The sequence below is a fragment of the Anopheles stephensi genome, chromosome 3 (genome assembly GCF_013141755.1).
Source record: "Anopheles stephensi strain Indian chromosome 3, UCI_ANSTEP_V1.0, whole genome shotgun sequence".
NCBI lineage: Eukaryota > Metazoa > Arthropoda > Insecta > Diptera > Culicidae > Anopheles > Anopheles stephensi.
In genome coordinates this window covers 57,940,643-57,997,975 of record NC_050203.1, presented here as the reverse complement: position 1 = coordinate 57,997,975, position 57,333 = coordinate 57,940,643, and the positions used below count along the sequence as shown (strand labels likewise).

General features: G+C 44.3%; 1 protein-coding gene across 7 annotated transcripts; it reads right to left on the bottom strand.

Annotated features, from left to right (window-relative positions):
• Positions 1-9,315: 9,315 nt before the first annotated feature.
• On the bottom strand, positions 9,316-35,798 carry LOC118508971. 7 transcript variants are annotated; one of them, XM_036048945.1, is made up of 9 exons: positions 35,780-35,798; positions 27,213-28,817; positions 27,046-27,152; positions 17,792-18,040; positions 16,022-16,133; positions 12,615-12,883; positions 11,814-11,952; positions 11,318-11,472; positions 9,316-11,236 (listed from the first exon to the last, which is right to left on the bottom strand). In XM_036048945.1, the coding sequence occupies exons 2-9, from the start codon at positions 28,547-28,549 to the stop codon at positions 11,127-11,129; spliced, it is 2,478 nt and encodes an 825-aa protein (XP_035904838.1). In that variant the 5' UTR covers positions 28,550-28,817; positions 35,780-35,798; the 3' UTR covers positions 9,316-11,126. The 7 variants fall into 7 exon arrangements, with proteins under 7 accessions (XP_035904838.1, XP_035904837.1, XP_035904836.1 ...); XM_036048944.1 differs by lacking the exon at positions 35,780-35,798 and adding an exon at positions 35,719-35,777; XM_036048943.1 differs by lacking the exon at positions 35,780-35,798 and adding an exon at positions 35,174-35,256.
• Positions 35,799-57,333: the final 21,535 nt, after the last annotated feature.

Below are 57,333 nucleotides of genomic sequence, written 5' to 3'. Positions count from 1 at the left end.
ACAACTATACGCAACCGGGCGAGATGTAGGTGCTTCCTACTGCCAGGTGAATAGTATCGTATCGTCGATCAGCTGAAAAGTTGTTGAACATCGAGAAGCAAGGGTAGAAGGAGACGATCGAGAGTGACAGATAAGGGTGGGGAGTGCGGTAGGCGGCGAGTGTGGAAAATGGAAAAGAAACGTGCGCGTGAGCTAGAGAGTGAAATAGAGACGCAAGCTAAGCAGCATGACTCAAGCAGCTCAATGGCTCAGTTGTCGCTGCTCGTAAACGACGGGGCTTAAAAATGAATCGTAGAACAATTCACGCAAACACAGAGAGATCAGAAGACCAGAGGTGGACAACTTGACAACGGGAAAAGTGTCCCGTACGAGCCAGGCGATCGTATAAAGTTGAACGACGGCAAAAAACGAGGTGGGAAAAAGGAAACGACATAACTGTATCCCCGGCTAGTAGTACAGGTGTGCTGCAAAAGCAGGTACGCGTGCCATCAACATCGATCAGGAGGACTTTTCCTGACACTCCCGATGCTCGTGAGCTCCACCGACCTACCCCTTCCCGGCTATCCACTTCAATCCCTGGCGCTAAGCACTCATGCTTTCCTTCCCGGTGGTGGAATCTGTGACACATATAAGCATCGACGAAGGAATGCTGTTACGGAGCACGGAAAAGACATCGTACGGATAGACATATTTCCGGCGTGGAAAACATTCACGAACTCTTGTCCAAAGTTGTATGTAAGGTTTTTTTTTTGGTCGTGAGTGTGTGTTTTTTGAGGCAGAACACACCACACCGGCGCGGTGGAAAAGGCACTGATTTTTCCATACCTTCGTTGCTCATTTCCGACTGGTGGTGCGGTTCGGATAGAGCTGATATCTTCCCACGGGCACTTTTAAAGCACTCGGCCATTTATAGCCGGGGGAAGAATTTGGCAAAACGGACGAAAGACGGAAAAAGAAAATGCACACTCAACAGTAATGGAAGCAATGCGGGCTGTGGGATGGGATGGGAGAAGAGGTGTGCCGAGAGAACCAGAAGGTTAGTGGTTTATTAGGTTAAGCATGCGGAACGGAATGAAGCGAACGTACGCCGGGAAGGACCACCAGAAAACGGGGTGGGGGGACCTCTCCAAATTATAAGTGGATAAATTATTTCCGTTTGAGGAGATTAATTTTGATATGCAAATGGGTGGCGTCGGTGCGGAATGCTGGAAACGATCAAAACGATCCAATGTGCAACGGGAGTTTCTGAGAGGGGTTGCCCAGTGCCGGACAACAATGCACACGTGGTGGTTGAAAGGTGAGGATGTGTTGGAGAATGGAGTGGCTTTGTTTCTTCCAAATCCTGATGATCTGACATTGGTCGGAGGCATGTATGCTCAAACAAACAATGGATACGTTAATTACCGTAAACAGTTGGGTGAGCTATGGCGGTTGATGTTATTAATGTAGCTTACTGGCTATTAAGGTAAATCCTATTGAATGATACACATAAAACAGGTTTAATGGAAAATATTTGAATGGACTTATCAGTCGCTTCAGAATTCTTGAATGGAGAAAATATGTGCAAAAACATGTTGATGATAAGAAGCTTTATGTCTCTTTTCAAAAACTGCTTATCACATTTTGAAGCGCATTGTGTTCTCTCTCAAATATCGGATCAGAATTTGACCGAAGACAGTTGGCAGTCACATTTGACTTGTGCATAAAAATTCACGAATAGGCACAATTTATGTATCAGCTTTCCGAGAGGAATTTTGTTATGTCAGAACTATTTATGGACACTGTTCAAGGTGATGTGGACAATTTGTCCACGACTATCAAAACTGTCGTATTTCAACACCTACTTCACATTGCTGTAAAATCAACGAGGAGATGGTAGGAGTGGAGCTGCTGCTCCGCTATCTTCTCCAATATTTGCTGCATCGTGAAGATCTTGGACACCGACTACCTCAACGAAAATATATTAAATTACGACCCAAGAAAGTGTTTTAAGATGATTTCCTTTCCTAAATTTTATAAACGACATCACTCAATACATTCCCGGGGTTTACTGCGACGTACATAATAAGAACGATTGCTTAAAGCTCTAACTACATCAGTGTGAACTTAAAAAAATGTTTTGTGCAATAACTTTCAGGAGAAAAAAATTACCTTTAATGTTAAGCTATAGTATTTCCGACCTCATGATTAGATTTAAAAGACGTGTGTCGAATAATTTCACTGACCTGTTGTGCTTAAAATAATTGTCTGTCGTACACTGGAGTTTACGCGTATTATTAGTATTATTTGAAAACCGCACCTCCAAAACAAAATCGACGGAATAAATGTAACAATGGGAGAAATGGAACAGTTGAAGAATTTACGGAGTAACAACTTTATTTCACGACCTTATCGCTCTGCTGACGTTTCGCTACTGATCTACTTTTCATCAAGGTATGTAGATATAGAAGGTAGAGTTGTTTAGAGCAATTTGACATTTCTCGACCTGACATAACAATTCCGGGGTGATCGAGGGGAAGGGTATTGAGAAGAGTGAGAGCAGCATCGGAGGAGGCGCCGGTGGTGGTATCGCTTGCGATTTTTTGACGAAAAATGCAACCAAATATCGTCAATCTTCTGTGGGACAACTCTTAATATGCAAAGATGACCCATAAATTAGCGAAATTGCTCAAGGGACTGAGAATCGAGGCTGTTTGTTCATGTTGGTAGCCCCATACCATATGTTTTTGTAAACAAACTCTGACATAACTCGACTAAAATGTCGCCCTGTCAAATCGATAAAAATTCACCTTCTAAATACATACACCTTGACTTTTCATCCTCTGCCCAAGGTGATCCTCAAAGTGAGTTGAGAGAAGGTGTCGTAAAAAGCCCGTTTTGACACATGGAAAGAAGTAAAAGACCGGCACCAGTTTGACGTTTACTTGACCGAATCGAATCAGCTGGTTATATGTGTTGTTTATTATTCTCGAAGCAATAACATCATTATAAGATTTGTTTTCTTCCATTCTGCTGTTCAATATCGTTCGGCAAGCTAAGATCAAGTGAAGAAATCAGGATAATGTAGTGTTTCAGTGCTATCTGAGGTGATTTTTATTATATTTATTACTGTTTAAGATGGTAACGATTCAGCGCCTATACGGACACGGCAGCTTTGACTGTATCGGCGTCACAGGCGGAGCCGGTTTGCATCCCCGAACTCTTGGTTGATCCGAGATATAGGATCGTTCCTCTTTTTGGCCGATCTGCTAGCAAAAATTCATCAAGAGCACAGCAGATCGAGCTTCATGAATGTATGCTAGAGATCGCTTGCTTGACCAACAAAGAATGCTTGACCGCAGATTGTTTATATTTCAGTCAAGTAAACGTCAAATTTTTTTTTCAAAATGTCCGACCGAGAAATCGCTATTCCGACACCTCCTCTCAACTCACTTTGGTGATCCTTCTCATTTTACTCCGTACAGGGTGATCTTGCCTGCTACCCAACTAACGTTTTTGATTTTACATAAAGGCACTTCATAAGAAAATAAATACAATCCTTTATGGGGTTATTACACGAGGAATTTTTTGGTTGGTGATTTTCTGTCAAATAGGGCGTTTGACAGAAAAAAACCAGCTGTCCGTGTAATAACACAATATGCTGCACAGATTTTTATTGCCATCATCCGAATTATTTTACATTTGAATTGTCCGTTATTCTAAAATGGAATGAAATATTTATCATTAACACGTATCGTACCATGCCGGGCACCGACTGACGATGCCATTATGATAGGGATACTTTTTCGTGACCGACAGCACTTCGGTCAGACGAACGTTCGGTTAGAGATTTTTCGGTTCAAACTGGTCCCAAATCGCTCTCTTTGCATTAACAAAACATCGTCTTCAATATTCATCTTAAATCACACGAAATAAACTGGACAATAATATTCAATAAAAATTGCGAGGCAAAACAACGCTTCCAAAATGTAAACAATCCACACTTTGACAGAAAAAAACCAGCGCGATCGAAATCTGAATTGAGCATGTCGAATTCATTTTTTCAGACCGGCATTTATCTGTCAAACGTGTTTTGACAGAAAATCACCGATGAAAAATTCCTCGTCTAATAACCCCATTACTATCAACTACACTGGTCTAATGGTATTGAGTGCCCTTCGTACCGTTCAAGATGTCTTCTCTTTTGGACACTGGACTGAACACGTTGCAGCAAAGAAGGATGACTAATTTTTCCAGAAGTTGATTTTTGATTTAGAAGACGCCCTGGTCTCTTTTATTTAAGATAAATTTCACTACTCAAGAACGAACGATGGGCTTAATGATTTTAATGCTTTTTAAGATTTTTTTTTTCTACAGCCTTCTGCACTAACGATTCAACTACACAAATGACAAATTTGTACATGACTCCTCCCTCATGTAAATAGTTCACGTAATGTAGAGCAAAGTCCAGAATTGACCCGATTTTCTTATTCTTCCTTGGCACTACATCCTGTAAAGGGTTCAGCCTGTCATTTTAGCAAAGTAGTCAGCCCTGCTTATGGGGACGCGGCCTGAATGGGATTTTCTGTCGTGTGAAGAACTGACACTGATCGCCTTTATTGTTTCTGCCACCGGACCGCCCAGAATTAAAACACGTAGGTCTAATAACGTCACTGAACCGTTTTGCATATAATTATTGTACTGTACAATAGTCCGTCCCATATTAGAGTTTGCGAGTATTCTTTGGACACTACAACTCCGAAACAAAATTGACTAGAGGCATCGAATAGAGGTAATTCAAATAAATAATTAGGGTCCTGTACAGTATTTATTATTTCATATGTTGACTACTGGTTAAACAGACATCCCAGTGCCTCCTATTTAAAATAAATTTACTGCTCCAAAGCAAACTTTAACAAAGGCAAAGGCCTTGTCATCTAGAGCAAAGTCCAGAAATGGCACGATCACATCTAGTTTAATGCGGACACTCTGTAAAAAGTCATCTCTCAAATCCTGTAATCCATCTGTAAAGGTGACTATTTTGCATTGTATTTCCTAATGTTTGTGATTATAAAAACCCTTAAAATATATTTATTTGACTTGCTTTATTAAAAGGTTTCCTATCTAAGTTAATTGATGCATAACGTAGGATTTTTTCCAGTTTGTTTTGTTCTTTGAGGTGATAAATGAGTCGTTACAGAGAACGACGTTGCACTTCCAAAGATTAAGATGATAGTTAAAAAACAAATTGTTGCAAACAATTTCCCAAATTGTCTTTCTTTTCCTTGCTTTAAAATATCCCATCCACCCGATTCTACGATCACGAGCAACGTCCTATAATTAAGGGAGCCTCAACGTTGTTGAAGATCCTTCAAACATTCATTCATCTTCAATCTCACTTTCCCCCGGAATGGACATTCAATTGCGCTCGATCAGTGCCGCTCGCAACACGTGCGTTTCTGCAACATTGTACGTGGTTTCCATCCACGCGAGACCCTGTTCTTGTCGCTGCCGTCATCATCGTCCAGGCTTTCGCAGCTTGGCATCATGATGGCTACGCCTTCGTGCACGTTGCCTACGATGGGCGATGAGTGATGGCTTTATAATAAGGAGAGAAAAACGAACTCCACTCGCTAGCTGCGGAGCCCGGCAATGCATCCTTACTGATCGTTAACAGTCCAGCCGGTCGGTACCCGGTAGCGATCGAACGTTGCGTCGAGCGTCGAACGGTGAGTGTCAAGATGAAATGGACAGTTGACATTCATTACTACGCTGATTATTATTATCCTCCTCGCAACAACATCGCGCCGAAGGGCCTCCACACCATTGATACATAATTTATGATCGACCCTCCCACTAGACACTCGGCCTGATTCGCTAGCGCAAGCCGGGAGGACTCTTGCTTCGGCTCGCGTCTTTTGAATTGATTCCGGTGAAAAAGTTTCACGTGCCGGCAGCCACCAGCCAGCGGGGAAAAAAAGAGATTTGTTGATTTATAACCGCATGGAAAGGGTCGAATGTTTTCAGCCGAACATGCTTTGCTTCATGTCACGATTTCTTTCTAGCGAGGCGTTTTCGCAGCTTTGGCAAACGGGCAACATGAAAAACGGTTTTGTGGTGCGTTTGAACCCGCGTATAATGACGTCACCTGCAGCGCGCAAAGAAAAGCAAAACAAAGGTCAGCTCCGCAACCCACACACACACACATAACGCACACTTCTAGTCCGGGCACCTTACATCACACGCACGCGGAGGTCACTGCGAGATCCGGTTCCTTTCGCTGACACGCGGTGCACGGGGTTAATCAACGTTGCGGATCCTTTGGCCTCGCCGAGGGCTTCGCAATAATAAAAATAATGGCAACCCGACTCTCCCCGAAAGCCATCCACGCTCTCGGGATAATCGCTTTTTACAATTCCATCCACCTTCTTCATCGGATGGTACGGGCGGACGGAGGCAGGCAGGGAAGCACATTATCGTGCTCATAAACTGTAGGTTTCATTTTGAGGCCCAGGATATGTTAAGAAGGGGTGTTAGGGTGGGAGAACGAGCAGCGTAGCCGGATGCGACCCGTGTTGGTGGGTCGCTGGTGAAAGAAAAGGGCGCCATTTACTGTCTCGGCGGGGTTGGTGATTTGGCCTGGAACCCGTCGAATGACCAAGATTTTTACTTTGTCTGCTTGTTTCTCTTTCTCTCTCTCGCTATCGCTCTCTCTTACACGTCTCTCGGGATCAAAATTGAGCAATAAAACCTCGACAAGGTCGCTTTTCGCCAGCCTCACAAGGTTGTAATCAAATCCATTCCACGAAAAAACTTCATCATTTGGCCTGCAGTACACGACGGCGGAAGCCCGACGGACCACAAAATTGGGAACGACGCACTGACAAGGTGCTGGAGTGATTTTCGCGTTACGCGCTCACCATCTTTTCTTTTGTGCCCAATTTTGCATGATCGGTCGATTGATATGTAGCTGCCATAAAGTGGGTAATTCGATTGCCTGGGAAACGTGCAGTGTAGAGACAATCCGAATCCACTACCTTTTTGACCACGAAACGTGCACTTGGGGATTGAATTCTTTTTTGTGCGAGAGATTTGATTTTCGTGGTCTCTTTGCTTCCACCGGTTGCTGGTGGAGCGCTGCTGGAAGGTTGAAGCCGGTGGACGTGTAAAATGATTTAAAATAATTGGGCCAACGAGGAGCGCTGATGGTTGCACTCACGGTACACACGGTTGCAAATTTCATTTTGCGAGCACATCCGGAATAAGCGCCAGGACACCGTGCTGGATACGGGACCAATTAGTGAGTTGGCTGGTAGGAACGTACCAGGTGACGGTTACCACTGCTTTAATCACATCTCATCGGTTGGGTGATGTAAATTCATGAATTTTTAATGAGCACCACCGTTTTAAATCGCTTGCAATGGTGAAAACAAACAACAAAAGGTGAATGAGTAATTATATTCGGGATAATAGTTTTGAAAATGTAATGTACGATATGGGCCGTTTTCCATTATGGAATGTGGAGTTAATTTCAACATTCTGTTCGCTATGCGAGTATGTAGGGTAGGGATTTTTATTGTACCCACACAGCAGGAAGCGGTAGGAATGAATAATAAATGACATTTTTTTTAATTAATACTGAAAGAATATTAATTATTGAAGATATAAAAGGTAGCTACGAAGCATTGTGCTGTTTACAGCAAGTTTTGGTGACACTATTTAATTCATGATTTTCATAAAAGTTGATTGGAAAACTCAGCAAGTTAGTGCATCACACTCAGCAAGGAAATTTTAATAACAATGCTTTTATGCTGCAATCCAATGCTATAAAGAAGCTAAACCATAATTTTACATTGCATACTTTCAGGCGCATAAAGTGCAGGGGTGGAAAATCATTTGTACTGGCAATGCGCAATCATTTGTAATGCGGATTTTCGAGTGGTTACTTTCAGTAAAGTAATGTTTGTAAATTTGGCCGTTGTCTCACCTTAGTACAAGGTTTACAAAAAGCCCGGAGATTCAGCTGATTTTATCCGACCACTGAGAAAATATTGGCAAGACTCACAAACAACATCATAACTCACTTCAAATTACTGTGATTAAATCTTATTTGGTTTCGGCTGTTGTTGGATGTTTTGTTGCTCGGTATAAAAGTTTGATAAGTATGCTAAGCAGTGAATTATTTCCATGAGTAGAGAAAAAAATCGTTCGGTTTGAACAAATCGAGTACAAATTGAAAGATTTGCGTCAAAAAGAAACATAAGTCTTGGATACAAAACAAGATCCTTATTCTGTAGGAATGGACGGCACGGAAATCTGCTGTCTTTATGTTGAAAAAATAAATAAGTAATAACACAATTAAACAGGTTATCTTGATGTTAGCAGTCACAAAAATTATTTTTTGTGTGCTGAGGTTTTTTTTTCGCTTTATCAAGTATTCTCGTTTTGATTTTGAATTTATAGAAAAAAGCTAGTATGTTCCATCTTCTTCTTCTTCTTCTTCTTCTTTCGCCAAACTTCTTTGGCTTCTTTTCGATTGGAGCGCTCCAGTGGCCGAAGCGATAACGGCGCCGATCTTCACACGGCAGGACCGGGGTTCAAATCCCTTCCAGAATGCCTCGCGAATGCCTGCGCAGAGCTGACTACTTTGCTACGGGTAAAAGAAAGCCAGAAATGGCAGGCCGAGACCACCCGAGATTGTAGTGCCAAGGAAGAAGAAGAAAACTTAATGATATCGCGCTCATTACATAGGAGCGATCCGGATGGGATTTGAACCCCGGTCCTGCCGTATGAAGACCGGAGCTCGTTAGACCTAGAAGAAGAAAATGACTTGGGAGAAATGTTTAAGAAAAAAGTAAGTTTTTTAGGAAAAAAAGTAAGTTAATGTTTAGGAAATCTAGGAAACCTTAAAAATATTGTTGGAAGAAAAACACATAGAAAATCAATGTCATCATAGATCATATACGTCCCTGAAATATTCTACTAAAGTTAATAAGTAAGAATAATGCAAATTTATGTGTTCTGGCGTGTTCAAACACAAAATATTCAATTGAATGAGGCCCCAAAATTCAAAAATCAAATGTCTGTGGTAAAATAACATATCAAAATATCGTCTAACTCTACATATTTCGAAGGACATCATTAAAATTAACATTTATTTATATGTAGTTTTAATATAACGACTTGACGCCATATGGTCTGCAAAATTGTTTATTTCCTCTTATTTTCCAGAAACTTCAAAATTTAGACCCCTGCCATAATCAACATACGTTTCGGATTCAAATATGTTTTGATAAACACCATGCACCCTCCAAAACACACGTTCACTGTCGAAGCTTTACTGTCAGGATACATTGCTGTATTTATTTCGGTTTCATTCTGACGAGGTTTCATTTGAGAGAAGCAAAAAAAAACATTCTTCAATAGCTATCTAAAAACAAAACATTATTGCCGTGAAGTCCATTAAAAGTATGCTACATGCTGTCGGCGATTCCCGAACGAAGCAATCCTCATCCCATCCTTATCCGCATTTTCAACAAACAAAAAAAAGGTCAACTGTAGCGCTGTACTTTGCTAGTTGTGGGATTTTGTGTTCGGTTTTGTGTTCCTTTCGCCATCATTTTAATCAAAACGATTCTGATGCTGCTTCGTCCTTTACGCGGTACACATAAATTTACAAATATTTCTACACAACAAAACAAAAAATCCTTTCCTTTACACGGAACACGTGTCGTATGCGTATGGATGGGGTTTTCACCGGTGATAGGGTTGTGATGGTAAGGTAAACAAACAGGCAAAACAAACTGGGCACAAATTCTTCTTCTCCCGGCACACATCTCCTGTGTGATTTCGTCTTTCACGTGGTAACATAAGCTTTTACATAAAATATCCCTAGCCGCGATGTGTGTGTTTGTGGTGTGTCACTGTCTGCGTATGCTTTCGGCCGTTGGGTTTAACTCACACACAAAAACAGGAACCGAATCCTTCGCTTACTCTATGCTAATTTTCCTCCACGCCGTACATTAAACATTCCTTGTGCATGCACTAGACTTTTTTTCGATTTTCCTCATTTTTTGGCCACTGTTAAGCTCTCTTCACTTAACGTATAGACGCCTTGTCTCTGGTGTGTGTGTGTGATGCTTCTATACATACACACACTCATGCATTTTTATGTTCCAATTTTCCAGTCGTAGTACTGGCAGCAGAATAAAAATAATATTTACAATGCGCATCATTTCACGCACAGCTAGTAAGCGCAAGGGAAAACAGCATGCCATATTCACGACGCGGCGGGATTATACACATTTATATATTTATAGCTTTATATACGCGTACGCTTGCACGTCCATTGCGTGCGCTGTCGTTTCGTTTTATGTTCAATGTTAACATTTAATGGTTGTGTACCGAGCTAATTGTACAGTTTCACAGAAACGTGTAATTAGCGTATACGATAGTACACCGTCCCGAATAGTGTCGTACTTGGCTCCACCGGTTCCACCGTCGTTTGGTGATCGTAGTTCACTGGTCGTTCTATACAACTGGGTTTTCCATCTCTGCTCTGCTAGTGCATCACTGTTCCAGGTCCTAAAAAGTCATCCCCGGGCGCCATCTCACCTTTGTTTTCCCCACCAGGATGCGTTCTTCTTTTAAGCGATTAAGAGTCACTTTTTACATATCACATTTTCACTGCGTGCGCGTGTTTTTGTGTGTGCGTTGGTGGCTTTGTGTGTATGCTGTTTTTTTTGCTCATAGTTTTTATGGTACTTTTCTTTTGTGGTTCGCTGTTGTAAGCTCCTGACTTGCTTCACTGTACTACTACTGCCGCTAACTGCTCGATCCGCCTTGTCGCTATTGAAATTGTCACATTTGAACGGGCAACTGAAAGAGTCGCGTGGACCGAAGGCAGTATAATAAATAAATGTTTCATAAATTAATCCCACCAGCGGCTGACAGTGTGCATCCTTCCGTATCCATCCTGCACTGACTGGTTGAAGTTGAAGCAGCTGATTCCAAGTGTGGCCCTGTGAGCTAGATCCTCTCCAAGCGGCATCTTCTCTTCCCGTCCTTCCGAGTCCTGTGACCTGGATGCTCTTTAGGTGCGCTTTAGCGGCAATCCTGCTCCGGCAGCCGGATATTACGGAAGGGTTTTACGTAGCAACTTGTGTAATGTGCGATATCCAATCGACCGTGTTGGCAACCCGATGGTAGATACCCGGTTGACCTCTGGTGGCACAGGAATAGCCCGCGGATACGATGCCTGTTGAAGTGGAAAATGGCTTGCGTTAGTGTCGGTGTGGGATGCTTTCCCTATTCTCGCACTGCTAGCTGTATAACTCACCGATTAAGTACCATCGGCCACTCTTCTCGTGCATCAACGGACCACCGGAGTCACCCTGGCAGGAGTCTTTGCCACCGCCTCGATATCCAGCGCACAGCATCTCCGGATAGATGACAACGTTGATGCCGTTCGAGCGATGCCATCGTTCGCAAACCCTGGTGAAGTGGAGAGAAGGAAATGAAGTATTTGGGTAAGAAGAACTTTGTGGAAGCTTTAAGGACATTTGAGAACCTTTTAAAGGGAGAACTTTTATCAAGTGAGAGGTTGTACTTAATTCATTTTAAAACCTCAATATAGATATTAAAAGAGAAATGTATTTTTCCTAAGGAAGAGACTTTGAAATATCCGATATGTCCCACAGTACATAACAAATCCTTATCATACAACCCACCGGGCTTAAGGGAAAAGCTCATCTGAGGAGCGTAAAAAAAAAGTCTCCTGAAACCTATCGCAACGTCCTGAAAGTAAACCCAACCATCCCATAAGCAATACATACCGATTATCAAGCACCGGGACGTCGACCGCCTGTAGCGTTTTGGGTCTCAGCCGCGAACCGGGATTCAGTGCGCCCCAGCCAGCCGCCCAGCCAAACTTTCCGAGGAAATCTTCATTCTTCTCCGGCAAACAGATGGGGGCTGACGTACACGGAAATCAGCAGCAGGAGCAGATGTAGTTCGTCCACGAATCCGGTCGAGATTTTCCGGAGGTAAAGGGTTCACGGAACCAAGCAGTTGAGAGGTTGAGAGAGATGTTTTGTTTTCGGAAGGGATTCGTTCGTTTGTTTGTTTGTTTTCCCGTGGCGCGATTCAGGTTAGAACGACACAGGGTTGAGTAGATATTGCACCGAGAAATAGGGAAAACAAATGATTGGAAGAGAGAAGAAAGGGAATGTAAAAACATGGTGTAAGAAACTTTTTTCATCAAAACCCGGGAAAATACACCCCATTTTAAGGGTGCGATTAGAAGTTATGATAGGAGAAGAGGATTTGCTTTTTTTGTGGGATGGATCAAGAAGGTAAGAAAGGATGTAGCATATAATATGGATCGGGGTACAATTTTTGCCGAGGGTCGGTTTCACTTTTTTCTTCTGGGGCCCAGATCCAGATTTGGAGTTTGGTCTTCGGTAGGTCTTCTTTCCTTTCACTAGACTTAGTTTGAATATTGGATCCTTTTACACAATCTGGTCAATCTGAAGAGAAATGGAAGAAACACAATCCCCCCCCCCCCCCCCACACACACTCGCTCCTAAACAGGTAGGGGCCAAAAAGTGAAACTGACCCCCGACGAGAGGTCTTACCGATATGGGGCATAAAGTGCACCGTCCGCTCGAGCGTCAGCACGGCCACATCGAACCGATCGGCCTGGGGTGTGAATTTGAAGTACGGATGCACGTTGATCGTCCGCACGCCGAAGGTGTAGGCCGGCAGGGGCTCGACCGCCGAGTTGATCACGTAGTCGCCGAGGGTCACGTGCACCTGCCGTGGGGTCGCTCGCGCAACGCAGTGGCCCGCGGTCACCACGTGACGCCGCGAAATCAGCGAACCCCCACATCTGGAAAGCATAGACCTGTAGTTTTAGAGTGTGTTCGGAAAGAGACAGGGTGCAAGCAGAACCCATAGCCATCACAGGGAAACGTAAGGGGAATTGGGAAGGAAAGGTTGGGAAATGGTGGATCAACGATCGGTCACGCACACGATCGAAGGCGAGCGAAAGGAGAACAACATTGAGCAACATTGAGTGCGGAGTGCGTCCGAGTACAGAAGTCGAAATGGTGCCATAGAACCAAGGGAGCATCGAGCGCGGAACGGTACGGAAAATTGGAAGAGATTGTAAAATTAAAGAAAACAAGCAAAAGGACAGCAAGTAACACGACACAAGTAACAGCCCAACAGACATGAGTAAGAAGAGTTAAGATATAGAAGGTGAAGACACAAAGGAAGGAAAAACAAAAAGAGAAGCGAACAAAAAACATGTTAGAGGATTAGTTTATGATTAGTAACAACAACATACTGATTAATGGCGATAACGAAACAAAAGCACAACGTTCGACGAAGAATCGGCACGAGGGCCAACGAATGAAGCTGTGAAGGAACCACAACCATCACGACCACGATCAAGACGACACCACCGTTGGCGACGGCGATGGCGGCGGCGATGGCGATGACTCCCGATGCTGGTGAGAGTTAATTAGTGGTTATGTTAATGAAATTTTCCTCTTCAATTGGCAGCTGCACGAGAGGGCGGCATCGGTCCCGGAGGCATCATTTCCGAACCATTGTTGCACATCGTAGCCGTAATTGGTCGCATCAGGCAAGGTTCTACCGGCCGTCGGGATCGGCTGCATCATCTTTCGAAGTTGATTAGGTTTGGTTTTTTTGCTTTTGCAATTTGATTACGCCGTTTTATCTGCAGTGCATGAAGTGAAAGTCATCCTTAGGATCTGGCACCCTGGAGTGATGTCGAGTGAGCGTGGACGCATCTCCCGAAGATTGGAACCGCGTTTTTGCAAAGTATGCACTATCGGATGTAAACCTTAGATGTCTTAACTGGAGATATTACTGTATTAGTTAATTATTAAGCTACATAAAGGGTGGAGCTACTCAGGATAGGAGATCTATGAGATTTCGGCTATGATGCAAGTCCTGTTAGGTTTTAAAAACTTTAGCCTGAGTGACTTTCCAAGTGGTTTAGACAACTGTCCAATAATGTGACTAGAGAATTTAATACAGGCGTTGTCTCTAAATTATTCTCCCCAGGTTTCCAGGTTTATCGTGGGATATCAATATTCTTCTCAGAAGTATTATTCTTATGTATTATTTTTCAATTTGCGACTGTGAGCATACATTTTTGACTCTCTAAATCTCTTAAATCTCTAAACTAGATCAGCTAGTCCTGTGCTTCGCTTCTGCTTGAATATGTCAAATGTTTACGCTGCAAATTTCGTCTAGATTTCTCGATCAATGATGTTATGCAAACATGTTTCAGCACTTCAAAATAAGAGACTAAGCCAAAACAGTAAAGACACCAAGAGTGGAGGACTATTGAATAAGACCACCTATTTTTATAAATTGTAATATTGAAATTATGTTATTGAGATTTGAAAAAACGAATCTATCATAAGATTTATCGACAAATCGATTGTAAGAAATTTTGGTTATTCTTATCAAAATATGAATAAAAATTATTTTACAATAAAATAAGGCTATTCATCGAACTTAATATTAAGTAAACAATTAATAAAGGTCTTGGGCTCCTTTTATTCAACTTTAACACAGTCTGGCTTTGTTATTAAAAATGTTTCTGGTGATGCAATTTGTTGGTCATCGAGATTTGAGTTGAAACAAGAACTCACTTATGAATCATTTATCTTTGAGTCAAATTTTTTATCCTTTCTGTCTACTCAAGATAAGTAAAAAAGGTTAAAGAGCCTGATAAAACTTTGTCACATTACATCACATCAGAGATTCGATTACTTTTGGCATTAAACTTCTGCAAATCCGGTAGTCGTTGTTGGTCTGCTCTCGCCAAATATATTGTTTCACCAAGGGGATATTGTTTGCTGTTTGGAATCATGCTGCTAATTTTTCGTACCAACTCGAAGCTATCTCCACACCTGTATTTGTTCATAATGATGATCTCATAGTGCCCCCCACTCGACCATTTGCACACCACTTGCGCAAATTAATCAAACACCCACCGTCCAAGGGAAAGGCTCCGAGCCCACTTCACATCTTCCGGGTTGGTCGGTGTTGTGGCAAAATATTTTAGTTGCTCGTACGATTTGATGCAATCGAAACTGTTTACTTAATTGAAGTAATTTTCTACCAAATCAACTACCTTCCGCCCGGGGGGGTAAGACACAGTTTGTTCGGAAGCATTTTCACCGGCTTTCTCAACCGAACCAATGCGGCCGGGCGAGTGTGCAAACAAACGGGCAGCCGTATCCAAATGCAAATGAAGCCTCTCGGTGTGCCACAAGACAACCGTTTTGCAGTAAATCCGTGTCAGCTGTGCTCCATCCCGTCCACCCACCGCCCTATTCCACATTCGTTTGTGTCCTACCCGGGAGCTACACCTCGCTTCCTTGACGCCAGCCACGGCGTCCCCGCTGTTTGCTTCCACACCTTAACCGGCGTAGCAGATTTGGCTGAATTTAGTCGGCTTGTTGCGGGCGTGGGCGCTACGTAAACGCACTCGAAACTTTCGATTTCCAAACCTCGACCGGGGTTGGCACTTTCTTCTCGCGCAGCATCCGGCGCCGTACGGTGAGGGAGTGAAAGATTTCACCCGCAGGAAGGTTTCCGAGAAACTCGACCAAAACCCGAAATCGGTGTCAGAGGCCATTTTACATGGTTTCGCGCATGTGGGTCATGTAAAAGTGTGCGGTGGCATCGTTGACATTATTTTCTCCTCCGGGATTCCGGGACTGCTCCGGCACGTACTTGATGCCTTGATCACAATCCCTACGAGAGCAAACCGTTGGCGAAAGGCGACGATGTTTTGCGTGCCCCCGAAATGGAGCAAAAGTGCATTACCATAAATCTCCTCTATCCGGGTTAACCAATGTACACACGAACTTACACAAACACACACACACATACAGAGAAGCACAAATACATCAACGGGTTAAACACAAATTGGGAGCTGGATAAACATTCGAGGAGTCTGGGAAAGAGAAAGGGGGGAAGAAGGGAGAAACGTTACCTCGAGGAACCTATCCGGATGTACGCTTGCCAGGGGAAGGACCCGAATCCTGCGTCATCTCCACCGACGATCCGCCGCTGGGCTGTCTGCTTCGCTAACGATATTCCGCAACCTGTGCTCCCCAAAGGTGGATGGAGAGAGAAAAAGAGAAGACAAAACCAAAACAAATTTTAGATTCATGTCAAAGGCATTTGTTTACTTGGGAAGATAAGAATGTCTTCAAGAAAAACAGAATTCAAACTGTCAAACGAATGTGGTGCGCGTGGGAAATAGAACACAGAGGAAACAAACAGAAAAACCAATCAAAGTCAATGCCAAGTGAGTACTGTGAGCCACAGGAAAGCCTTCGAACACAGACAACAAATGAAACAGTAGTCTGTCAGTGAAGGAACGTGAGCGTTGATGTGATGAAGATGTTTGTACCATGAACTCGAAAGGTTTTTGGATGTAAGGTTTGATGTGAGTGTGTGTTAGGTAAGATGTATGTTAGTAGCTTATGATTAAGTGCACATGAAACTAAATTAATTAAAGCAAAATTGTACATTACAAAATATTATTTTACAGAAAACAGGAAACATCCACAAGTCTAGATCTCTTAGTTAAAATGATATTTATTTACAAATGACGATGTGAAGAATATAACTCGGTCCTCATGGACAGCATGGAGTGGAGTCAGCAATTTACTGAGAAACTCTTAAGACATCATCTTTAATTCGGCTTGATCTTGATGATCACGATTTACAACCGACTTGAAGTGAATTAAAGGTTTTATTAGGAACAATGTTGAACAATTCTTACTAAGCTTGGCTACTCAACAAAAAAATCAGCAAACCATCAGAGACCACCTATCGCTCAAAACCCCATCGCACCATCACACCTTGGCACGTGAAAGTAATTTCCAACGATCAAATGTACGATCACAGTCGAACCCACACCCGCTGACCAACTGCGACCTAGTGTGTCTAGTGACAATTACCAAACCGCACCGTTCAGCCGTGGTGATGGCGTTGATGTGGTAAGGCGAGGAAGAGAAAGCGTTCCTTGTTAGATAACCACTGGCACTGCCTAAATCGCTATCGCTTTAGCCAAAGTGATGTCAAATCGGTTTCATTACCGTTCCCATACGATTGGGACACCGCGGCCCGCCAGTGCGCTCACGTAATGGCGCCTAAAGAAGCAAATTATTATGTTTCTCGGCGCTTCCATGGCTAATGAGTTGGCACATTGGTGTTCCATTTTTCCGCATCATAGTAATGTCCTTAATGAAGGATCGATTAAAGTGACCGAAGTTGGGAAGGGCTCCTGTAGCAATCGGTGGCATAATGAAGAGTCGTCGTGTAACAGTGTCTATGAGTTCTTAAAGCTATCTGCCTCCAATCGCCATCACATAACCGCATGCAACCCAACCCTTCTGTCCACATTACTCTCCAAAAAATCGCCTTGTGTTTTAAAATCCTAATGTGAAAACCCTCAACTCCACCGTGGTTGTTAAGCTTCTGGCTAGTGTTTGCCCTCAGTGTCACCGTCATCCGGAACCGGGAAGGTGCGTCACGTGCGAAGCTCTAATGCCGGACATGATACAGTAAAGGACACTATCTATAACCGGGGAATCCATTGGTTGCTTGGGAAGGATGTAGTTTGTGTGTGTATGTGGGTTGGGTTGGGTGATACAAACAGGGACCAAATGGGGACAAACTCAAACTCGAAACCCCAAGCACGCGAAACGTCAGTTTTTTTGGTGTTGTTTTGTTCGATTGAAGTCACACTCACTGGGATCGTTCTGCACCGGACCGTACTCGAGGGCGGGCACATTCGTCAGGTCGACGGCCGTACTCGCATCGATGCCGATGTTGGCCGATTTCGCCGTTCGATGGCAGCAACCCTTCAGCATACCGCCGCACGTGCCCTGCAGCAGTCCGCCGGACATCCAGCAGAGCAGGAAGAACTCGCACGTGCCACCCTCGTGCTGGCACTGGAGCTCGCTTCTGACACCGCGATTGTTACCACCGTCACCACCGACTAGATTGGAGTCCGGGAGTTAGTTAATTTGTTGCCGAGTGATTCTATGTTGCTGGTGTTGCTAATGTTGCTGTTGTTGCGTCGTTTACGGTGTTGTTGATGTTGATGTATCATTGTTTCTGTCTTTGCGTGTATCGTGCGAGAATGCAGAACATCTGGTTGGTCGTCTGTGTTTGTGAGTGCAGCACCGAGCAAATAGTGTCCTGAGGGGTTCTTTGTTCAAACTTCTTTCGTTATACTGGAGAGCGTTATTCTCAACAACAAGCAACATTTTCATACGAAAGGACCAGTCTTCAAATCCCATCCGATCCGTTTCTCCGCAGTGAGGACTGACTATCCAACTACGTGGTATCATTAACTCTAGATAGTCAGAAATGGCAGGCATGACCATACGAGATTGTTAGGTCAAGAATCAAGAAGAATTGACAACAATTCTGTATGTAAACAAAAGTTTAATAGATTAATAAAAGCTCCTATGGATTATCTGCTATTCGTATATTCAAAGGATTCATACACGATCAACAACTTATATTCTGATTCTCGTCTAATGGATGTTTTAAAAACCTGACTAGTGAATGTAAGAAATACTTGAATAGACAAAAAACTAGCACAAAACATTGAGCAAATTTTAATTCTTGGGTAAGGTTCCTAGGAAATATCCGGACCACACTTCCTGGTCGAAGATTCTTCAGGGTTCTCGATTCTATGCCATGATTTTCAAACATAATTTTCAATGTTGTTTGGGCCTTACCGATTAAAAAACTACAAAATTTGTTTAACAAGCTATTCCAGTCAAGTAAAAAAAATCCTTGAACCCTACTTGAACGGCGACGAGACCACAATTAAAAAGGATAAATCTCAAAAGTGCCATCAGTTGCTTACTCTAAGATATTCTTCTTAGGTATGGATGGAGAATTTTGCCTAACAAGGTCCATCTTGCCCAGGATATTCTTTACCGTCTAGACGGAAACTCTGATCCTTGGATTAACGTTTTACTACCAAAAAACTTTTAGTTAATATTATCGGAAGAGGTCCTGTCAGTTTTTGCTACATTTTTCCACAAAAAAATAAGATGATCGATTTGGCGACGCGGTACGTTCACAATCGATCATAAACAAGGCCTCCGTTTTGCCATCTTTCTTCTTCGAGAGTAAAACTGAACTGAGTACAAAAAATCGTTGGTCGCTATTTTCTCTCAATATCTATTCTCTTAAGCTGTCTGGTTTGTATTATCTGGTATAAATATCAGAAAAGAATTTTAAAGAATTTAAAGATAAACCTCTGCCTTCGGTGTTAAAAAACCTCTGACTGATTTAATGTCAAGGATCCGTACAGTGTTTAGGATATTTGCTCGGTGCTGCTGCTCGTCCAGGATCGGATCTCCGTGTGTTCCTTTGATGGTCTTCGTTCGATACAAAAGTATCCTAACCAGGGATAAGTTATACGCAACATCCGACCCCGCCTGACATTTTCCCAGCGCCAGGAATCAATTGGTCGAGACGGGTTGCGTTTTTTGTGAAGATGACGTAGCACTAGACAATGCATAATCATGGCTCAGATTAAACCGGTTCGGCGTGTGTGTTACAATTCCCTTTCGATTGTGCAAAACATAAACAAACACACGCACGCACGATCATAGGATGGTCGTCCCCCGTCCCATCGCCTTACCACCCCTTCGTTACGTCCGGTCCGGTTGAATGTCCGACCTGTTCGATTACACGGAACGTTGCACATCGTCCGTTCGTGCGTGCGTGCATTCGCAAAGGAAATGTAGACGAAGCTCGATGGCCGATGGGTTTCGTATTACATAAACCGCTTTTGCTTGTCTTTCCTACCACCAGCCATTTCTCTCCCTCACACATCTCTCTTCGTCATCGTCTTCACCGCTGCAGTACGTCCTTCTTCAGTGTTACCTTCTCCGTGTACGGTCAAACGACCGCTCACTTTCCGCGACGCCCCGGTATCGTCGCGCGTGCCTTCTTTCACGAATCACTCTCACTTTCATTTGCTGTTTGGTTACTCTTTTTCCATCCTTCTACTCGGCAGGCCCGGCACCCGTTACCGACCGGTACCGACGCTGGGTTTTCTTTCGCTTTACCGGAGATCCCTTCCGCGAGATGTCCGTACCGGGAAGGGGATCTGCTTTTTCCGAGCTTACATCGAACCCATTCTGGTACGGAAACCGTCCGGAAAAGGTGACCAGGAATGGCAAGACGAGTTGGTTTCGGACGTGCACGGGGTTATTGGGAGGTTGGTGTGATGGAGGGAGACGGAATGGACTCGGATTGGGTTGCAATTGGTTTGTCGGCGTTTTTTTTTTACCACAAAACAAGGCGAATCTTCTGACGAATAGTAAGTTTTTTTGAACGAGACCAATATCTTCAAGTAAAAGCTATTCCTAAAAGAAATCCTTTTTTATACAAATTACAGGAGTTCGATCAACAATGACAAGCAAATAAAACTAATTCGAGCACGACGTAATGCAAAGCCCAAGTTGCTTGTCCAGCTTCCTGCTGATTGATTTTAATCGCCTGCTCAATTGCAATAAAATCATTAACGGATAGCAATTTATGCTCCGGCCTTGTCATAAACCGGTTGCTCGCTCGCTTCAATGCAGTCCCTCCCCATTGCACCAAGGGATGCAATTTCGCAAAGTATAGGTTTTTATCGCTTCTGCTCGTACCGGCGGCACCACATCGTCGTGGCGAAGCCGTTAGTCGAAAGGCTCTCCCGAGCGCTGTTGTTGTGCACTTAAAGAGCGAAAGTTTAATTAAGTTTTATAACGATCGAGAAGCATAGGAAAAACCAAACCAGCACACGGGAAGAAAAAAAAATCAGACTGGGAAAAGATAACGCTCCGAAAAACTGCATTCCTTTCTCTTCCCCATTCCATCCCTGCTGGCTGGAGTGGTGCAAACGGCGGGACCAGGGACCGGGCGCACACAAAACTATTCTCCGTCGCCCGATAACGACCCATTTCCTTTCCGTGGGTTTTGCACAACTGCGACCAGAAAACTGTGCCGAACGGACGGTTAAGTACCGCGTGCCACGAGTGCCAGGAGGTGCCTCATCAATCCCCTGTGACGGGTACGGACCTGATCGTTTGCCAACGACGTGCGACGACGATGGTGTATTTATTTATTTATTATCGTAGGCCTTCTTGCCGTGGACGCTCTTCCGCGAAAGGTGTTCGAGCGCTCGAAATCGTGACAAATGCCTTGCGGGGAACTCTCGGGCAAACATTATGCAATCGCGCACCGGGGAAAAACGTGTAAGTGTGTGTGTGTGTGTGTCGAGAAGGAAGAAAGTGACTGGGCGATTGCACGTTCGCTTTTGCTACGCGTCAGAAGTGGCCTTGCTTATGTGAGCGTATGGCGCCCGGCTAGTTCCGGAACTGAATCGCTAATTTGTACCACGCGAGACTACTTTGAGTGTGTGTGTGTTTTGGGGAGTGGGATGCTGCGTGCTTCGTCGTAGTGATTGAAGCTTAAGCATTTCACCAATTTTGGGTTTTTTCTGTTGGGGGTAGTTGTTCCAATCGGGAAAAAGTATCATTTTCGAAGGTGTTGTTCCATATTGTTAAATCCTAATGAGCGAATCAGTCAGTATCTTCGAGTTTTGCCTAAGTATGACATCATCGTAAGGAGTTTTAGGTCGCTTGTGGGTACATACTGTTATAATGCGTTCATGCTTCTTACATTTTTAAAGCAATTATTAAATAAATCTTTTACATAAAAAAGGGAGCAGGATTCTAAAAAAACTATTACATGTACAATGAAGTATTCTATTTCATTTACTTGTAGATTTAATTGTAGGAACATAGAAGCCTCCACAAAAAAAAAAACAAATAATATTCACTAAGCCTCTTATCCTACAATCAAAAAGTTTTCTAAAAAATATTCTATGAAAAAAATCCAATTGTGGAGTGGGATGCTCACCTCCTAGAAATGGACGGATCATAGATAAGCAAACTAAGGAGATGCTTGAGGCCTTGAATTTTGAAGGGCTCCTGTTCATATCGACAGAAACTTATATTCCTGTAAGTTAGCTCTCGGGCGCACTATATCAGGGATCTAATGAAATGTCTCTACTTGGCCTTTGATTCAGCCAGTGTGTTCGATGCATTAAGAGCCTTTTTAATATACTCGCTTCACATGAAAAACTGACTTATTTTTATGAGAATATAGTTGAACTTTCTTAGACATAAAATTCATCGAAGGATTATCGAAAACTATTGATTAGCAGATGCATCCAGCCTCGATTTCAATAGACACGATTTCAAAAATATGCTATTTAAGTCATGGGCAGTTAGCATTATTATTCACAATTCCAATCAAATAGTAAGCATACAAAAAAGATTGAGAAAACATGCTCCCAATTTGTGCAATTTCTTAAATGCATTATTGCAGTAAGTATCTCGTCATTGTAAGCATGTAGAACTAATTTTCACCACCCTGAGCTTTACTTCTTCTTCTTCTGTGGCACTACAACCTCGAGAGGTCTCGGCCTGCCATTTCTGGCTTTCTGTGACTTAATTTTACCCGTAGAAAAGTAGTCAGCCTTTCGTACGGGGAGGCGGTCTGGATGGGATTTGAACCCCGGCCCTGCCGTGTGAAGACCGGCGCCGCTGTCGCCTCGGCCACCGGACGCGACCGAGCTTTACTAGCTTTCACTTAATCGCATTTCATACCAATCTGCAACGTGTGAAAATCCATCAGCTCCAAATAGCTTCATTGAACGGGGCTACTTACAAATTACGGGCCCACGTGCTAGGAACACCCGCTTAAAATGAGAGCAAAAGTCTTAAAAATTGGTTGCACTCGTACCATTTGCCAACATTGATTTCATATTGAGGTGTTCTTGCTGCAACTTCGGGGTCTACTAAATTTTTTCATATCTCGTCATCGCCACACAATTTTTGCCTGCCGTTGGCCCGTTTATGGGTTTCGGCCAAATTGAATTCAGTTCATTTTCTACGGGCCACTGCGAAATGGTATGCTAGCGGGAGTGCTTCGAAAGTCATAAATTGTTTTCTTCTGCGTGAAGCTTTCACAGAAAGCTCACCCAACTCGAAACGTCAAAAGATAGAGCGAGATAGAATGTGGGGTAGAATTCAACCCCCGACACGTCAGAATAACTTCAGTTGCAATGGTGACGCGCATCGCCATTCTCGCATCGACCAAAGGAAAAGTAGCAAAGAAAAAACACCGACACACACACACACACACACCATCCCACCCATTACGCAACGAGCGCCACCGAAAGCGTATCAAAACAACGGCCGGGAGCAAAAGAAACAAAAAGAGGGCCGATAAAAGCTTTACGATTTATTGTTGCGCGTCGTTCATTATGTTTTTATGTAGCACTTTGTTCCAGTTAGCCTCTCGGCCCGCTGGCACTGGATGGCCCGCGGCGATGGTTTGGACGGCCCTCCGTGCGCAAACCCATTTCCACCCCACGAACCGACCGAACGACGCTGACCGGATTCTGCCCGTGCGTTTTCGGGCACATTTTTGCGAGCCTTCCTGCCCAAAACGATGGTTGGCGAAACGCGAATGCGAAGTGTATTTGGATAATTTAATAAGCGACTCGTTTCGATGGCCATGGCTTATCGCGGGCATCCCAATCGCTGTTGGGCCCCCGGTGTTGGTGCGATGATTACATGATGCTCCAAACCGGTGGTGGCGTGTAATGGGCTGAGAGTGACGGGGGAGCAGAAAATTTCACCGGAAAAATCAATAAGCTCAAACGGTAGCCGTCTATCCGGATGGTGGAGTAGCCGGCCACATGACCAGCCTCACCAGCAAACAAGCGAGAGAAGCGTACAAGAAAAAACAGAAAGCAAATCAAGTAGAAGCAAACGAGCAAAAACCTGCTCGCCCCAACATCGGAAGCAGCCAATTTACGGGGACGAAAAGGAATCGAATTGGGCACCCGATGGTGCGATAATACACATCCGGCGTGAACACATGTCGTGAGGGCAGCTGGGCAGCAACTCCACCAAACAGCTTCACCCAGCGCAGCTTCCGCAGCTGATAACGGTGGCCGATGACATAATCAGTCACGATTTCGTTGGAAAAAGCTGCCCACGGAACCAGTTTCCGTCGCGGTTCGGTGGACGCGAGCAAGGGATGAGCGCCAACCGACCGGCTTTGTTCATGTCCACCAGTAACCGGTGTGGCGTCGCGTCATCGACGACAAAATAGCAACTTTCACTCCATATTTTATCCACCGAAACGAGCGAAACGGACCAGTCGGCAGTCGACGGCAGGGGTTGAGTTCATCGCATCGCAGCGAGATATGCAGAACGGACTCGCGAAGCATTCGGTAAGTGCATCCGTTGCAGCAAGACGTTGAATGTCACGAGAATGATACCCGGGAGGCGTCGAAATGGCTTTGGGGGGATGTGATTCCCAGCAAAGAGCATTGCTGCATGCGGGGAGAGATAATCGTGATGGAAGATAGTTTGCATCTTGAGGAAGATACGTAACGATGCACATATGGATGCGGCGTAATAGCTGAGAAGCGGTTGAAAAGTGCAGCTTAGCCTTTTTTGGAGCTAACGATGGTTCATTCTACAGATGACTGGAACTCTCTGTGGGAAGTCTTAGTGAAGGGTCCTTGTGGTGGGTCTTAGCTCGAAATTATATTATTACATGAGTATGGTTTGAACGGCAAAAATAATGAACTTTAACTTTAACTTGAAGGTTCAATAGAAAACTATACAATTTCTCTGAAGCCTTTGTCAAGGGTCTTTGTGGCGGGTTTGGTTTTTTTTATAATTCAATATTTTGGATCTGAGAAAAACTTGGAATACATTTTATTACGACAGCATGTTTTTGAAGGCAAATGTATCAGATAAAGTCTGTAGCTATAACTTTAATATCCAATAGGAAAAAAATCACACTCTCTGTGAATACTTAGTGAAGGGTCCTTGTGTTGAGTTTTGCTCAGTTATTCAGATTTTGTAATAGCAGTCTATTATCTAGAATACATGAGGAGCCTGAAATTTATTTCTTTTTTAAGACATTTTCTTGATGGATAAGTTGATACTCTTCAAGGTTCAATTGAAATGTATTTTCTTGCTTTCTGTGAAGTCTTTGCGAAGAGTCCTTGTGATGAGTTGAGCTCAAATTTAATTCATAAGGAGAGCATTTGCGTTATGACAAGATTATTAAACTTCAACTTACATTTTAAGAAGCAACAGATAAAATTGAATCATTTTTTTTTATGGGAAAATCGCGACTTGGCATAAAAATATGGGTCCAATGATGAAAGTTTCTTCAATTCCAACAATTGGTAAATCATGCACCTTTCCAGCAAACAAAAAAACACCACTACTTCAGTTGAAATTGGAAACAAATCGTTTCTTTGTGTTACCAAATAACACATCCATAAAGCGCTCAGGCAAATGTTTGCCGTTTCGCCTTAAGAAGCGAGCGAGAGAAGAAGAAAAAAACTATATTCCATTAAATGTAAGACACTAAACAATCGAATGTTTCTTTGTGTTTGTTTTTGTTATTACTGTTGCTTTGTGTGTGTGTGTGTGTGAGCGAGCTTTTTTTTCGCTCTTCATCCCGCACGGCACACGGCCGTTGTTCATCCATCCGCCCGAAACGAATGCGGAGAAAGTATTTTAAGTGTAGCAATATAACGCCTTTCGCGCTGTGTTTAAGCAATCTGCTGCCACCATCCGAATGCAGGCACGGACCCCGTCTGGACTTTGCCGTGGTCGGTTTAGCCGCCGTGCCGGAGTGGTTGTGTAAGAAATCATCGACGGAAAAGCCTCCATCTCCAACCCTCCCTGTTTGTGGACAACCCCGGGACGCGCCGTAGACAAAGTTCACGCCATTTGCGATCGCTCACCCGCGGAAAACTGAAGGTACCGTAGCTGGCTGCCTGCCAACTGCCTTCACACCGTAACACCATTTTACGAGGTGGAAAGATTAAGCTACAAAGATTAATTTTCTCTTTGGGAGTTCGACAGAACGGGAGCGGGTTTTCGGTGGATTGCGATGGTGGTGGTTTTCCCTTTGGAAAATGAAAAGTTTAACGGCGAGCGTTTTTCCGTGCTCAGCGCTGGGTAACAAAGTTGCACCCAATGTAGCGTGATTTTTGAGATAAGGCAATAGCGGCGTTTAGAGTGTTTGGTTCAATACTCAAAACGGGAGCACACATGAGTTTTTTTCTTTTAACCTACGAACCCACGCTGCCACGAACTTAAGAGGATTTGTGATGGGGTTTCGGTCTGGTTCTAATGCAGCTTGTCGGTGCTGCTGTTAAGCTGGTTATACCGACAGCGATCGTTCGGCGATCGACTTCAGATTGTCTGTTGTAACATTCGTTATTTCTATACACTTTACAAAGTTTGGAAGTTATTCTTAATAAGAAATAGGGCGATAGAAGCGTTTGGAAAGTAGAGAACCCCGCCTTTCTTCTGGTTTGTGAGAGATGACAATGAATTATGAAAGCAGAAGGAGTGGAATTATTTACCAATGATGGATGAATGAGATATGAGGATGAATAATTTTGATGTTTTTTTATTGAAAAACAGGAGCAAACTTTGTAAGCTACTGGTCCGTCCTTAAAGGACACTTAAGGACCGGTATAGATAAATAAGAATAAGAATGAGATGAGATGAATCGTTGCATGATCGCGAACAGAAGCCACTACCCATTACAGTCATCTTTGGAATCTGTACAATCCCTGCGATCAAGGGTTTGGGAAAGAATGAGTGAACATTGGATGAAAATGACACGGAAAAAAACATTCTTTACAGCTTTACAGCCACCAGTTCCAGAGCTTGTTTCGTGGCGTAAGAAACAGCGTTCGGAACGACAGGACGTGGACAACCCGCTTCCAAAAAAACCACATACAAACACCTCTAGTAAAGAGACAGACAGAGTGGAGGATAACACAAAGCCAAGAGACAGAGGACTGGAAAAGAGCACACACGCAATATGAAAGTCGAGAGAGAGACGCTGAAGGGCGGTCGGCTTACTTACCACGATCTTTGCTGGTCGTCGCCGGCTCATCATTGATGTCGTCCTGGTTGAACTCGTTCCGCACGTCCTGGATGGCGGCCAGCTCGTTCAACCCAAAGTTTTGGTCCCTGTAGGCACGGAACGTTAACTGACACGCTGCTTCGGATTAGCGAGAAACGGATACTTACCTAAAGACGACATTGTCCACACCGAACCCGGACGGACCGGAGGCGAGATCACCCTGCGGGAAGACAACACGCGGCGAGCGAGTCTTCCAGAGCGGTTGGTAAATCTTCTGGTTCGGTTCGGTGTATAGCTTGGCCGGGAAGTAGGGTGGAGCCCGGTTGGGTTGGTAAGGGCTGTCGGTGTAGTAGGCTGGATCGAATGTACGGAAGTTCTTGCCCTCTCCACCGAACGCATCAGCAAATGGACGCTGGACGGCTGTTACTGGCCCGGACACATCACCAAACTTCGTGACATCGTCCCGGAACGGTTGTTTGACGTTCACGTTCCCAGGGAACTCAATTAGACGACTAGGCCGAGGAAGAGACTCAGCCGGTCGCAGATCGATCGGTGACGGGCGGTTAAAGTCCCGGAAGTAGCGATTAGCGTACAGACTACGGGAGAACTCGTCTGTTCCACGACCTTCGTGGGCAGGTTCGCCATCCACCGGTCCGTACTCATCCGCGGTACTAACAGGCTGCTGGAACAGTCCCAAGTTGTCACCGAGTGTGAGACTCTCCTCACTGTACCCTTGGGGAGTGAAACCGGTCGCTGCCTTCAGTGGTCCCGGGAACTGAATACCAGATCGCCGAGCTCCAATGACGGGTGTATCGGACCGTGCATACTCATCACCATCCTGCGTTCCATGCTCTTGTTCTTGATGTTGTTTCGAGCTCGTGTCCGGTACCTCTGGCTCATCGTTGTCGGTATCCTTTGGAGGTCGACTAGGACCGACGGGTTTTAGCTCGGATGGAATGGGCTGAGCCTCTTCCCGATAGAAGTAACTGATGGGGATGATCTTGTAGCGATGCTGTCGCTGTGCACGACTCACATTCTGGTAGATCGGTTCCTGCTCGGGTGACGGCAGCACAGATGCACCTGGCTGCTGGTCCAGTGTCAAACCAACGTCCGGGGCCACCTCATCCGAACGGCGCATTTGAAACGCTTTCGAGCGTCGTCGTTGTATGGCGGCCTCATTCGGAGACTGCTGCACTTCGTCCGCTAGACGGAACGCACCGAACGTACTCTGCAGATGGCGACTGTTCGGTGTCCGGCTGTCTATGTACCGGATGTTGTCCACGCGCGAAAACAGCTGGTGCGGGACGAGCAGGTTCCGTGCCGGTATGTTCCGGCCCGTACTCCACGGACTGATCTGTTCGATGCGCAGCCCGAGCTCGGGATTGGTGAAGGTGCGGACCTGAGCGTTTAGCTTGTTGCTCTTACTGGTCGGTGACTCGATCGCGTGGGCTAGCAGTATACCGGCAACGATCGTTAGGAGTCTCCATTTGGTGGGTCCTAACATTTTACCTCATTCGTGAATAACACACACACACGCACACTCACACACAACCCGCCAAAGGATACACGCGCACGTACCGGTACGCAACACACAAAACTCTCGCGCGCACAGACACACACAAACACACCACGCGGCTATGGAATGAGAATGGCGGGATCTCTGTCGCACGAGGTTCGGATCGTCGTTAGTTTCTTCTGGCGGGTCGCGAGTCGCGGAACTCGGTGTTGACTTTTACGCGATGCACTATTCTTTGATCTCCATTTATTTAAGGCTAACGGTGTCACGAGGATAAAAGGAAATGAATGATTCAATAACTTAGTACACAAAACTGAGCTAAGGACAAGATTTAGAAAATTAAAATTATAGCAACTTTATAGCAACTCGGCAAAGTTCAACCGACCGTCAGATAGCTTTTATCACATTATGTCCATAAATACGATCAACATAAAAATTTCTTAAAATCAAACTTGGCCATAACTTTCCCACTTGGCTTAGCCCTTCGATGGTTTGTTGTACCCAAAACTATGCAAACAAATTGGCTCCTTTTGCCCACCCTTAAGACAACGAAACAAACGCAGGCACAAGCACACACAAACACACCAACTCAGTTCCTTTACGCTGCGGAAGCCTTCCTTTAAGCGCTGGGTGTTGGACCCACTTGGTCCAAGTTTTTCCGCTCGCGTACGTTTTCACTTTCGTTTTTCCACCCGCTCCGCACACAGCACGCCTTCCCTTCCCGGTACGTTGCACTACTCGTGCAGTCGTCGTGTGTTTCGCACAGGTCGTTCGCTACAGTTTATGAAATTATTCCGATTTTTGCGTCCCTTAATATTTTGTGTTTTTTTTTTTTGTTGCGCCTTTCGAACGGTCGTTCGCTTCGAAGCTCGGCATACCCGGCAGCACATTGGTCCGTTCGCATCGGATTTACACATAATAACACTCAGTAACTCGTACAAACACAGGCACTCACACACACACAGAAAGGGGTACGATAGAGGAACACTAGCGGGCAAACAACGGCACACCTGCACACACCTGGAAGTTTAAATTCAAACCACTTTCTTTTTCATGCCACGGTTTTGATTGCCGTCGCTAGGCTGATCGCTTTGTCGATTGATCGGTTTAGTTTTTTCTTACTGGTTCATTTGGTGATGTTGCAACCGTCTTGGGGCAGGTGAAGGTGCTGCTAGTGTTACCCGTGTTGCAGTCGACTGCATGAAGCGTTGGGTGAAAATATCATTCCAGTAAAGATCTTTTTTTCTGTGAGTCTAACGCTCGTTACCAGATTATGCGGAATCTTGAAGAATATGCTTGAAACGATCTTTCGTTGCCTTTTGTACCTTTTGTTGTACTTACAGCAAGTCTTGTAGGTTCGCAAGTCTATGTCTCTATTACGTTACTCAAGCATGTGCTACTACCTGGTTTTTTTTAAATCGTCCCTCTACAACGCTTACCAAATTAATTGTAAATCATTGCATTTCAGCAGACTGAGAAATAATCACTCACTCGCATAATGTAGCTCTTGTTTTGAGAAATTTCGCATCGTTATGCTGTTGAAAGCAGTGACTGACGAATTTAAAGCTACATGTGCCGTGATTCCGGATGCAGACAGTGGCCAGAAGGCACAGCGTGCAGTGCGAAACCATCTCTCGACACGATCATCTCCATCGCACTCCTCCACCCAGTGGGGAGCAGTGGAAATTAATTTCACTTTTAATTTTTCGTACACCGTACCACACCTCTCGTCGTACGTTCCTGCCACAAAGCCCAGCCGACGAATCGGAGCGGGCCCACAAAAGACGAATTAACCTCACAGCGATCCGTAACCGTATCGCATCCGAATCGTCAGCCGTCCAGCAGCCACACGAGAGGTGCATGTGACTGGCTGCGAGCAGTAGTGGAATGGGCTCACATAACACACACGGCTGCAAGATGATGCTTCACCGACGATGGTTACCCGTCGTTTGGTATTACGAAATCAAGTGCTACCCGCTGCTGCCCGTTCCCACTGCAAGAGGATCGAACCTTTTTTTTTTTTGCTAAATTAACATTCGGTATAAAACTTATAATATGAGCAATCGAAATTGCAGCAAGAATTTTTACTTGAAAATATTCACCACATTTCACTAAAGGCGTTAGGTACGCTGAGAATACGATAGGTGGTGTCGTCATGCTCTTTTTCGCATTGCCATCACTATTAGACCGTTTGGTGTGTTATTAACTTTGGCCTCAAAGCCTAAATCCGTACACCGGTACACTAATGATTTGGGTGCGACGATAGGCAGTTAAATTGCAGTGTTTCATCGCTACGCTTGTTTTCTCTAGCAGGAGTGTAAGCTTTCCATGAGTTTAGCTTGTGTAAGACACATTTCCTACGATGTCTTAAATATAGATGAACTAAAATCGTCGTGATAGCATGTTCTTATCATATTTTTCAATCGCTTTTAAATATTATATTTATTTTGAAAAAAATGGTCCAATTTAAGACTCTAACGGTATTAGCCTGCCGATTTTGAACGCCTTGGTAATCTTCTTCTAAATTCAACTAATTCTGAAAAAACTGCAGTCCTATTGAATGGTGCTTACATCGAAGCTTTACCAAGTGTCCTTAGATACTAGACTATTCTCATGTTTTTGAGAGTATAACAACAGTCTTGAAGAACGTTACTTAAGTATTTGCACCTATGATCTACAAGAAAAACCATTCTCTATTGTTTCTCCCAATGCCAATATCACATAAAAAAACATTTCTTCAGCTCCATCGAATGACACCATTGAGCAGGATGGATGTAGGCATAGCTAAGCCTCCATATCTTACAACACTTCTTCACTTAATACTGAAGTAAACAAATAAATCTCATAATATAAGCTCACTAGCTGCACTTACGCGGATTAGTGCCAGATCTCATCATCGTACAGCGATTTAGATTCACCAGGCTCCTGTGAGCTGGACATGTAATGAGCATGGCACCATAAGACCTTTTAGGCCGTCCACATGGACAGAGGATTGGCAAACGACAGCACTAAACCGTCAGCGGTATCAAGGATTGTAATAGCCTGGCAATAAAGAGAACATAACAAAACATGGCGAAGAAAGTCTAGTCATAGAAGGAGGTTTTGTCATGATCTTCAGTCATTACATTGTTAAAAAACCATTTAAAATCAAATTAATTAGATTCTCAAACAAATACATGCAATTTGTACAGTGCTTCTTTAGAGTGTCTAGCAAAACATTTCCTCCAACTAGCGTCCAAACTCTTTTGCAACCGTGCATCTAGTGCCACCATGTCAAGGCTGTTAGATTATTGCTTTAAACAGCCAATTTGTTGTTGTTCTCGTCTGCAAAGTCTTCAATGACACTTGACGATTGCCAAATAACTCTCTTTGTATATGTCAACGGCTAATTGCTGCTCTTTAGCATCTACCACAACCACAACAGCTCAGGCTTGAGCAAGACGACACTGTTGATTCACTCGTGGGCTGTTCAAACAACCTTCTTCCGTTTTGTCGCATGCTGATTGAAACCAAACATTGGTGCCATCCATGCCTCATCAAACACAAGCTTCCTGTGTTGGAGCAGTGGTCAAGCAAATACTTACGCTTGGATCTCTTAGCACAGGGGCATGCAAAGTTTGAGCTCATTTAAACTTTTCCGGTACGAAGACCGATCGTTGAGCTATCGACCAGGTATTCAGTAAATTTATATGGATTAAAGAAAGAGCTGATTAATCATTAACGAACACGCACAGCATCGACATGCACGTGTCCTTACCGTGTAAATTCCTTTCAGTCACCCGTGCCGTCAACGTGAAATCAGGAAAAATAACAACCATTGCACATACCGGTTCCCTTCTGAACGGCATACGGATGCTTTCGTTCCTTGTGTGAAGTTTCCGGGTTTCCGGTATTCGCTTTACGAAAAAAAAAAAATCGTACGCAATCCGTACGCAAAGTGAAAGACCTAGACGAGAGGAGGTTCCATTTCACTTTGCCAAACTCCCACATCGTCGCTCGCGGTTGCGAGGGCGAACAATTTCTCCCACTTTGTTTACCACAACATCCGTTTAAGCTCGTTTTCGGCCCAATGCTCTGAGCTGAGAGGAAAAGAGGGAAACCACTCCGAGCCTCGTTCGCACTAAAGTCGAAGGAAAATAACGCACCACATTTATGGTGATTTCGTTCCGGCCTGTCCCATAATAAGACGTTTTCGCTGTACCGCAGGACACCATCCAACCGTCGGGAATGCGTCTGCGTGGAGGAAGAAGCCAGAGAAACAAAAACAGTTAACTGCATCCGAGTTGCAATTCGAGTTGTTAACCGGCAAAACAGATCCATACCATATGCAGCCACGCCAAAACCCGGTTTGACAGAGGGGCCTAACGCGACAGCGTCCGGTGCGTCAATTATGCAGCGCGGACATTTAACCATTGCTCAACTCGCTGAAGATGGCAGCGGTGGTTTGTCGTTTAATCTTTGTTGAAGGGTGCTATTTAGCTGTGTTGCAATTGAGACCCCGTTCAGCGCATGGCAGACTGGGTCTGGGTGAGGTTTTTCTCACGAAAAAATAAGATCACAACCCAACCAAACCTATCCCAACCGTAGGTGCGTTGTTTGCGGCCGGCCCTGGCTTCTGTTTGTTTCGGGTGGTATGGTCTATTTGAAGGATGTCGTCTTGTTGGCTGCACAGTGCTGGTGATGATGCTGCTGCAACAATGCGTCTCACCGATGGGACGGTCAAGATCGCTATTGTCGAGCAGCAAGGCCTCGCTTTTATAGCACAAATCAGTCCACCAAACCAGTCCACCAATGAAGATAGGCGTACCGTTTGGATGGGATTGGCCGAAAGCTTTGAACCTCAACGCGCACCTTGTTCTCACGCACTCAGCTCTCAATTACCATATTGCACCTGATTCTTGCACTTTTCCGTGGGATGGTTAGGCGGATCACTTTACGATCTTTGACAGTGAAAAGAAGAGTTTCGAAACTCTAGGTCACAGGCACAGCACGGTACGAAAGATGACCGTCTTTCTATCCAATTGAAGGTTAGATGGCTGCCACTAATGAAGGTGACACTATCATCGAGATCAGTGGCCAATGCCAACCAGACACAAAGTTATCGTGAGGATCAATGTAGAATGTGATCTTGCGATTTAATTATAAACTTGCCCGATATGAATCAACGCCCCAGCTAGGCAAGCACACGTATCCGTTTCGGGCTTGTTTCGAAGTAAGCTGTAGAGTGATCGTTTACCTTGACTTTAGGATTTTGCAGTTCGACAGCCCACGCTAGTTATGGAGCTTGTGCATGTAAGAAAGCAAAACTCGGAGAAAAATAGTACCACCGACACACACACACACGCCGGGGCCAATGTAGACTAGCAGCTATGGCGAACTTTCCACGCCATTGGAAAAAGTGAAACTAGTGAAATGTAACGATAGCGTTTCCGAAGCGAACGCTAGCCCAACCACCCACCCACCAAGCCGCCTGGTTTCCACCCTCGTCCCGTCCCATCCCGCGTGTACATGCACGGTACACAGGCGCGGTACAACAACAATGGGCGTCGCGTTCAGCTAATCCGCAACATTCCGCACGCTCGTGCCGGCCAAACTGCTCTCGATCTTAACGCAGATTGGTGAAGGCGAACGCCCAAGTGAACTGTCGCCGTGGGTTCAAACTGTACCGTGCCCGAAGTGGAGCACGATCGATTTTGTGTGTATTTAACGAGCCATGAGCTTTACGAGGCGATGGTAAAGGGCGCGTGGCTTGATTGATGAGCATTAGTTAAGGTGAGAAGGATTGCAACAAGGAGATGAAGCATTATGCTCGATTATTAAATCAAGTTCCAAATTAAATATTTTGTAGTTTAAGTGGCATGTGCTTACTTGTGTGCCTTTAAAGAATTTTTATCCATTTTCGCGCTTAAAGTTGAAAATATTCATCACGAAGCCCTTGCTGAACTGATAACTCTTCAACTATGGCTCATCTTAGTAGCTTGCAATTATTTCTTCGTCGTTATCGCCAATATCGATCTGCGACCTCTAAATTTGACAATTAATCTCAATAAATTTCAAATACCACGGCTCACAACAGCATTAACACCCACAACAGTTACTCTTATCGATAGGTTACGATTTTCATGAACGCTGGCCAGCACTTTTTCTTGTCTTTCACATCCAACAATCCATAGGCTTTGTTGCTCCAATTTGTTTTGAACACTTGCACATGTTTTTATAAAGGCCCTTTGTTCTGCGGTTCACTTTTAATCCTTTTTCCTTAAAATCACTGTCACTGTTCGTCATATAAATCCGTTTTCAAGTCGTATTGAAATAGTCACAGTTCTTCCAGTTAAAAAACAATCACTATTTTATAAATAATCATAAAAATACGATTCACTTTGGTTCACAATGAAATGTTTCACGATTCACAAAAATACATCCAAAAGATTCCACCCTCTATCGCACAAAATATCCGCCAAAAGCGTTAAAAATCACCGCGCTTCGTACGCTCACAACGAAAGACATCAATGCCCGCCGTCAAGCGAGAAACGAACCCTCGACTCGAACCGAAACCTTCACTCACGCTTTCTTCCAAACCGGAGCCAAAAAAAAGGTTGGAAATGTTCACACTTCGGTTCACACACTGGGTCACTCCGTCTGATGAGATACGACACCGCGCCGGATCGTCACCTAGCTACAGTACATCACTGACGGACCACTCGACGTTAACTGAACGATAAACCATAAAACAAACGCAGGTAATCCGCTCCGGCCGAACCGAACCTACCGTACCGTTGGCCTGGCACCGTTCGGGGGAGGGAGTCTTTCGTTCGCTCCAGCTGAGCACTACTCCTTCCACCTCGCACTTCCACTTGCACTCCCCCCTTCCTTCCACTGACCGGTTGCGTTCCTCTCGAATGTGGAAGTGTTCCGGTTGCATTGCTGTGGTGGGGTGCACGATGCATTGCTGGTCAAGCAATGTATGGAAGGAAGGAGTCCAACCATCCCCTATTAAGTAATACTTTTCCTCCTCTGATTCCATGCCATTCCCTTACGCCCCCCAGTCCCCCCCCCCTCCTGATCACCACGTTTGATCCTAGCGAGTACCACAAATTGTGAAGGATTTTGATACTTTTGAACTTTGAATTCGAAACGAAAGAAGCCAAATATTATACCGAACAAAAAAACGAGCAAAAACAATAGTAAAACCCCCGACTACGTAAGCACCAAACGCACCAAACAAAACGCAGCCGATGTTGGTGGTAGTAAACCGGAGACTGGTGGTGAATCTGGTGGTGCGAGCATTAATCCGCTGCTTCGGAAGAGAAAAGTACACAGCCTTCGCGTTTGCAGACGTATGATCCGTACAACCTTCACGCCTGTTTCTCTCTCGCTCGTGAAGAAGAAATGTTTCTTCAGCCATCTTTTCCTGTGATCGCTCCATCTCGTTCCATCTCCTGCTCGTTCCTTTTCACTTTTTACCACCAACACAACCCGCGTATGCGTATGCAATCTCTTTCCATCCGCCTGAATTGCCAGCATGAATTTCTGCTCATTGTCCCATACGAAGGAAGAGAAAAACAAAACAGCACCCATCGCCCGGTCGGAGCACTCACACGGTCGCAAAGCGTGCGGTGGCTCCATCCACGTGACAGGCAGGTTGTGCCGCCCCAACTGCCTAACCGCACGCACAGCAAAACCCTCGCTTCGCGAAGCAACCAACACTACCACAGACTGCAGAGGGCAGGCCCCGTGAGTGACTGGGATCGTGACGGTGCAATAAACTGTGTGCTTGAAAGCGAAAGATGCTCTTTCTTCTTTCCATTTTCACCTTCGCTTTCATCGATCGCTTTGCCTCGCATTTTCCAACCCCCCCAAAACCCACCCCCCCGACGCAGCTTCTCACCTACGAACAGGTCTCTTTGTGTTGTGTCGCTCCGTTTCACTCTCACTGCAAGGGAAAAGTATGTACTTCCTTGCCTGGCCCGATTCAATACGCTTTTCTACGGCGAACGGAAAAACGGGCGCTCCGGAAAAAGCAAGATTGGCTTCATCCGCCCCACATGCTTCGTAGCCACCACCTACAACGAACGCTGCAAAACGACCGAACAGTGAAGAAGAAGTTTCAAGCTGCGGCGGTTGTTGTTTTACGGCAAAGAAAGATTTGGAAACTTCCTTATACAATCGGAGTCGGCCATGTGTTATGGTTTCGGACAATTGTGCCCGCCAGCTCGGGCGTACGGTGCGTTGATAACACGTTACGGTTTTGCGCCGTAACATTTCCCTGATCCGGTGCACGGAATTTTAACAAGCAACGGAAGCGTTGTTTCGAAGCCATTCAACTGGTCCGCTGTGTTGTTTGATAAAACACAAGCTGTACGGTAGACGGAAATGCGTGAAGCTCGTCGTACTCTTGAGAGAAGAAAAAAAAGAAGCTTAAACTAACCTGTTTATCCCTTCTATGGGCGAGCGATGCCGATCATCAACCAGTCTCAAACCACTAATCGATCAAACGCCAGTCTGAACGCTTCGCTCTATGCGGTAATATTTCCTTCCCAAAACAAAGCGACGAACCCGCCTGACGAACTGCGCCGTCTGCTGGATGTTGTCCACTTTCTTTTCTTACCGCTTATCAACCGGTGCGTGGCGCTCGGCACGAAATTGCATAATCTCGCTACACAGACACAGAGAGAAAAACCCACCGTGTGTGTGCATCGCAGTTCGGACCCATACGTTGGGGTCGAGCTACGGAATCATAAATCGAAATCGAACCCCATGTTCCCCATGTGATCAGGGCGTACAATCAGCCGGATAGACATCGTGCTAAACCAAAACGATCGTGCAGGTTTATCGTGTGGCTGGGGATGCTGGTGGCCAGCATAACAGGCAACGAACCCGCCTATGGAAAGTGAAATGGACCTGTTGCGTACTGCCAGCAAAACGTACCAGCAATTGCTGCCTTCTTTGAAGGCACTCGTGGAGCTGCAAACGTGTGGAGTATTCAAGTGCTCCCCCGCTGCCAAGGTTTAGTTCAAGTTTGCTCGTAACTGGCAGCTCGCTATTGGACCGTACACTGCCAGCACACACCAGCTGAACCGGACAGGAAGCAACGAGCGTACTCGCTTCGTATATCGGCACTAGGATCGGAAGTCGCAGCTGGCAGGCGAAGCGAACCGTTCGTGTCTAGCTTAGCTTTGCAGGCGGCACGGGCCTATTTCGGTGGGTCCGGCAGGTCAAGGTGGGGATGGGTGGCACGAGCTTCAAGCACAAGCCTCCATGTGGGGCCGGAGCCTGGTGAAGGCGTACCGTAGCACAGAAACCCTTTCTTCAGCGACATTTTCTCCCCGTGTGCACACATTTTCACACACATACGCACAAACACTTTCTCAGGTTACACAATTGTGCCGTTGAACGAAAAAACCGTTGGTGCTCTTTGCCTCGGTCTCGGTGTAGGTGAGCACGGAATGACATCAGCGCAAGGATAGCGACGGTTGCTGTTGGTTGGTTTTTCGGAGCTCCCGGGACTCGGAACTCGGAATGAAAGTGAAAACGAAAGATGAAACGACGCACGACACGAAACGCCACTAACGAAAGCCACAAAGCAGCAAGAAAACCAAACCCACCCACCGGTCCACAAAGCAGCGGTATTAAATTTGACTACGAAAATGTGACGAGAGCTTCAAAGCGGACGCTGCTTAACGGGGATGACCTCTACGCTGAGTTCCGTGACACTGGTCGCGAAGAAGCAGCCGAAAGAAAGCGACACACAAGAATGGAAAGGATTAACGGTGGAGCGCACGGCTGAGAATAATCGCTTTGTGTGGCTGGCTTTTCTTCCAACGTCGGTTCGGTTAGCAATCGAGTGATGCTTTCGGAGGGCAATCAAGCGTTCGTTGGCTTTGGTGAGGGGCACTCAAATAAACACCATTAAACCTCGAGTTCATCGCCACCGGAGTAACGGTATTCAAATTCTAGCTGCGTGTTCTCGTGTGGTGCGTCTTTTGACACAAAAGACTTGCTCTTAACACAAGCGACGAACCCAACCGGAGATACGAAAAATGCATTTCGCTTCGTATCCGAACGTTGCCGTCGTGCAGTTAAATTTATTTCTTTGTGTTCGATTCATTCCAAATCCGGTTCAACTCACCACCGAAATGATACATTTGCTTGATGAATCATCCGTGAGAGGATAAGAAACCCAACAACAGAACAACCAACACAGACGACTGTTGCTTGGTAAAGTTTTCATCATCTGCAACCAATACGGGGTCAGAGTATTTTTGCTGTGGCAACAAGAAAAAACAAATACCTTCATCATCCACACATGCACACGGATCTCATCTGGTGAGGAATGGCAAGCAAAAAACCCTCAAAAATGCGTAACCTGAAAACTATTGACCTACTATCACGATCGCCGATACCTAGGCCCCGGTACCCGGAGATGGGAAATTTTCACTTTCGCAATCCATGCAGCTCCACAGACACACACACGGCGATTTTTTTTTGGCTCGTTCGCTCTCTCGCCAATCAAGGATGTTGTGTGGGGAGGCTGACAGTAGCTCTGGGTTTTTGCAGTTGCTTGAAAGGAAAATTCCCCAACATTTTCGTAACTCAGGAGCAGTTATATTCTTCGTGAAACCTTGCGACTATGAAGTTTATAAATTTTAAAGCTTTCATCGCATCGAAAGCCATTCAGTTGTTGCTGTTGTTCGCAGTTCGGAAGCAGACCGACGAACAGATGGATTCGTCACTAATTAGTTTATGATCGTCTGATCGGTTTTTCGGAACGATGAGCGGTTAGATAAGCAGTCGGCTACTGGGCTGAATCCATTGCGCGCCGGAGGAAACGAAAATGAAACGCTCGATGAAAGAAGTACTTCCACAATGGTAACGTTTGCGGTGATTCAATGCATGAGCGTTTTTAATCGTTGTAAAAGAAATGAGATTTGAGCAGCACAATGGAAGCAAAGCAACGTGCACTTAGTTGGTGGATCTTCATTAGTTTTCCCTTAAATGGGGCCAGAAAAAAGAGGTAACAATGCACAGCGTTTGATTGATCGGTGTATTTAAAATGTGAATGATTATAAAGGTTGTATAATGTTTCCGTAGCACGCCAATAACCTATTCCTTCTGCATCAAGACTGCGGTGAAGACTGAGACATATAAGCTGCAGAAAGGAAATAAAACTATTACGAAACGGTTTGCCAAAACAAAAACCTAACCCAGCGATAAACGATCGACGCCAGACAGGACCAGACGAACAATTCATTAAAAATGGAAGACTTGTTGGTGTGAGTGAAAGACAAAACAATGCTAATGTGAAATGTAGCACCCTGGCTCCAGCATCAACAAGCTTGTAACCCAAAAAAATGCATCTTCATGAGGAAATAAAAAAAACTGCACAAATCAAACGACAGTAAGATATGGCTAGAGTTGATTAAAGCCGAAAATGAGACAAAAAAACATCTCCGGACAACCAAATCATGCACCAGTACGGGTGGAGTTCAAAAAAGCATCTCACACAGGGAACAACAAACGAAAGAAAACAATTTCACTTTCGCACATCTCATCACACTTTGCACCCGAGGTGGACAAGCGGGCGGGAAGGATGGCCAGTGGAAGTTACCCGTTGAAAGAAAACGACCGTAGATATGGAACCGTATTGTATCATTTTTCACCTTTCCCGCCCAGACAACGTGTTGCGCAGCTGCTTCCCACTTCCCGGACTCGGCCTTCATAATCGGTGTTTGAATGCAAACCAACCGCCCCGCGATAACCTCGACCGGCTCGTCACATCGCAAAAAGGGTGATGACGAGTGGCGTTTAATTCCTTTTTATTGGCTGGCGTAATCGGACGTCTTTCCCAAGGCTGGCGACTTTCTACCGCCCGATCGATGGATGGGTTGGAGTATGGTTTAAAGCCAAACCAAACCAAAGGTTGGTGTTTTTTTATTCTTCTTTCGGTATCGTTCCAGGAAATCCGATGTGAAACAGAAGGAACTTATGTGCGTATCTGTGACATCTCCCCGGGGAGAAGGGGTTTTTTTTAAATAAAGATTAAAGAAAAAAAAACAGTAAAGAAAAGGCTTTTAAGCTTCATCGGTAACCATGTGCGATCGGAGGCTTCGGTGTGAACATTCGCGTAGCGCCAATAAATACATAATTAATTATCGGGTAAGCTGGAGCGGTGGCTGCAGCAGGCTGGTGAAGCGTTAAATGTTTGATGCCTATCCATATTTCGAGTTGTATCCATATGTGAACGAAAACCAAAGAGAAGGAGGAATAAATTTTTTAAAAATCATACATTTTATACAAAGGGCGTTTTTAATAAATTATGACATGTTACAATCCTTGAGCAATGTTTTGTTGGCCAGACATAATAAAAAAAAATCATGAACTCCTCAAGTTACATGCTTGGGAGATAAGACAATTTATGATTGCTGGATTGATTATGACTGGTTTTTGTTTTAAACCGTACTAATGCTGTTATTTTATTATTTTATTAATTTTAATACAGTTAATTTTCTTCATCTTAGCAATGCCTTCAGGCCATTCGGTTAGAACTAAAAAATCATCTTGTTGGTATAACAACCTATTAGATAATTTTTGACCTACTATACTTACTGATTCCAAGTAGTTGGATATTCCGACCTGACTATGGTGGTGGGAATGTCTGGATTGGTTTCAAAACCCGATCCTGTCGTGTGGAAACCTGCGTCATAGTCACCTCTGCCACCGGGAATATTTTAATTATAATATTATTTTTAAGTATTTGTCTTTAAAAAGCGCAGTAGTGTAGGTCACAATAATGCTGTATTGCTGTACTACACTCTCCCTCTCTATCTGCTCTTGGCCTAATGAACTCTTAAGGTTATTCCTGCCATTTCCGGCAAACTATATTTAATTATACCGCCTAGATGGGTAGTCCATCCTCACTACGGGGGAACGGTCTGGATGGGATTAGAACTCCCGTCCTACTGTATGAAGACCGCCTTTGTTCATGTATATGTATAAAGAAAAGATCTTAAGCTACTTATAGACCTTGAGTTGATACACCACATTGAGCAGAAAATGATTTAATAAGTTTCTAAAGAAGCTAGCAGCAACATTGTGTTTCCTATGCATGGTATCGATGGTGCGCTATGAGTAACTATAACATCGAACCAGAACATTCTTCACGTTCAAAAGGTTGCTCTGTCATCTAGATCAAAGTTACTCAACAACTAGTGATCAGGATATAGAATCTAGAATTGGTTATTGTAATTTAATTAATTGTAAGTATACAAGTACACCGGAGACAGCAGTGCCGGTCTTCACACGACAGGACCGGGATTCAAGTCTCTTCTGGACCGTCAGTGAGTGAGGGATGACCCATTAGTGCGAGCAGACTATCCAACTATGCAGTGTCAAAAAGTTTAGTAAGCGATAAATGGCAAGCATAACCTAAGAGGTCGTTAGGAAAAGAATGAAAGAAGAAGAAGATGCTAAAAATTAGCCCTCGATAATACGGCGTCAAGCCAATTATCAAAATTGATACATCTTTCTTCGATTGAACCACCTTTCAATTGAACCAACCCCTTCGAACTACTTCCCAAGACAATGTATTCCTTTCCTATATGCACTCCAACGGTTATTGAGTTTGCAAGAGGATACTACTCCAGCTCTTTGTGTTGCCAATAGTTCGCTGCCATTTCTTCCATCACGACAAAATTGATCGCTTTGTAGACGAAGTGATCTTTTCGGAAACAGACCGTAACCGAGTGGTGGATAATAGTGTGGCTGTGTTTTCATCTTCCTTGCTTCCATTCCATTGAAAACTCACAACATACACACACAATGCAAACACATATACAGTAACCACAAAAAATAACACCAAGCACACGAAGTTTAAAAAGTACTCCCAAAACAAAAAAAAGCTGACGCTTCATCGTTACGAAACGGCACATTTTAATATCGAAAGTAAACGATCGAAAGGCGACGAAAGATCGAACCGAAAACCGTTTCCTTTCTCTCCTTGGTGGCCAGTGTGTGTCCGGTCAGTGTGGCTCTGAGTGGTGTTTCGGTGGTTTGGTCGGATAGGATAACCGACCTGGTGCAGACATTGGGCTTGGAAAGCACCGCATCGAATCAACGTAACATACACAAACATACGCTCGCCAGTCAGTCCTTCCTAAATTTCTCCGTTTTCCAGTCCACCGTCGAAAGGTCATATGAAAATAATTCGATTTTGATTGGCAACTGGCGTTAAGTCGGATGCAGTGCCAGACGACGGTCCGATGGGGATGTTGTGCCCTGCGATGCGACGACCGGGCGAGCGGGTACTCGACGCGTAACCGGTGGGTTACGGTAATTATCAGTCGATTTGGAAGCGAGGACCGTTTACGTTTGTACCCTTTTCACTTTTTTTCCGTTGGTGGTTGTGATTGCTCAGATCCCGGCACCGGAACTTGATCACCATCCCATCTCATTAAACTGTACGCCCCGATTGCAAGCCTCCTAGCCGGATACAACAAACCCACGGGAACGAAATGCAGCTGCCGAGGGTTGCGTGGTGCTGAGGGTGCAGTTTTATTCCATACCGTTCCAGACGGCAACGCAACGCGTGCGTTTGGTGAGCCTTTACGAGCCACCACGATCGTTCGGTTTGGGTGAAAGGTTATCAAATGAAAGTGCGTGCGCTGTGCATGGCAAACGTACCTGCTATAATCGGTAATAAAACAAAATAATAATCGTTGCGCTGCGTACCGAAAGGGGGCTCGGCTGTATGGGGAAGCTGTAGAAATGACATGTTAACCACCCGTGAGGTGTCAATAAATTTACCGGAGAAAATACCGAGCAGGATATCAAATCTCGTACGATGGTTTGGCTTCGAAGGGAAATCCGTTTTTAGAGGCGCATACAGTAATTCAAAGTTGAAATCATTTTAAAACCAAGGTTATCACAAAACTTTATGAGAAAATTTGGTAAGAAATTCAAAAGCAAAAACAAAAAACAATTCAGAAGATATAATGTAGGGACCTACGAGAGCAATTCCGGCATTATAATCCATAATTTTGGGGGTTATTTTAACTTCAAAGAAAGTTAATTCTGCCCTAGCAAGAATAATTCCCATATGGAATGCCCATAGGAAACACAAAAGTATTTAAAATAAAAACCTTTCATGTACTATTTTCTAGTAAGATTTAAGTAAAACAACCATAAACAGTGACCGAATATTATTGCAATGAAAAAATAGTTATTAAGCAAGAACTGGGAAAAGTGTGTCGCGTTAAGTAATGCACCCTAAATTAATAATAGAACACTAGAACTGCCATTTTGCATTCATTTTTTCACTGATTGTTTTATCTCAAAATAAGTAAATGCAATTGCATGTATTTTATAAACGACCCTCTTGTTGCGGGACAGAACTCGTCGATAGTTTCTGAGCTCGGTACCGGCCTGGTCGAGCTTGTGGAATCATTGCTGGGATGCCTGAGGAACACTGTACACATTCTCTCCTTTTGCTTTTTCTTTAAGTACTTGTTTCGTAACGACCAGAACTGATTTTTGAAGAACGTTATCCGTGAAACCTCGTATTGCACAATAGTTCCTGTTACCACAGGGCTATTTTTGGTTAAGAGCCGTACAACTGTTTCCAGACAAATTCAAGATGAAGTCTAGGGATCTGATTCCTTGCCTGATCGATCCGCGTGCGATTCCAAAGCCAGATGCAAGATCTCGAGATTCTGAAGAATAATAAAGTCTAAATCTAAAGTCTAAATTTCAATTTAAAAACACCAATTTTGTAGCATTCTAAGGGCAACACTGACAGGCCGTGTTTTATTAATTAAAAAAGTGGTTTGACTAATCGTAAGCTGTTCGTAGCATATATTATATTACCCTCTTGCTAATACTCCCCTCCTAAAGTTCCTACAAGGCATCTCAGTTCAGCAATTGCTTGCCTTAAAAAAACCAGCAAGCTAACCTTTCCAAAGTGCTTCTTTTCTTCAACGTCCATATACCAAATTTTAAACTATTTGAAACAACATAATTCTGCCTTACAAAATTCCAAGGGTTAAGGATCAATCAAATGACCGATAAAATAGCCAAAAGATGTTGTATCTCTTAAATTTAGATGAGGATTCAATAGTTTAAAAATAGAAACCACCATTAAAACCCTTCTGGAATCTGTTTCAAACCCGGAACAATTGGTCTAACTTCGGTCTACCTGGCGGCAGTAAACATCCATAACAAAAAAAAACTACTTGTTAAAACAATAACTCATCAGCGATCACGGCAGTCCATCATTGCATCGTAAAACAGGATTATAACATTGTAGTCATATCGTGTAACGAACCCGATAGGCACAACATAACCAACCAAAGCGACGATCGCTCACATTATGCACGAAAAGTGTGTCGTTTTGTTCGCGAGAGCAAGCACAATAATAATCACAGCGCCCAGGCCCTAAGCGTCCCCAGCCCAACTGTTGGTCTGATGGTCTTCAGCACGATCGGTTATTCATCGCACACAAAATCGGTGACAAAAGGTTACACAACGCTTCCGAAAAGAAGGGTAGCACGCGTACGCACTTAGTGTGCATCGAGTGTGAGCACGCGTCTGGAGCGAGTCAGTGCGTGGTGGCTCCCTATTTTTCCGCGTTTGACATTATTACGTTGCCTTCGAGTAAAACGGTGGGCATATTTCATAACCAACGAGACGAGCCGTTGTGGCCGTCGCCCGAAGAAAGTAGTGCAAACTGTTCCAACCGTCTCTACCGTCCATTGTTATCGTCCAACCGGGTGACCGAGCGACGATAGATGACGCCAACCAAGTCAAAACATTACTTCCTCACGAAAGTCACGTCCATCTTCGAACGACCGTCTTTGCTTTTTTTATTGATTTTATAAGTCGCTTCCACGACGCGACACACTTACCGTGTTTCGACCGATCGTATGGGGTGTGAAAGTGAAATTTGGCATACATATGAGCCCGGGCTCGCTCATCCTTTTCTTACCACCCACTGGCCCTGGAATGAGTCGTCTATTGCAACGCTCGGTGGGGAAAAATGTAGTTCATCCGGAAGAAGAATTATTGCCAACGTGGTGACGGTGCATATGCAAATGCACCATGAAATTGCATTCGGAACAGCGCAATGAGCAAACTGTTTTTACCTTCGGCAAAGATTTGTGGCGTTCGATAAAACATTTATCAGGCCAGCTCACAGCCCGCATCCGAAACGTGCTCACTTTTCGCGCGTTTGACAGCTGAAAGAGGCCCATTTTCTCTCCCGCGCCTGACAAGACAATGGGCCTTTTGGCGGGAGAAAACAACACCGTTTAAAATGGCTGGACAGATCGGATGCAGCACGTACCGGGTCAGAAAGAAAGCGTCGAAGAATGGTGCTTGCGGGGCCGGTTGAAGGTTTCCTTTGCTTTCGTTGCTATTAATTCTAAAACAAGAGCAGCAGATGTTTGTGCCGTTAAGAGCGATGCATTTCAAGTGCATCGGAGAGAAAGTGAATTGTTCTGCAATGTGGATGTACAAGAAATCGTTTGTCCCTAGAGCTGTTGGCAGGGAACAGTTTCAATGATGGATGGATTTGGTGACTGCCATGTTTGCTTATAATATTTAAATCATTGTAATAACGTATGATGTTTTGAAAGAATTGTTTAAAAAGAAGGTTTGAAAAAAGCGTAATAAGCAGAAACCAGAATTTCTACACACATTAACCTCAAAAACTTCCTACTTTAGATCGTCAAGGCTGGGATAAAAATATATGACGCAAGGACTCTTTTGGAATTCCTGGATAACCAGGCATCCAGGTTTACCAGGCTTTTAAGACAACAACATGTGTCGGGCGAAGGAGGATGAAAATCCTCCAGAGTTGCATCAAGGGCCTGGCATATATCAATAAAGATCCTTCTATTCGCTGTTGACATGATTTCTTCTGTGGTATCAGAAGAATCAATTCGGAGTCCTATCGATTCATAGGTTAACCAAAAAATCAAAAGCGTTGATAATGTCTAGTCAGAGACTTACAAGATCTGCCTCTGGATGGGATTTGAACCCCAGACCTGCCGTGTGAAGACCGGCGCCGCTTTTGCCTTGCTCACCGGACTGCCTTCTGAACCCGTGACAATAAATACTGATTTAAAAAAAGATTGATGAACTGATTGGTTATCGCACCTCTCAAGTTGTACAGAATTCCATCAAATTTTGTTCGAATTGGAATTTATAGCAGATTTAAAGTTCCAATACTGACATACGTCTCGAAAACAAGAACTCTGATAGAAGTATAATTCAAGAGATTAATCCAAGGCGGCAAAGTCCTTATGTCTCATTGACTCTTACAGCTGATTTCAAGGTTATCTAAGAGATGTAGCAGGCCATCTTTTTATCCCATACGTTCATTAACACTCCATCGACATGACTTTATCGATTGAACGTGGAATGTCTTATTTGCAGAACAATTTTTATAACTCTCCCATGTAGTACGTATATAATTGTAACAGCTCTTGTGATGTGCTTCCTAAAATGTTCTCTTGAGACAATCTTCTTGAGATCCTCATGTTTTAGAGACTTGCACTGTTAGGAGTTTGCCAATCGGTCTACCAAACATAACTAAACAGATAGATTCTCGCCAGATTGTCCTATTCCACCAAACATCATAACAATCAAAACCATCACATCGTCAGAAGTTTCCTGAACAGAAAAAGTAGGAAGTAGAGAAATTTATTGCAAAGTTCACGAAGAAAGCATTTCCAGCTTATCAAGATAAGAATATAAAGACCCAAGAAAAAGTGTTGATTAAAAGTAACAAAGACATTCAGCGTACCCAAATTTCCGTAAGAAAAACCCATAATATCTTGTGGCGTAACTCTGCACCGTAACACGCCGGGCACCCACGCCACAGAGCGCGGCGTGTATTTAAACATTACAGATTAATTTAATTTTTAATTTTCTCTCCCGTCCAAAGGGAAAGCGTTAACCTGTTTGCATTTCAAGCCCTATTGAGCACATTCTGTCCACGGCCCACGCTTTGTGTCCGCCTGGTCTACGCGGGAAAGATGGGAGACTCCATTGTCTGGTGAAATTGTAATGGTGATGTTCGGAATTCCGTCCGATGGGTTGCAGTTTTCCACCAGCTGCAGTGCAGGTGCGCCCTGACTCGGTAGACTGTACGGAAACGAAGACGTTTCGATTCACGATCGCAGCATGTCGCGGGTGGTGTGATAACAACAATGCCAACAACACCCGTCGCCGGGCCCTTGGACCTGACGATGCGGATGCGGTTGGCCAGCTGCCTAATGAGCTGCCCACACCCGTCGCGCTCCATCCCACCCATCCGTTCCCTTCAGTCGGCTTTAACTGACGTGCCGTTTTAAATGGTCGCCATTCTCCCGGGCTTTAACCACCGTAAATCACAACGCCAAAAGTGCGTTGCTTGCGTACAATCGTTGCCTTCTCATTCTGCCCGTAGCATTTCGGCGCCGGGTGTCCAAACTACACGACACTGTCCCTGCAAGACAATGCGACGCATTCAGACATTTGGTGGTGATTTACTACGGCCCTGACCGCGGACACAGTGATGGGTGGGTGTCATTTTCACCTGCCGAGGGTCACGTGGTTCGCTTTTTTTTCGCCATGCTAATGTGTTTTCCATTTTTCACGAGCTTTTATTCATTTTAAATACAAGCAGCGTTTTTTTTTTGTGGTGTTCGTCTTCTGTCACCACTGGATTCGAAACACCTTTCCGACCGGCCTAAGTGTGACTTGCCTTGAAGGCTTGCTTGAACTTATGCTTTCCCTGAGTGCTTGCTGCCACTGCATGCCGGTGGTAATTTCACCCATAAAGCCACCCATACCCAGGCGTAATTTGTACTGTCGGAACCGTCGAGGAGCGTCAAATGGGTTGTTTCTTCCGTCCGTCCGACCGTAAGAGCCAAGGAGCTTTTCCACCTCGGTGAGGCTTGCCGGTCAATTAACGTACCTAATGACGATAATGATCGTTTCCTTGTGGCGTGTCAATTCGAGCTGCAATCGATTTCAAACTCACCCGAAGCAATGCAAATTCCTTGGTGGAATAATTTCTCTCTTCCTTGTTCTTGGAACACCTTTTGAACTGCTCGCGGATGTTGGCAAGCGACCTTAGGTCTAGATCGTTTTTTTGTGGTGAATTTAATTAAAGAGTTTAACTTCTCAAGAGTATTCAATTCCTTTATTGCAAATCAGAACATCAGGACAACATATTTTATCTATTATCATGAAATGACTCACCACGCTGAACATGTCGGGGTATTCAAAGACAGTTCTTCACTGTGCCCACAATAAAGCTAATTACGCTACCACGACGTTGAGGCCGCGCAGTTGATGATGTTCAACCTTCGAGTGACCCATCCCATCAACACTCGCTTACCAGCTGACGAAAACACGCCGCTCATACTAACCGAGCCCAAACATCCGAACACTCCCCCATTCGGCCCTGGCACAGGGTCCATGAAACCAACCTCGATCCCAGCGCAATGCAAGTGAATCAACGTCAACCTGTCCCCCACAACCCCAAACCGTCCAACATTTCCACCCGATCGATATCTTCACTGGCTCGTATCGACACGGACATCCACAACATCCATCCCTCAATGGCTCCAGCAGCGAGGAGGTCATCGTTCGGGCCGGGTTCAACCGGGAAGGAAATTCGAACCCGGGAACAAAACACCTCACTCGAATCGATACTGATGAGATGAGATGGTTAATGCGGCGAGCACGACACAATGCCCGGTCGGTTACATGATCGGTCATGATGATGATTCGACTGTTTGCGGATGTACCGGAAATTATCTTATCATGCCGTAATTTGGTAATTGCCGGAAAGCGCTCTTGGCAAACGTGGGCTGCGAGTGGTTCGAACGGAGGAAAAGGCACCATACATATTGGAGAGCGAAGAAAGGAAGAAGCAGTGGCTCAATTCAAATGTGGGAGGTGGTTGTGCTTCAACTCGCAACACGATCACTGAGCCGACAACGGACGATCGTGATTAGCGGCAGGAGTGTTGAGGGATTAATGTTGGATCATAGGCTTTTCTTGAGTAAACATATCAAAATCGAATTATTTTATATGTTCGTATTGTTAATCTTAAAATAAAGGAAAAAGAAAACAAAATGGGAAAAAAGTATCATTTAGAACAATTTTTCAAAATATTCACCTTCGCCATCGATTACAGCCTCAATTCAGCTCCAAAACCTGAAGCAAGCCCTGGCAACCGTGGCCCTGGGAAGAAATGGATATTATTTGAGGGACTTATACCCCTTTGGTGCTGCTGGATTTTATATTGGAATATATTCTAATTTAGCCAGGACCGAAAATAGTCCACGGGGCTTAAGTCTGACGATGTCGAATTATAAACGAAACTGTAGTTTTCGCCTAGAACATCGCCTAGAGATGCAAATTTGATTTAAATTAATTTTTATTGAGTCATTGTTTTATTCAAATTCATGTGTACTGAAATAATAACAAGTTTCCTCAAAATCAACTTCCTTAACTTGATTTAAATTAATTTGCCTAATTTTCACTCTTTCTTGCCTTCAGACAACAGAACAACCTCGCCTGCATCCACCGACGCACATCATCCTTGCTCCTAAAGGTACGCTTCCTTCCGAGCGCCAACGTTTCCGGTCAGCTCTTATCGCCGTCAACGCTTTGCATCACCGTTTCGATAACACATCTCACACCACCCCTGTTTACCAATTTAACGGGCGCTGTCATCTCGAAGCACACAACAATGATGCTTCGGTATACTCCTGCTCCGCCAGTAGCACACCACGCAACACGAAACGATGCGCCTCAAGAGCTTTCCGCACGGCAGTATGAACTTTCGCTTTTGCGCACCGAGACAGCCGATCTGCGTTTTCGTCCGTCCATCCATCGATAGCCCGTTACCTGAGGTGTTACACAATCGCGGCCGTAATTGGTGCCGGTAACACCACCGCACCTAAATTGAAGGTTATTGCATGATGGATGGCATCGCGCAGGCTTCACCGGAACTGACCGGCCGGAAAGGATGGGAATGGCCCGAATGCCTGATGGTGTGTATGCTCCCCCGAAAACAGCAACAACAACAAAAAACCGTTCGGTACCGGGCTTTGGTATCCGAAGTTTCCGAGCTGCTCGTCAACTTCCTCGATCGTTTAATAGGCGCGAGTCTTCTGAAAAGAGCTCGTTCGTAAACGTAATCCTTACGCAAATTTCACCATTTTCTCCAAATTCTCAAGTCTTTGTATTTAAAAGGCAAGATGGTATGTAACAATGCATATGCGTACCACAGCAATCGATAGATCGATCAAGCGATCTTGTACGCTCCACGGCCCGTTGCCTTGGACGGTGAAATGAAGTGGCGCTATTTTTGACGGTTAAGTGCAAGGTTTACAAATGGTATTTTGGTTGGATCTTACGTTTCGATTGGAGGTACGGACGGTGGAAAAAAATCGGTAAGGTCAACATGGCGGTAAGCTTAACATCTGCCTAACACTGATGATTGGTAATGATTTTCTCGCGCTTGTGAGCATAAATTTAACGAGCGTTTGGGATGTCTTTTTTGCCTTTCAAAGAACGATCTCAATGTCAGTAGAAGATAAGGTCAATCGAGTGAATCTGTTCTAATTGAGCAATTATAGTGATTTTTCCAACGCCGAACAGCAATCGAACAGTCAATGAGCAGTTTCTAATGAACAATGTCAGTTTTTGCTCAAGAAACATAGCTTTTTTTTGTCTCATAAATGTGATATTTCGATGATTTTTCGCATGATATTCTGATGGACAGTGGTGGCTATGATTCATAATCTGGACCGTTCTGTTGTGCTCAGAACTTACTTTCCAGGATCATACAATTATTCTGGACTATTCATCTGGTCTACGAAGCCAGAAGCAGAAGGCACAGCTGTAGGGCCAATACAGAAGGTTGGCAGAAGTAGGGTTCCGGCAGTTCTCGTTTTGCAGAAGACGCCTCGTTGAGAGGGGGAATCGAAATCTATCTCCAAAAGTTTTTAAAGGACGAAACTTTCCAGTTTTTTTGTGGAAAAGTATGATCAGCCGAATAGAAAACCAATTTATTACTGACGGATCCTCAACAGAACAGGGAATTTTGACTTCCAGACTTGTTCATTTAAAAAATGTTGAAGGTCTTTAGCTCCTTGCTTGAACAATCTTTCAGAAAATCTCTCGTCGGGTTAGCTTCTCATGATGGTATTCCTTCTAGACAATGAAAGGGTTGATCAATTGGCCAAAACGAAGGCCTCGGAGTGCGCTCTTTTCGATAGACTTATCCTAACTCACGAAAATATGTGAGCCCCACAATCTCTCTTCATGGCTCGGTGGCAGAATATACGAGACACTGATGAGCTCGTTAGGTTACTATATTTCATTACTGCTCATGTGTTCAAGGTTTTGCCCCATGGCTTCTTAGGATATCGCGTTCACTGTAGTGAACCATTCGTATTGCGAAGCTTATAGTTCTTACTCGGGATCTGTAGCGAGGTGAATCTGAATCTTAGGTCTATTTTTTAGCTTTGCCGGGCGCCGGTTTTGCAGTATTTTATATTCCTTCTTCCCACTCCTACTGTTTGTCTTCTGATTGTGCTGTATCGCGCAAGAATATATGATTATTATTATCATTATTATGTATTTTAATCTTCAACGGGCCGTGTGGCCTAATTAAGCTATAACAATTCATTTAAAAAAAACATAACAAACACAAGATATTCATCGCAATTCACTGCGGCCACGGTAAAAGCAGGAGACGTTCCTTGAAGCACTGAGTTGAGATGTCGAATTCGAAGCAATCCGAAACAGTGTTGAAGACAACCGACATGCGGAACATAGGGTCAGACCAACCAGCGCTGGAACGGGGTTGAGCGAGCCGTAGAGTTTCTCTAGCCCTAAGTGTTCGGGATGGTGCATAGATATCGACTCGATGCAACAAATGCGATGAGTCGATAGAGCCATTTAGCAATCCAGCGATGAAAGAGCACTGTGTATTACGTCTTCTAACCGTAAGAGGCTCCAGGCCTAGAAGACGGCACCGCGCAGCATACGGAGGAATATTATTGCGATCCTGCCAGGGAAGTAGGCGTAGGGCATATCGCGTGAGCTTACGTTGAATCGCCTCAAGTCGAGCTATTGAAGAAGCAGTAATTGGGCTCCAGACTACGCACGAATATTCCAGAACCGAACGAACGATACATTTGTAGACAGCTTTGATGTACATGGAGTTGTGGAATTCGTTAGTTGTCCGGATAACCAAGCCAAGTAATTGATTTCCTCTGGCTACAACGTCATCGGTTTGCTGTTTAAAGTTCAAACTAAAGTCAAGCAGCACGCCCAGGTATTTGGGGTGATTTTGTCGAATAACTGCAGTGCCGTCCATGAATTAGGTACCTGTAACTGGGCTCCTGCATCGACTAAAAGACACACAGAAGCATTTCTCGATGCAGATAGTCAGTCCATTACGCTTGCACCACTAACAGAAGATTTCGATGCAGTCTTGCAGGAATATACAGGAATCACCTGTGTTGTGATTAGGCGCTAAAATTTTTGCATCGTCGGCAAACATGCTGACACTGTTGGGCGGTAAAGCGATGAATAACTTGACGAATAAATGAATGTATGAATGCTTGCAATTATAGAAGGGTATGGCACAGGCGAAATATCCTGGATGATCTAGAACATTCCAGACTTTACTACATTTAGTGCAAGCAGACTAGAACAAGTGATTAACGAACAATGTCTCTCAAATCCAAGGCCCAACAAGAAGAACACGCTCAAAAAAATGACTCGATGTGATGTCACCATGATACAGAATCTCGCTAACAATATGACTACGAATTAAGATGACGGAATCATAATAAACTGAACTTCGATTCCCCGGAGAAAGAAATGTCTCCAATCCAATGTGAATAGGAATTCAATATTCAATTTAGTTCTGAGCAGAGAAGAAACATGTTGGAACATTATTCTAAAAAATTTAACGTAAGGGAAATTTTACAATTTCTGCTCGATAGTAAAGCTTATGTCAATTTTCTCCTAACCATCAATCTTACAATGCACGACGAATGTCGACCATTAATCATTCCGGATAACGAACTCAGCATTTTGATTACACTAAAACTTTAGGTTTTTTTTCCCAAATCGCAGGCCTGACCACTTTGCTAGGGGTAAAATCAAGTCACCGAAAGCAAGACATGGCAGGCCGAGACCTATCGAGGTCGTAGTGTCAAGGAAGAAGAAGAAAAACACTTTAGTTTTTTTTTCGCAACAAGGGATTAACCCACCATGCTGTCATTAATCCAGATACACACCTGCTTAACAGCTAAACGACCGACGCCAACCCATCTGAACTGATTGCGTTATCAAATCGAATGGAATTAAAAATAAACTCCAACATGGCGTATGACTCAATCTTTACGCTTCGCGTTAGCAGCGCTACCGAATCATACGGTGCAAAGGATTCACCCGACCGTCGCCGTCTGCACGCCGGCTCGTGAAAGATGCTCATTAATCTTTTCGTTCGCCGACGTCGACTCGGCTTCCGAATCCGATGGAACTTGGTTCCGCTTCAAGCTGTCAAAGGGGGAGTGGGGTAGAGGTGTAGAGCATGAGGCAGGGCAGGGTGACAGTGTGGACTATATCGTGCCCGCACAGCCACACAGCCACTCACAGCCAGAAGCTCCATTGTTGCGCCATTGTTTTCTTTCGCTGGCCATTTTTCTTCGTGAGCCATTGCAACGCGGCGCAGCCGGGGGAGTGAACATGCAATTGCAATGTTTACACTGCGCGCTCCTGCATTTCCTTCGCCCGTGCGTATCACTTCACGCAAAACATTTAATCAACGAGCCACGATCAATGAACTCGCTCGCTGCACCCGCGATGCATCTGTGCCGCACCGCCAAAGGGGTTGCACCTTCTCAACTCAGCCGACGTGTGCATGCCTGCGCTTTAGCGCTCGTGATCAAGCGGCTGCACGCTTGCAGCCGAGCCGTTTGCAGTTGGGCAAGGGAAATCAGAGCCGTTTCCACCCCATGCTGCTCACCTCACCCCTTCGGCCTCCACCTCCACTGCTTAAGTGCAGCACGTTTGTGCACCCGTTGCATTGCAGTTAGTTTCTTTATTAATTTAATACCCTTAATGAGGGTTCGATGGACAGTTGATAACTTCGAGCCTTATTTCGCGGACTTTGTAGCCGCCTGCAGGGGGCACTGGGATCTTTGCGCGGCACGCATCCTCAGTTGTGCAATCACAGCACACCTCGACACTGCGCACCCCTTCGAGATGATATGGCCAGGCCTTCCGGTACCTGCCTTGCGCGGTAGGCACTATTTCCGCTGATTTATTTGCCAGCTTCATCCTTCGCTGGTGCTGCTGGTGGTGCTTTGTTTGGTGCTGGCAGGAGTTTGTTGCACCGTATCGGTAAGACAATTGGCGTCTGTGGCGTGACGGTGATGTGCGATCGGAAAGGTGCACGCAGCAGGACTGTTTCGGAAGTTGGTTAAAGTGAAATTCGTGGAATCATTAGCCAGACACTGGATGGAATTGTAAGGAAAATAATTGTTTTCATAATGATAGGTGAACGAAGGGTGATATTCAAATCGACTAAACTGGTGGAATTATGCGTTACTCTGATAGTGAAACGTTCTGAGAACTGATTTAATAGGTTGATGGTTTGAACTAATGAGAAATTATGAAATCGAAATTATACTTTTTTAATTATGAAATATATTCGTCAAAATTGTATGAAGAAATCAGTAGGAACTATATCGTTTCAAATATTTGCTACATATTTGGGGTTTAGAAAATATTCTATTTTTCTGACCTGTTTTATGGCTGTGTCGCGCAGGTCTTACGTGGTTCCTTCGGATCGTGACGAGAACGACGAACAACAAGATGCTGAGGCAACAAATTATTTCATAGTTCGATTGTAACGTCAGTGATAAAGATTCCGGAAGAGAATTCTCCTCACATGAACGCTGGAATCATAGAGAGCTTACCTTTGGTAGGAACGCTCATCGACGTTGATGTCAACCAGTGAAAAGGTGTGAGTGGGAGCAACTGGATATTCAAAGGAATATTCTGTTCTGTACGCCCTGAATTCTTGAGGGCGTTACCTTGGGTAGGAGGACTCTCATACCTCTTGAAAGAAATTGGACGTCAGGATTCAAGTAGCGTCAAGTCTAAACTCAGAACCAACTGCTCGTTCGTTGCGAGACGGTAGCTTTATTTATATCAAAAATGTCGAAGTTTGGAGTACGTTCATTTTCCTTAAATTAGGTCAGTTGGAAAAAATGTCGTATTATTGCACTATAGTTTCCCGGTTTTGCCATAACCAAAAGAAATCAAGTTACGTCTGGCATGGGGTTGTGTTGGTTCGGGGCCATTCCGTTTGTTAGTTTGCTAACTTACTGAGTTTATCAATTTGCCTACGATGAATTTTCGTGTTAAGGTTCTTGTCGCTTCTAATTGTGTTGTTTTTTTGTGGGCAAGCGAACCTGATGCCGGGCTTGCATAAAATGTGTCGCTCTGGATGTGCTGTCTGCAAGAAGTGCGATTGATAGAATTGCTAAAATGTGTATGTTATGTTCCATTTTTTCCGATGGTTTGGTATGGATAAAGTTTAGCGTTTAATTGCTGGTCACTGTCTATATCGCACGACGGCTGATTTTCAACCTTAGAAAACGAATATTTCTATTTAAACCTAGGGACTAAGTCACTAGGCACGGATCATCGCGGAACGGAGATTATTCTCAACACAGATTGTAGGGCGAGGACATGAGGACGTTTAGGAGTTTCCACCCTTGCCAAACACAGGACTTTGGCCTTGGATGACGGAAAAAAACAAATAAAGTTTATATTTTTGAAATTTTTTAAATAGTTCTAAGGAACATGGTTATGAATACAAAGAAAATCCTTAGTTCTCTTTAGTACGTCGACAAGAATGTTAGTTTGGTTCACTATAATTTCTCTTACAGTGATCGGTGGATAAAATAAAACCGCCTTATTTTTAAAACTGTTGAATGATGTTCTTCCTCTTCCTTGACTCGAAAGGTCCCAATCTGCCATTTATAGCCTTCTATGATTTGATTTATTCGTAGCTGGATGGTCAGCCCTGAGACACAAGACCGTCTCTTAAAGTGAGTTTAAATGAGGTTGAAGTGCTGAAATTTAAAGAATTGAGTAAATCTAAGTTGAAGTTTTGGAAATAATTGTGCTAAAATCAGCTGTAACAATATTAAACACAGAACAAACAAAGGAAAGTCGATGGGAAACAGAAGGAGATATATTTATCGGAGACGGTAACGGAATAATGGAATTGATAGGAAAAAGTCAAACAGGTGCAAATCTTAGTTTGAACGACGCATAGCTAAAAGTAATAGATCTCTGCGACATATGGCAGCACAGAGGTAAGCAATCCATAGGGCAGGAGACGAACTTCAAGAGTTTCTAAGCTTAAACGTTGGCTATGGACTGGGTACGGTGGAAGAGTATAAGTTGATGAACCAATTATTCTATGAATAGCAAGACGCGTGAAATATTTTTTGGCTCCTTCACCGCGAAGTACATCAGAGCACGTATAGGGAGGCCAAACATAGAAGACATATTTTAAAACAAATCTAATGTGAGCACAACATAGAGTTTTTAGGCATAGATAACATATAAAGGTAAGAAACAGATTAAAATCATATTTTTAGTATCATGTACAAAAACTTGGAAAAGCCTTTGGACTACTTTTCTTTCTCTAAGATATTAAAAATTGTGTCTAAAAA

What these genes read in the sequence shown, in the direction of transcription:
- LOC118508971 (XM_036048945.1), bottom strand. Translation starts at nt 28,549, where the DNA reads ATGTTAGGACCCACCAAATGGAGACTCCTAACGATCGTTGCCGGTATA. An exon ending in GTGGACAATGTCGTCTTTAG is followed by an intron (nt 27,153 to 27,212) that starts GTAAGTATCCGT and finishes CCGTGCCTACAG; the next exon opens with GGACCAAAACTTTGGGTTGA. An exon ending in ATCCGGATAGGTTCCTCGAG is followed by an intron (nt 12,884 to 16,021) that starts GTAACGTTTCTC and finishes CTAAAACTACAG; the next exon opens with GTCTATGCTTTCCAGATGTG.